Here is a 71,563-nt window from a genome sequence, read left to right on the forward strand (position 1 = left end):
GATTTCATGTCAATATGGCTGCTGTAAAAAACTTGCAAGCAACAATACAAATGTGGAACAACTTAATGACAATTTACTTACTTACAGTAATTTGTTTTTTGGGAACTAACTTTTATAAATTAACCATCAGCATGTTCCTTGACTCAGGTATGGAAAGTGATAACACGCTGGACTGTATCCATCGCCTCTCCTCCCTTCAGTCATGTCATGATGGAAGTGAGCGAGAAACCAGAGGAGTACATTTTTATTGACTCTGGACGTCTGCCGTGAAATGTCAGGAGGAAGCACCCAGAGGCTGAGGTTAGAGAGAGAAAGGAGCTCTCAGGAATGAAGGATGGGACACTGATACAGGGAAGTTCCTGTGTCCGCAGCCTCGAGGGGCATCCAGGTTCCATTTCCCAGGCTGCGTGTGCACACATTCAGTTCATGAGAGGGAGATACTGAAAACCTGAATTCAGCATGATCGATACCTAATACACAACTCTGACTATAATAGTTCTGCATTAGAAAGAGGGGTTATATGACAAAAGATAGGATGGTGAGTTAGGCTATAATCAGGGAAAACCTGTTTGTTTGTTAAGCCTGATTCACAATAGTGTGACTTCAAGTAAAGCCCAATTTTGGATTATGGGTAAGTGATAAGAGTATCTTGGTTTTCATGGGTACTTTCAGGACACAAAAATAAGTGGGAATTCCTCTCCTATCATCTGTCCTCCATGCCTGATTCCGATTCTGTCTTATCTGTCTAATGATATCACGAAAGCAAAGAAGCACTGCTGGAAGGGGTTTAATGAAGCAGTTGAAGCAAGTGTTCAAATTCACCACATGCCTAGTCTTGAGTGCTTTGAGTGGTCTGTGTATTTGACCTTTACCTGCTCCTCAAGGTTTTTGCCCTATCCTGCTCAGGTGTGATTTCATCTAGGATGTTTGTGCTCTTCTTACAATTTGTTTGAAATCCAAATTTCACTCAGCTGGGGAATCTCTCGCTGTGAGTGAAATTAATGAAGGGACCTCTTCCCCACAGCCATACCATGGGAACCAGATGAGGGTCAGTGAACCTTATAACTGCATACACTGCTTTTTTTGACTGCCTGGGGGCAGCCACGGTTGCAAACACACAACTGACCTTGTAAGTTGATATTGTGAACTTGTTAATGGCTTGCTCATCCAGACATCCAGCAGTTATGGCACAACGTTAGCATTCGTTTGGGGTCGTGTCTCCTGCCACCTGGCAAATGCAAGTGCAACACTTTTAGTTCCATTTTTGGTCTCCACCAACTTTGGAGAAAAATATATGCTAAATGGGCCTTCTAGTGGATCATAAGTGATGTTTGAGAGGGATTGTGTTTATGAGTCCTAACATTATAAAGGAAAATGTTGCATATCACGCCTTTAAAAATACAGATTTTAGCACACACATTTGAGATGGTGGATTCATTCATTCACTAGCTCAGTCCAGTTTAAGTTTGCATGTCCACCTTAAAAGTTAATCAATGAAACCAGACACAAGAAACAGCTCAGTATGTGTGTTGTATCTAATAACTGAGAAAAATGTTATCATGGTCATCATGCTATGTAAAAATTAAAAACAAACAGACAAGCAGTCTGTTTTATACAAGCTTTATTTACAATGTCATTTCCAAGTTTCGCAGTGTAGGAAGCACATTTTCATCAATAGGTCCTTGTCGGACAGATGCTATATGAAATCCAAACTAGACATGAGTTTTATTTTCTCATTCTCAAATGGCCAATCACCTCCTCTACCACTGTCACATAAAGTTATGTACATAGTGTGTTTGTATACAAGCAATATAAAACTTGGCAAATGGAAGGTTATTTGCTACTTCAATATGTAAAGAAAAGTCTGCCAATGAGTAAAAAAATACAGCACACTGCACACGTTGTGATAGATTCTGACCTGTTAACAGCCGCGTGTTGTTTGTTTCATCTCTTTAATACACTTTTGACTGGCCCACAGTGCAATCAGCAGTCAAGTTACACTAGGGAACACTGGGTACTCATTTTAGGTTAGGCATGTGAGTAATACACCACATTATGATAGTTTTGTGAGGATTACTGCAATACTTGTTCAGTAAGTTGTTCTCAAACATGAAAATTTAAGAACGATTTGGGGTTATAGTCTGAGTATTACATCAACTTGTTAACTTTCCTTCTTTTTTTGACAAGAAATTAGCATTAGTAAGGCCTGAAAATTGTACTAGCTGGCTTTGAAGATCTGGCTGGATTACTGTAATGTAATCTTTCCCCCAGTATGTCATTATTTGCCAGTAATATTGAGTATATACACAGACACATATAAGCAACAAAATACAGTGGTTGACATGATGGGGGATAAAAGGGGACAACATAATATGCTTTCTCTTAGGGAGATCTTAAATAACAAAAAATGTTTCCCCAGCATCCCTGATATCAATTTAAACAGGCCAACCACAATGTGGATGTGTTCCATTATATACAGATTTCCAAACCAATGACTAATGGGGATGGACGGTTAAAAGAGTTCTGTGTAATATAACTTACAGCTCAAACTGTGGATGTTAATGGCAAGTGGTTTACAAAATTTGGACAGAAACAAATACACAAAACACACCATCTCTTTACTTAACAACTGAATTTATACAGCAAATGTTTTTTCCACTAATTTCTGGAAAAAAAAATGAACTTCATGCCCAAATGTAGAATCTGATTAGTCTTAAGTTATCATGCTAAACATGTGAGCTCATTTCATTCTACTCAACAGCTAATGAGCCTTTTCCCACAAACATGACTCCAGTCTTTGTTGCTGTCACTAACACACTGAATATATGATCGTTTGTAGGGTCACAGTAAATTCACCAACAATTCAGTGAATTAAAAGTGTATAATGTGCTTTTTTTTTGTTCATGAGAAAATATTAGCATAGTCATTTTCCAAGAAACTCCTTTTCCTGAAAAGACCGGAGGTAAAAGCAACCTTGCTGTGTTTTCTCCATTTTTTTACACTGATCTGACACAGTTAATATAATAATCTGTGTGTCATTTTCATTAAAAGGAGACAAACACATAACCATTTCAACCCATCTCCTCCTTTTGTTGCATAAGACAATATTTAACAGTATTCTGATGTCGTATGGAAACTTCACATCCATTGTAACAGTTTAAGTGGTGATATAATAATACTACTAATATAAAAAAAAAAAATGTAACAACACTGCTGTACAAGCGGCAAAAGAATAAATAAGCCATTAAGATAAAAATGCACGGCATGAATTAAACCAAGGTTACACAACATAACATTTATGAGTAAAATAGGTTAAAACACAGAAGAAAAGCCCTCATTAAGCCTACTTAATCAAAACACCACAAGAAATTTATCACATGGATGAGACTAAAGCTCATCTCAGACTTTTTTCTCTTTTCAAATTGCAAAAAAAAAAAAAAAAACACCTGAAAAGGTGACATGTCTTGCTGCCTTAACTCATACAAAGACCTGCTAGTCTTTTTTTTTAATATCATGTTTTAAAACAAAGGCACTAAATTGGAGGATTCAACCATCTCTCTCATTTGAAACAATGTATGCACTTATGCCTATAACATGCATATATCCTTAGGTCCACGTGTTTCTTTTCCATTTTTTTTTACATAAATTTAATAAGCTCTGAAGATAAAATTTAAGACATTTCTTTAAAAGGCTACACAAAATGTACACTATGAGTTACTATAAGTTATTACTGATACTAGCACAGGTCTTGTACTGTATAACTTGTGTATTATGGTGAACACCATATGTTTAAGCAGGCTACTTCTTCCACTAACAATTAATGCCATACATGTTCTGCTAAGCTGTACTAACAAAACACTGTAAAACAAATACAGGATTACTACACTGTAAAAAAAAAAAAAAAAAAAAAAAAAAATTGAGAAAACTCATAATTTTAAGCCAGCTGCCTTTCCTGGGTTTTTCAAACTCAAACTCTTATGTTTTGAAGTAAACTAAACCTATCAACCTATAATCGTTTGTTGACATAATTTACTTTTGCTCTATAGATAAATTTGAATAGTTGAGTTTTACAAATCCCCCAAAATTTTATTTTAAAAATTGTTCACAGTGAACTGTGAACCTGATTATTTGAGTGCTTGAAAATGGTTGGAGAAATGGTTGCAAAAATGAAACATTTTTTGGGGGGGGTTCTAAAACTCAAAGATTCAAGTTTATCTATAAAAGAAACGCAAATTATCTCAACAAAACATTGTTAGTTGGCAAAATTCGCAATTAAAATTTGAGAGTTTTAGTTGGGCTTAAAACTCAGAAATCTATTTAAGTAAGTTGGCTTGAAATTTGGAGTTTTCTCAACTTTTACTTTTTCACAGCATATGAACTGTCTGTAAGGTTTCATCTGTGATGATCAGGATTTTGAGAGATTGTTGCAACAGATTCCCTTTCTACATTTTGAAATGGTTAGCGCATTCAAAACCAACCAAATGAATGAACAGCACATTAGCCTACAGGAGCTAACGTACAGTTACATATATTTAATTTCTGAATATTTTTTCAGGCAACAATTCTATTGAATTGCTTTTGGGTCAATTAGACCACAGGCTATTTGCTACACAATGTAGTAGTTAACTAAACTATAGTCAGAGACACTAAATAAATATGTTTCAAATGTGTGTTTAATCCAGAAATAGATGCTACCACTGAGATTAAATTCCATCTAAATAAATACTGAAAGTAGGCTTAATGGAGGCTTTTGTCCTGTAAATAAAAGCATATCTGTAACAATGTTATTCATTAACAAAGAAAAAAAAGTTACTTTGCTGTCCTATGCTCCTACTGCAAACTGTCCAAAAGCCTGCAGGGCAACACAGTAATGCCCCATAAGCTCTCCTTTAGTCCAAATACTTGAGGTAAAACCACTTCTAAAGATGCCATCTAGCGACATGTCGAAGAGAGACTGCTGGGGAGAACTGCTGCAAAAGATACACGCTTAGAAGTTTAAACAGGAGCCGACTCCTTTCTTTTGTTATGCAGGCTACACCTCTCTAATACTTGTCTAACACTCTCCTATAACCATGTCAATAAAAACAGATATGTGAAAATATGTCACTGAGGTATCCTGAAGCAGCCAGACAATGTCGAGTTACACGCAAGTACTACAGAAAAGGCTTATTAATAGATCAACTGCTTGATTGACAGACTACTGCCATATCCTGCCCCTGTCCGAGGTGTTTGTAACATAGGTTGAATTGTAACAGACTGAATGCGGTGTGGAAGCACAAGCAGGCATGTCCGTGAAGAGTGAGAAGAGAGATGGAGGACAGGAAGATGGAGAGCATAACAAATATGAAGAGAACATGAGGAGTAAGGAAGGAAGGTGGAAAGGAGTTTAATTGGGAGGAGGAGGGTAAGGGTTTGCTTTTTTTCCCCCCGATCTCACCCCTCCTCAGGCCTGTCTGGAGGTTACAATGCATGACACTGCAGAGGGTTGTTAGTGCTCATGCTGCTGCTGCTGCTGCTGCTGCTGGTTATTCGCAGGCTCGAGTCAACGCAAAGTCATGCAAACAGTAGGCAGGCAGGTAGTTCATGCACCGTGTGCCTCAGCCTGGCCAAGCGGAGGCCAAAGACAGGCCATGCTGCACCACACCATGCTTGGCCAGGTCATTGGTGTACTGGTCATGCAGTGACATTGCTGTTGGGGGGAGGAGAAAAAAAGCTCGTTAGCCTGAAATTTCCGGCCTTAGTGTGAAGACATACACAGCAAATGAACAGGGTTAATTTGAAGGTTCATCATGTTAATAAGAGATCAGTCATGATGTGCCTTAAAAACAAGGAACAGAATGGAAGAAACATGGGTTAAAGAGAGGATAGGAACATCTGAGACGAGCATACACCTTCAAGATTCCTATTTAAAGTGACATGGGCACTACTGTGTAGTGCTTTTCAAAGCACCTTCTAACACACCTTCAAAACCCTTTTCACCATGAGAATGCATAAACACTATATTGCCATTAAAGGGACAGTTTGGATTATTTGAAGTTGGGTTATATGAGGTATTTATACATCTACTTCAGTGGATGGCAGTCAACACCACCCCTTGTTTGGGGAAGCAGAGAGGAGTAGCAGCATGGGAGCTAAGTGATGAAAAGTTGTGTTTACCTTCCTAAGAAAAAAAAATATAAATATCAGTTTAAGTTTACACTTTATTTACAATATTTTCACCAATTTACTTTCCCGCAAGACAGCCCTTTCTGATATGAAACCACTGTTTCACAAGCCAAATATTGCTTCCTCCAAGCCAACCAACCTCCACAGCAATCCTCAGTAATGTTACCTCACAGAACAACAGAGTTACTTATCTACTCCTGCCTCCATCAGATACTTTCTTTGGGTTATTGTGTGACAAAACCTTAAAAACAATGAAGTCACACAGTAACACAAATACACTTTTTATTATTATTTATATTTTACTGCTGACCCTGTCCACAGCAATAAATTGCTTAACTTCCATGCTGGTATTCTTCGCTGCTTCTCCACAATGGGGGTGTGCCCACTGGCATCTAATGTTGGTAATACACCGACTATTTATGAGTACCTCATACAACCCCACTTCAAATAATTGAAACTATCCATTTAAGGGGCAATATACAGAACAAAACACATCTGAACTACCTTCTATGGACATATTTCTTTCTGTGTTATGTGGGGAGGGAAGCCTGTAGTGTTGCAAACATAACAGTTACCAAATACTGCAGTATGCACATTTAAATTCAACACTATGGCACATAAGGTGTTGTCTTAGACAACCTGGTAAATGCTGGTAAAGCCAAGACCATGTGATCTGATACCTTGTCCAGTTTGTTCAACAGTGGCTCTTTGAAAGCCAGTCTACCGAGCTGTGGATTGCAACATCTGAAACAACTGAACAGCAGTTACTTTGCTTCTTTTCTCGCGGGAAATTATTTTTCACTTACAATTATTGCTGTTTTTTCCCAAATCATGCAGTCCTGGCAGAGATCATTTAGCAAGCAAATGGAACACTTACATGTGATGATGACTTTACATGTTCCTATGTCTCAAAGGATTTGTGGTTCAATACTGATCTAAATTCAAAGATCCAAACATAATGACATGGCAGAAGAGCAACTTATTGTCACTGGCAAAACACAATTCAAACACTGACACATGTAAATGAAACTTGCTGTTGCCCTCTGAAAGCTACATCATTAGAGTTAAAACGGAAACTCCAGTCATAAAACAAGATGAACCTCAAATGCTATCACAGGTAGAGATGTGCATAAATACTGCATGGACAGACAGAGCGGTTCCTCTTAACAAAAATGTGAAGATGTGATTCTTCTCTGCCTTGGGCTCCAGGTTACCTGCCTGGCAAACGTTTGCCACAGAGTACAGGTTGAGGAAGGTCAGTGGTTGAGAGGGAAGAAGAGAAGGTGTTTGGAGTGATTAGTCAGACCCTATCAAATACGCTGGGGTGTGAAAAGGGGGTAGAAGCCTGGCATCACAGGAAGTCTGGATAAAATGTGCTTAATCAGGAAAAAAAAAGTGGTGCAAGTTTTGGGCAGCCTTGCCTGGCATCTCTACCTCATGGATCTGATCAAGAAGGGAAAAAAAGGAAAATCAATAGGCAGAATGCAGGGAAACAAGAACGTCCATTAGAAATGAATGGAAATAGAGTGCCTCAAAAAGGCACATCTACTGTATGTTAAGTTCAGGGCATTTGTAAGATAGTTTGTTGCAGCATGTTTCTGTCCTATTGCCATCTACCTTGCGGTAGCTGGCTGGACGTGGCCGGGATAGGAGCGGCGTGTGCTGGTGGCTTGTCTCTGCCGGGCCAGGAAGGACTGACCAGAGCCGGTGTTGGCAAGTCTGTCTTCAGCCGCCCTCTTCTGCAGAGACATACCCTGAGAGAAGATACAGAGGAAGTCTTATTAGTGTTCTTAATGGTCATCATCAGTTTAACAAGACTGTAAGCACACAGAGACTCAATAGCGCAGTATGAGCCAGAGCTTATTCAGGAGCACTAAACTGTTCTACCACGGAGTAACAGCGTCAGCAGAGAATCAGCCACGGTTACTCCACTAATCTTGATGCATGAGGAAGCAAATGAGCTCAAACACAATATTAGTGCCGATTTAACAACTCATAAACATTAACTCCAGCTATTGATCAAATGTGTAACAGAGCAAACACTGTTTGGTAAGCTTATAGAGCAAGCATATGGTGCCCTCTAGTGGTGAAAATGCCTTCATGTGTGACTGATGATGACTTCTTATTCCAGGCAATACTGAGCCCACACTACCAAGGGGTCTTATAGAACATCAACATTCACACATAAAATATGTGGAATGCCAAAAAGGAATACTGTGCAGTCTATTAAAAGATAAATGAAACTGAAACATTTGTTTTTTTGGACAGTTATTTTAAAATACTGTCTCAGCAAGTGTTTTTCAGTGATGTTTTATAGCTGGCAAAAGCTAATATCTGTCTTTGGGTCAGCTGTGGATCAGCTATGGAGCTACTGATGGTTTGGTCAATAAAAAAAACAATGTGACACCTTTAAATGCCTTGTTTTGTCAGACCACAGCAGTTAAAAACTGGTAACTGGTGTCACAGTTTGAGACTGTAGGTCCGTCTTACCATATTGTACCAGGCGGACACAATCAGCTTCTCCTCGTAATCTCTCTGGCCTTTTGTCTTGTCCATTTCTTTCTGTTTGGAGGAACATCAACAAACAAAAATAAAGAAATGCAAGTACATTTTAAACTACAATCTGCCATTTACACACACACACACGCTTCTCCTGTCAGTGGTTTTATCAGGTCCTCTATGAGGCCAATGTTAAACCCCAGTGGTCTAAAAGATGAAGAATTCACTCCTTTCCTCACCACATCATCTAACTCTTCTTATTCTTGATTACCTCCAATGAGTGCAACATCCTCTCCTTCTCCTGCAGCTGGTTTTTCAGGGCCTGGACCTCTGGACCTGAACCCTGGTTCTGCTTGGGGTCCAGGGTCCGGATCACCTGGAAGGGACATATTCACACATGACATCACATAAATTATCTTGTTGAGCCACACCTACAGCAAACATCTGGTTATAATATACCTGTTGTTAGTAATACAAAATACAGTATACTCACACTCTTGGCTTTCTCCAGGTATTTCTTATATCTCTCCTCCATCTGTTTCATGTCCTCATCTTTCTTCTTCAAGGCCTCCTCTAGCTCCTCCACTCGTTGGGCTGAGAGGGAAAATAATTTATTTATATTTTTTATAAAAATGTTACGAACAGATGGTAAGAGATGATGGAGGTCAAGAGGCTTCAACTGCACTTCACACATTCAGAATTCAACAGTGTTCAAACTCACAGCTGGCATTGTATTTAGGCTCCATTTCATCAATGAAGGAGTTTTTCTTAAGCAACTCGTTGTTCAGCTCTCGTAGTTTCTCCCTGTTGAAGAGTACAAAGCACCAACGTCAATTTTTTTTCTTTTTTTGGGGGGGGGAGGTGGTTACATTATCATGACATTATCCTGAGTTTCTAAGTCAATAACTTACATGTGCTCCTCGTATTTCTTCTTCAGAATGGAAGACTGGAAAAAAAGACAAATGATATGTGTTATAACACACTATAATATGATTACATTTTTGTTCATACCCAACCTGGCTATACCATGTAGATATACAAATTTAAAATCTTCAAAAAATGTTGAAACATTCAAAGAGAAGCTCTGTTGGATACATGCAGGAGTTGAAGCAAACTTGACTTCACTCTGCTTTATCTCTATACCTGCAACAACATTTGTATTTCTCCTATCGTCCCACAGAGGGAGGTGTGGAGCAGATAATGTTAACTTACCATAATGGTACTGAACTGCATTAAAAAAATCTAAAATGACTATAAACGCAACCAAAAGACAAGTAATGCAGACTTCAAACCAAACTTTGTGTGGGTGATACTAGGATTTTCCAGGTTGGATAATCACAAATTAGAGGAGTGGTGTAAAGGCAGTTACATTTTCCATGTGGTGTGCAGAAACATTTGCAAACAGAAGTCTCTAGACTATAAAGTCGACAGAATTAAGGAACAAGGAAAGTTGGGTTTCTATAGGACAGAAAAATCTTCATGTAGAGGATGTCTAAGGGCTCACTGAAGATGGAAACAGGAAAATGAAGAATCCCGACACCTAGCTAGGAAAAAAAGCAACTCTTACTATGTGTAGCAACTCAGCGTAACAAATGCATAAAAGGTAGTGAAATGCTCAATATGAGGTTAAAATCTAACGATTCTTTAGGTAATTCTGGCAGAACAGTAATTTTATTTGCAAAGAACAGGTCATGTTTTATGGAATTCTTTTTCTTTCCTTTTAGTCTTGAATTGTTTTATGCATAGTTTTTACATTGTGTAATTAATCACTTTCTGAGTTGTTACACTTTTGTTTCAACTAAGCAAACACCTTGAAATTCTGAGACAGGGAATTTGTCAGGAATCACAAAATTATACTTACTATAGTCTGACAGTGGGAGCATTGTTACAAAAAGAAAAAAGTGTTTTATTGATTGGCAAAAATCACAGGCCTGCCAAATGTGGATGATTTTACATCCATGTGATAATCTTTCCCATCTTTGCACCTGACATTGGACACACCAGCTCCTTACCTATATGACTGAAATTGTACGTCTGTGTAAATAAAAGGTCTTCCAAAGCAATTGTGTGCTTGTTTTTATGACCTGTGCTGAATTACAACATACTGAAAATAAGAGTTCTCTTCATGTTGAGTGAAAAGACAGATGGTTAAAGAACAACTGATAACATTGGTGACAGGATGCAAAATCCACACAGGCTGGCAGGAATAAAACCAAAAACCCAAAGAAAAGTTTACTAATTTAGTAGTGGAGATTATTAGAGTTAATTATGGAGTGCAAAAACATAGCAGCTTGTGAAAGATGGTGGTAGACGTGCATGCAAGCTCTCTCTCACACATAAACCTTCTTGGGAGATGCTCCAAATCTCCTCTTCCTAAATACCAGTCCACTACTAGGGACTAGGTTGGAGGAAACAAAGAACAGAGAAAAAAGTGATCAAAAGGTCTCATTTTCATCGCATTTCCACCTGGTATTAAAAAGGGATGTTTATCTGGATACACTATCTGGATAATAAAGGGTCCTTGGGATTTAAACCAGATATTTTAACGCATTCTGGTTATCCTCATTGAGATCGTATCTCTGCCCTCCAGAGCAAAACCTGCGCATGAGTAATCTGAGGTGAAATCATGGCATTTGTGAATTGCTGAATTAATGGAAATTTTAGAAATTTGTAAGATGCCAACTATGACAAAGTCCTTATCATTTGTCCCCTCTTGTAAATTCAGCATATGTGATATGTTAAGTATAAAAAATACTTTGCCAGTTTGTACCTGTGTGTTGCAGTAGGCTAAGAGGGTGACAACATAAATTATACGCCTTGTTAACAGCATAGCAGTTGCACAGATGAGTACAGTGCACAGTCACCCACACAGTTATATCTTATTGTATATCATTCATTTCCCACAGTTCTGTTAAATAACACATCTTTTGGCACTTCCATGGTAGATGGATAATTAGTCATTAGAAGCATGTTCAGCCACCTTGCTTGCTCAGACCAGTTGTGGTCAGGCAGATCCAATCAAATTCCGCATTTACACTTTGCTTTAACATGTGTATTTCCTCATCTGAATAACATGTCTGAATAGAGATCACATTTTTAAACAAAGAAAAACAGGATCATGGATACAATGAGTGTTAGAAATGGTTAATGTTAGGAGGAGTTAGTTACAACAAAAGAAAATGAAGTGATTTCAACTGTGCAAAACTAATTTTGCCTTAATTTCGCAAGTTACTCTTTAAAATAAAATGTCAAAACCCTGTTCTTGAGGAGGAGCGGTGTACTGCATACATGTGACCATCTTTATTCACCAAATGTGGTATGATGGGATTTTGACTTTCTGTGGTTGTTGCCAACATTTTGACTGGTTATACACACATAATACAGACATGTGTATGTGTGTATAACTCAGACACACATTGAGTTATACACACATAGTACAGACAAAACATTTCATAACTTACATCATCTGCTTTAGAACCCTGTTCTTGAAGAGACTTCTGTAGCTCCTCGACCTGACTCTGTTCCTCCATTAGCCGCTGATTGATTAACCTACAAGATAAAAAGTAGAAAAGACCAGTTTGACAAGATAGTTTTTATCACAGCAATGAGCAAACTGCAAGCTACACAGTGGTAGATAAAACATCGGAGAGGCAGGCTTCTGGCCCAAAGGTCATTGACTGAAATTCCAGTACAGACAAAGAAAATCTTTGTGGGGAAATAAATGGAAGTTTGATCCGCGTTCCAACATAGGGTAACACGATCTGGCCGTGTTGAACGTGTGGATCTCAAAACTACATGAACAGACCAAAAGATTCTAGGTAGTAACATATTCTCTTTGCACTGTTTTCATTAAATTTCAATGAGATGTGGAGCAGAAATGAGAAAATGGAACTGTGTTTTTCCTTTGGCAAATGCATGCATGTTTCTGTTCTCTTTGCTGACCTGTTCTCTGTCTCCAGTTCATTTTTCCTTCTGTTGGCATCTTCCAGTAAACTCTGCAACAGTGCGATCTTCTCATTGTCTGACCCCTCCTGGGCCAGCTTCAACATCTTGTTCTCGTGCTGAAGACGAATCAAATGTTCTCTGTAAAAACATATTGAACAGAAGCAAGAATTACTTTCTAATAACACTGATACAACTGATCACGTATAGGTAAACCTGTATTCACCAACCACAAAGAATATGTACCTCAACACATCATTCTGATTTCATATTATCATGGCTAAAGATAGATCACCAGTATAATGCATTATTTCATGTGTTGTTTTCTACATTTACGCACTGAAACAAATACACAAACAAGTCCAGGTGCACCTGTAGTTGAAGTACACAGCTCCTCTATGCTCATCAGTGCAGCTCTGTGTCTGCCTGTCTGTGACACAGCTGACAGGCTATTGTTCATGACTTCTAACCAATGAGATAGTGCTGTGGGCAGGAGATTGCACCAGACTACAGAGTGCAGTAGTGTATTATACTGTACAGTGTATAATTGCCTATTATATGTACTATAGTACAATACAGTAAAGTATAGTATTCAAAGTATACTGTATAGTACTATTATAGTGTAATTTTTATTACATATAATTATTATATAACTTCTAATTCCTTCTTCTTATTATTGTTGTTATTATCATTATCATCATTATTATTATATAGCATTACTAAGGTGATGACTACAGTCACAGGGAGATCAAAGCCAAGTGTATTTTTAAAATAATTTAACACTGATCCCACCGTCTTTTTTTGCTGATCTGAAAAGTGATTTGATTCATGATGTAAAACTGTGATGCAATCCAAATCGTGAGTTTTGTGATCCATTACTCCCATACATAAAGAAGTCTCCTGAAACTTCTGCAATCACAAGTTAACCAGCTCACAAGATTTCCCTTACAGGAGCAGGTTAAATACGCTCCGTGTAAAAAGTATTGAAAGCATTTAGCTTTCACTGTTTCCCACTGTTTTAGTTGAAGCACTGTGGAAACAGCTTGTCCACCCACTCACACTTGCCCATTGATTTATCTTATTTGCATTAGAAAATCATAAAAAAACTAGAAATACAAACAAAGTGAAACACGGCACACAGGACAATGGAAGGTAAAAAAAAGACAAACAGGACTGGGTGTCTTTGTATTCAAGTAAACACAAAAATATCAGGAGGAAAGACCAGCAGATACTGGAGAGTGGGACAGGAGGTATTTGATACTCAGGCTTCTCCCTTCAGTCCATCTACTGAACAGATAAGACTGGATGTGTTGTTTGATAGTGCTGGGTACAGTATGTCTCAGTCTGTAAGTCTTTTTAGGGTGTGGCTGCTGACTCCTTTCCAACTGGGGAAATCACTAAATGTTTCCAGACAAACTCACAGCTACTCACTAGCAGAGGTTAGGCCAGGAAGGGTGAAGGAAGACCTGAGACAATGTTCCAATACACCTTGTTAGATAAAATATTACACCAACATAACCAGATTTCTTCTGGTGGCGTTCTGATTCCTACTCTGCAGCAGATTGAAAGAAGATCTACAGTTTCAGCTGTTGTTGTGGCTGTTTTATAATTAAAAGAAAACTGACAGGTACAAATCAATCCCAGATGCTGTTTATAAAAACAACAGTCTGAATGTGGTAAAAAGACCATAAGTTTTCCACAATCTCTGTTGAATGCTGAACTGACACCCAACAGACATAAATGAGAATGAATCTCCAGATATTCAGCTACTAATTCTGTATTTCACACACAGTTCTTCTACTTAGATATCTCACAGGAAATGTAGCAACATCTTATTTCCATTTTCAAAAGCTTGCAGGATATGACAGCACTTCAGGGCTCAACAGCTTTTCTACCTCTAGAGCGTAATGAACACCCTGGAGTGGGTTAACTCAAGTAATGTCTTTTTTCCATTAGTAGATTTTAGAGGATTAGGATTTCAAGGTAAATCCACATTTTCTTTGGTTCATAGCACACAGTCCGCTGCCAGCAGAAAACCCAGCCCTCTTGGAAAGCAGCAGTCGGGCTGATGCAACTGACACACAACTATTACATAACTCGCTACAGAGACGGCTCTTTTTAGGCCAAACTCATGGACTTTAAAACAGCAGAGAGAAGAAGAGGAACAGGCTGGAAGCACCATCTGGCTAAAGAGTGCACAGCAGTGCCACAGACATACTGTACACACAAACACACAATAAGCAACATCAGAGGATCCACTGTCCACCTGAACACAAGAAATTTCTGTTTACTGACGTCACTAAGCTACTGAATATAAATACGATGGATGATCTGATATTTGTACTCCAAGCATACCTAATCTCTGGGGTGGTGATCTCAGCAGCCAGTGAATCGGAGCCATCATTGCTGGCCAATGGGAACAAGCCTGAAACAAACAGATAATTCTGTTAATACGGGGTAGACCCAACTACTGCACTGTTTTTTTCTAATTATCCAGAGTGCTGTAAAATCTAAATTTATTGAAAAAGATAGATGTAATCATTTAAAAAAAATAAATCACATTTTTATCTAAGGATATATATCTGCCTTAATCCATTTTTGTTGGCATTCAACCTACTTGCTGCACAGAAAGGGAGGCACACACCTGTGTTAACAGGGTGGTCTTAGCAGCAATAGAACAGGACAGACACTAAAACAGCATAAATTACATTTATGTTGACAGAACTGACGAGTTCTATTCATTTAAAAAATAATTCAATTAAAAAAAAAAAAAGACATGAATAACAAATTGAGGATCGTGTTCAAGGAAATTTATTTTTTTTGGTTGATCACAGCATAAAATATGACGAGAGAGTCAAATATTAATTCAAAGACCTCAACACAAGCTTTGAAGCAAAAAAAAGACTTTCAGAACAGCTTAAGAACTTGACTTAAAAAAAAAAAAAAAAAACAATGCTCACCTATTCATATCTAGCCTCTCTTGACAGTTATTAATTTTACCTGATGTAAGCTGTCCCTCCTGGGCTTGGACACAATGTAGCTCCTCAATCGTCTCCTTCAAAGAGTCTCTCTCCGTCCGCATACGCTACAGAGCAAGAGAAAAATATGTGAAAGACTTACACAGATAAGATGTGTAAGATGACAAAGAGAAAGAGTGCAGGGTCTCCAACAGAATTGATCTATTAATCAAGTAAGGACAACTATCTAGTAACTTTCTGAAACTGCGTCCTAGTTTGTTTGTTTGTTTTTTTTGTTGTTGTTGTTTGTTTCACACCCTTTGGTCTTACTTTCTACTTACTTGTTGAATAAAAGTCGAATTTAAAAGTTAGGCACACTCCTCTGGTTTTAATACATCTGATTCAATTTATTAAACAGGGCTGATAATATTTATGGTGGGATATTTTTTATTGAAACAAAGTATATTCAGTGTTTTAAAGAGTAAAAAACAGACTGTTGGGTCATTCTTTCACAGTGTGCCAACCCTTATATTAATAAAACCAACATCATACATACATCTTTTTCTTTTTGTAGAGAGTCCACTTTCTCTTTGACACGTTTGTACTCAAACTCCATCTTGTCAGCCTTTTTAGACTCTTCTGACAGTCTGTTCTGAAGTTCAACCACCTGTGCAGAGAATGGGCAGTTTAGAAGAAGTCATTAATATTCCAACTCCAACAAAATCACAAGTTGGCGTGCACATCACCTGCCCAAGGGCCATGTAAATAATGACTACTGCCTGTTGGGTACCTGTCTCTTGTATGTCTCCAGCTGGCTCTTAGCAGCATTCGCCTTTCGTAGATCTTCTTCCAAACTGACGTTGGTCTGCATTAACACTGTGTTCTTCTCCTCCATTAGCTTATTCTGGAAAACAGTGAGAGAAATGTGAGCTTCATTTGTACTGTTTAAATTAGACATAAAATCACTGCCAGGTTCTAGAAGATATCAGTTGTAATGACATGCTGTTTCTTACAAACTAATAGACACTGTGTAATGTATTATAAGAAAAAAATTGTCACAAGTTGCTGCTGTCGTCTGGTGTGTGTGTGAGACTGTACCTGTCTCCTGAGAAGTCCCATGTCCTCTAGTTTCTTCTTGTAGTGTTCCACTGTGCCCTCCAGTTTTGACACTTTGTCTGATGAATGTCTGGGAGAGAAGCAACAGTTTAATTTTGTGAAAGACATACCTGCAACAACTGAATTCTGAAATAACAGGATAGTTCAACAATAAACATGGTTTTTCCTGCCTATCTAAGTCTAAGGCAGCCTGCCTTTTTTTTTCCACTGCATTTGTTGAAAATGGCAACAAAACATGGGACTAAAGGTTTTTTTTTTAACCAAAACTATTGTGCCTTTTATCATTAACTGCTTTGTGTTATGCATGGCACTGGAGTTTGGAGGCAACATGGGAATGACATTCACAGTTTCTGCATGAACAAAGTAATCATGAGGCAAACAAATGTGTTTTAAATGAAAGATGAGTTAGCTTAAGTAACAGAAGTAAATAGGGCTGGATATCAATCCTCAGTAGCCACTTCGAGTGCCAGTACTTGACAAAACATTTAGAAAACACTTATGCAAATCAGCACTGATATTATCCCTGATTAAAAGGTCAAAAGCTGCTGTGCTTGTAACTCTACTCTGTGTGCTGACTCCATTAAAATGTGTGTGACACTGATCCCCCAGTAATAAGTCCTAAATCATCACTAAGTAAGACCACCTGTTTGTCTCGTCTCTACCTGTAAAAACTGATCACATATGGGGCTTTTCCATGGGTACTTTTGGCCACACCAAGTCAAACCATGCCACGCTGATTTGCAGTTACATTAACACTTTTTTTGCACCAAGCCCCACTAGAGATGGACCTACTCTGGAGTGGGGCCAAAGTGAGCATGACCCACCTCCATTATTTTTTTGTTTCATATTCACGTTACATATTCTACATATTCTATGTTTGAATGACACAAAACCAATGTTAGTGGGCTAAGTTGGTCTCATGTTTTCATTTTTTTCATTTTGATAGCTAATGTGTGATGAATTTACTTTTTTCAATAACTTCCATGTCACGTGACCAGTGACTGCAAATCAATACTGAATTGAATTACTGCATTGGACAAATAAGACACACCTCTTTTTTAATTACATTTTAGTATTTCTACGTGTTTATATTCATATATTTATGGAAATTTCATGATGTAATTTCAATAACACGCTCTGTTCTCTTTTGTCTATTTTCTCTCAAGTCACTATGCAAACAGTGAAATCATGTTAGTAGGGTCACTACAAAAGTGCACGCCCAAGATGAATACAGCCTTGCATGCAATGCAAGTTCTCCAGCCTTTGTTCTCTCTGTCTCAAAAAACAAATAAAAAAAAGGGTATCAGGGTAACCCTGATAGATTATTTGTCTTGTGTTATCTCCTGTCTTTCTGGCTCATTTTTACTCCCATCAAACCTTTGGTGTAAGCCATGTCTCTCATTCATCACTTTTTATACTTTAGGGCCACATCAAAGCTTTGTGAATCCACTGTACAATAAATTATAAATAAGCTCACAAAAAACAGGAAAACTTGTGATTTGCTGGGGCTTACTGAGACTTTTTACAAACAATGTGGAGAATCTCTTGTCTTGATTAGTGTTTAATTTGCTTTATTCGGGTAATCTCAGTATGCTGAGTGTGAAGATTGTGCATCCTCTGTCCTCTTACCTGAGGACATCCATCTCGTCCTTGAGAGACTGGGCTTCATCAGCCAGTGCTGTGAGCTCTTCATTCTGTGACTTCACATCCAAGAGTTCTTTTTCAAGCTCCTCACAACGGATCCGGTAGTCGTCTTTTGCTGCCTCCAACCTAAGAAAGAATGAGCAACAATAATTATCTTTCAGATCTGAAGATGTTTGACATCAGGAGTGAACTCAACTCTTGCTTTTTAAATGAAAAAATCTCTCTCCCTCTTGCAGCTCCACACCTGAATGTTTCTTCCTGTAGCTGCTCCAGTTGTGTCTGCAGCTGGAGGTGTCTGCGTCCAGCAGGGCTGTTAATATCCTCTATGGAGTCAGACTGGTTAAGTCTCTCCATTAGGACCTGGTTTTCTGCAAGCAAACTGCTCTTCTCCTCTTGCAGGGCTGCCACCTGTGGGAGGGAAGATAGCGGAAAGGCAGAGAATGGAAATGCAAAAAGGAAAAGGAGCAGCAGTGAGATATATGGAATTAGATAAGGAGAGAGAGGATAGGGATTTGGATAACAAGAAAGGTGGAAAATAGAGGGGAAAAAGGGATGATGTGCGAGGCAGAGGGATAAAAGGGAGTAGGGACAGAGAAGGATGGCGAGGATGTTAAGATAGAGAGAAGAGAGACAGAGCAAGGAAACAAATTAGAAAGGAATGATACTGAAAACTTTCAAGCTGTATCTCTCAAACTCCTTAAATGTATTTCAAACATATTTTCTTCACATCATTCAGTCCATTAAGTTATCTACAATAACTGCACTATCGATTTAAGTAGTAAAGCAAACACACACCAAACACACTTCAACACGGCAAACCAACAAACTCCAACATAGCAAAGAGGGCTACATGTGGTTTGATGTTGCCTTCAACGTGATAGACAGGGTATCAAACTCCACAAAAAGCGAAGCAGAAGCTGTTTTTTATGTTGTGTTTAACATTCTGCCTGCTTTTCTGTATAAACTTGTGTTCAGTTCAGTGTTCACGGGAATTTGACATTTTTGTGTGTCTTGTATTTCATTTTTAGTAGAAATATAGTGTCTAGAGTTAGGACACTAAAGTTTAATTCAGGGCTGAACATTTTAATGGTGTTTTTATTATGCCAATAAACTGTAACAAATGTGGATGATAATAAAGTTAATTAACAAGATTTAGATTTTTGACGATTTACATTCACTTAAGGGCGGTCTAAATTGTTTTTCAGGACAGTTATGGGACAATGGTGAAATGTTAGTCGAGAGCCCTGTGTTATTACATATGGAGAATCATTTTGCAATATTTATTTTGTGTATTTTATTAACCATTACAGCATTAATAGCAATGTTGCTTTTTAAAAATATTATAGACTGTTATGTTGAAGCATTCTGGCAGAACTTGCACCTGCATGAAAACTGCCTCACTGCAACAAGCCTACATCACATCAAAGATGTGATCAAGACAGCTCGAAGAGAAGGGAAATAAAGTGGGACTTAGCTGTTGTCATTCTTAAAACCAGATGATGGTGTCCAAAAAACATACTTAATTTGTACAGGTATTGAGTTAAGTAAGTGCAGTGGTGCTGCTGTTTGATTGCTGAACAGAGTTTTTTGATAACAAAGTTCTTGATGTGATGTTTTCTCCATTCAAAGAGGGAAGAAATCAAAAAAGCAATCTCATATATGATTAATATACAGTATGCGTAAATATTAACATATGTTCAACAGATTGGTCAAGAAATGACTCCTTCATGGGTCCAAAAGCCAAGCTTTACCCTCTTACTGTCTACTGTTGCTGTGGGAAAGCATGAAACACACCAAGGTTAAAGGGCAGAGGGTTATTAGTGAAGGGGTGACAACCAACACGCCCACACAAAACTGCAGTTGTGGCTGGTGTGCCCCACGTGTATACGTGTGCACAAACACTTGTGCACAAACGTGTACACACACATGCACACATAATTAGGATAAGGGGAATCTGGATTCCAAAGGGGATGCTGGTGCAAGCAGACTGAAAAAAAAAATCCAGGACTTTTAGACACACCACACACCATAGATAGAAAAAAGAGACAGAAAGAAAAGAAAGTTTGGATTTACCCTCTCTTCTAGCTCATTAAACTCTAACCTCAGTCTATCACGCTCCTCTTGGACATGGAGGGCCTTTAAAGCAAGGCACACAGTATTGAAATAGTCAGGAAATAAGAGGACACACAACAGGAGAGCAGGTAACCCCTTAAATTACAGCTCCGTTTTTCTGCCATAACTGAGTCATTAACAGAAAATAAATGTGAAATAAATATAAGAGCTATGAAAATGGATATAGAAAGTGTCTTACTATCTTTTTCCAACACTTTATCACTAAAAATGTGAAAAAATATACAACCTGACCAGGAAATAATCAAGTATGTGTAGGATAAGTCCATCATCAGCAATAGAATCAGCTAGGTTGATAGCATGTAGTTACAGTGTACAAAAAAGGAGCTGCTTTTTAAGTGTTACCAAAACATAGCTGTAAAAGTGTAAAGTATGGCACAATCAGTTAGAGAGTAAAAGAGTCACAGAATGTAGCAGAAAAAATGTAAGAACAGGGTTTGTATAGCTTTTTAAGAGTAAAATTCAAGCACTTTTCAAGCACTTTCATGGTATCTTAAAAAAAGATTTCCAGACTCTCTAAGCCTCTATAATCACATCTTAATTGTTACTATAAATGAAAATGTGAAAAACAAAGTTTATACAATGCCTTTATACCAACAACAATAAATTTATATTGTCACTTTTATTTTACCAGTTATTCAGAGTATATTTGATTTTATGTTTTGATGATGATCATGTAATGCTTGCTGATTTCAAGAGTAAGGGATCAACAGAGGACTTATCTAGTCTTCAATAACAAATGACGAAAAGACTGTTTCATTTCACATATTAAAAGCCTGCAAGAACAAAACTTTTAATTGGATGGATGAGGGAATACTACAATAGGAGGACCTGCACACTGTGCTATGATGTACAAAGCCAGTGGTCAAATAGTCTGAACCATGGGGATTACAGCTGCATAAAACCAACCTGCATGTCCAGTTCACGACACCTCTGGGAGATCTCTTCCTTGGTAGCCAAAGCGTCATTCAGCTCCTCTACCGTCTTCTTTAGCTGAGAACAGAAAGAAGTAACAAATTAAAGCCCTGAAGATTTGTTTCAACACGATTTATTGTCCACTTGGATAAGATGAAAAAAACAGTCATTTACATCTCAAGGGTGAGTTGGATGAAAGGCCAGGCAAAAACTATTACCTCCCAAAAAATAGTGTGATGTAGTGATGTTTTTGAGGCAGTTACACAATATTGTACACAATAATGATGGCACAGTATCACAGCGCTTCTGCTGAAGCTAGCTGTTCCACAGATCCAGCTGTTTTGCACATCTGTGGTCAAAAACCACAGGAAAGTGAGACATGAGGGGGTCATGTTTTATAGTATAATGTCAGTGTAATGACATTAGTGTTGAGGTTTCAGAGGAAAGTCCAGATACTGGAGGGTCCCTACGTGTGATTTCAAAGACTTTGGCATATTTGGGCCAACATTTTACCTTTGAAGTCAAGTCTATTTAATACAGAGAAGTCACATGTAAACTTAACCAACATCTAAATACTTCCTGATTGTATGAATAAAGTTGAGCGACTGTAGTTTTAAGTGAACATGTCCTAACTAGAAAAATCTGCATAACATATGGTGTTCCTTCTGACATTTGAGACTCTGTTCAGCATGCTGATAAACAACACAAATGCATTAAAAAGCACCAGTGAGCTTCTATAAAGTTCCCATACCTGTCTGTCTAGATCCACATATGAGTCATTTCCTCCCGTCACTGGAGTCTCTTTACTCATCAGCTACAGAAACACACAAAAATAGGTTAATGGTTGGTAGAAGTTAAAGGTATACACAACCAGCACTCAGTACATCCTGGTTCAGTAGTGATGACAATCAGCAGCAGCACTATCTGCAGGTAATTAAACAGAGATCTAAACAGCATGATAGTTTACCTCTTGGATAGCTGTCATGACAACATGCTGCACTGACTCCTCCATCACCATTATGGTCTGGATGTATTCTAGAGAACACAGAAAAATAGACAACATTTGAGCATCTGAATCATTTGTTAATGCAACATGATATCACAGAACATCGTTTCGCAAGATCAACTTACATATCGCACACAGACTGACAAACACACATAAAACAGTGTATGGGATATGCAGAAATAGGGTTCTCTGTGCATCTTCCAGCAAAAGAATCAGCTACTGAATCAGGTGCTCTCAGCTTCAGGACATCAAATTTTGAAGGAACATGGGGCTGGAGCACGTTGACTGATCTGCAGCTTTAACTGTGCAAACAGACTAATGTTTCAACAATACTGTGTCTTCATCAAAGTCAGAGAGTTTGGGATACGCAGTGTGTATTACGCACCTTGTTTCTGTTCACAGTTGACAGCACAGCCAAGTATAAGCTGTAGCATCCTCCCAAGTTCTGCTGCATCAGAGTGTTCTCCGATGAGGTTAACATCTGGTAACGTGAAGTCATTGATGTGCTGACCCAGGACCTAGAGAGGGACAATATATGAAAACTGAATTAACATGGTCTGTGTTGTGTTAAAGGGATTAAGGTTGGAGAAGGTACTCACAACTCTGCAACACAACTAACAAGTAATGTGGATCCTGGGTACTGATCAAGTCCTCCTATTTCAAAATGAATACCGTAGATTAGTCTTACCTCCTGGTTATAGTCAAGGATGCCTTTCAGAATTTTCTTTAAATTGCTGATCTGAAACGAGAAAGAACTTATGTAGAATTGGTTGAAGAATATCAGAAATATCAATGACAAACACAGGCTATACTGTATCAAAGTACCACAGGCAGCTCACAAAAAGGTTAAGACATAAATGACTAAATCTATGCTTAACCAACATCAAACAGTGGTTAATGGCCAGAGACAAATATTTTTTTTGTTCCTGTTTGAATTGTGTCATGAATTAAATACATAATGTTTGTCAATTTAAAAGATTATTTTACAAGTGAAGCGAGTCAAGGTTTGAGGTAGGTTTGTCATAGTTTAGTCTTGTGTGAAACTGCTCAGTGAACTACATATCTCATCTCACACAATATACATTATCAACACCAGCATTGCTGTCCCTTGTAATGGTATTGTACCTGAAATGTTTTATCCAGCGACTCCTGATCCTTTTATCAACCAGGAAAATAAGTAAAAAGGAAAATCCATTGCTTGTGTGACTATATCCCTGTATGATTTCAGGCTATGTGGTCTTTCTAATGACTTATCTTCACAGGCATACACTTATACAGTTTTATGACAAATGGTGACTTTCTTCACTTGTAAAATTATCTTTTAAACTCACAAACACCATATGTGTAATTCATGGCACAATTCTGTACTTATTTTTTCCTAAGTAAGGATGTCCCATAGTGGTCCACTAGAACAATCAGGTCATTAGGAACATAATGTAACAAAATACAATTACCATTCCTAGATCAATATAGAATTAATTTACACTTGGAAAGGTCTGGTATACCATGTAGTTAATGGGGATAAAAGAAACTGGAACTGTAAATCATAACTGATTCTTACCTTTAACCTCCAGTTGTCACCAACCTCTGGCTTGATTCTACTGATCCAAGCATCATTGAAATACACTACATCACTAGAAAGTTCAGACAGACACAAAAATAGAAATTAAAAAATGCCTTCTTGAATTGTGTTTTTGTGATTTACTTATTCACAATGTGTGTTTGTGTAAAAAGTGCTGCTGGCAACAAATTATGCATTTTCTAATACAACAACCTTAAGAATGAAAACTTACATTTTCTGCAGAGCTTGTGCCATGACGATACCACTCGTCAAGTCTTCTACTGTCTTGCATGGAGCCTCCACCCCAAAAGTCTGGATCTAAACCACAAAGAGACACATACATGCAATTAGGCTACAGCAAGTTACCAGTTGATTACAACCTAATCTGTTTGCAACATTAAACAAACATGACAAACTACGACATGCTCTTCACCAAAGGTTTCAACAGTTAAAATGTGGCAGTGAGGCTTGATGTTCTGTATTTGTCATGGTTGGCAAGGTCAGCTGGGCTCCATGTTAACTGTGAAATACAGTGATGTACTGAATTTGAACTGATCTCTGCTCTTCACTTTAGCTTGATGCTCACTAATCAGGAGACAGAGAAGGTAAACTACCTTTTATCATCAGGGTGCAAACATAATTGGATTAGATTATATGGTTTAGATTAGATACAAAACTTCAAAAGTATCTGTGAAATGGTACTTTTGATGGAATCTTTCTACGGTAGCTCTCTGAAGGCCAGAGTAAATACAGTCAGTTCACAGTACTGTTATTCCAAACTTTCTTTCAAGTCTGCTTATTATCATAGCTCAGTTTCTCTTACATCACCTCTATCACTTTTTTCCCCAGATCTTTTGTCTTCCGTCCTCACTTGGCATGTCTTTGTTCTTTTTCTTTCCTTTGCTTTCCTCTCTACTACTTTTCTCCAGACTCAAAGTCTGTTTCCCAGACAAAAGTGAATAGTTTTTAGTCTACATGACAACAGTCCACGTGCTAAAGGAATAGAGGAAATTGAGAGCAGGAATGTTGGATTTCTGACAGGAAGAAAATGACGAGGTTGAAATTCTGCCTGCACATTGTTCCACTAGTCTCACTTTTCATTTTGTGACAGCTCTAAAGCCCCCATTTACAGATTTGCCAAGAGCATTGGTCAACAATTAAGATATTCGACAGATTGGCCAAATGGTTTGAGAGATGGCTTATCAACTAGGAATATGGGTTAAATGCCTGATGAAGGGTTTATCATGGATCCACATGAAGCAAATGGGTACTGAGCAGAGTGCTCCAGCTGGACTTCAGCTTGTCATCGTTTCCAACATAAAACCCATTCAAAGTTCTTACGATTGGAAAAAATTACAGTGAAAACCAGCTACAAGCATTGGCTTGGCAATATTATGCCATTTAGTTAGTGTAGTCTTGATCCACTATGATGAAACTATGTGCTGTACAGTGAATTTTCTTAAAATAAACATGATGCAAAAAAAATTCTTTAGATTCAAGGTCAAACTCTTGGTCTTTGACGTGGAGTGGCATTTCATTAAGCCACAGAAAAGTATCTAACAGCCCTGTATTCAGACAGGACACCGGCCAGTAAACAAGAAGTCATTTGACACTGTACCCAGCAAAGGACAAACTACATGTGGCAACATGAGTCAAAATAACATCCACAACATCACCTGACAAATTAAAGTCATTCTAAGTTACAGCTTACTCCTTATCCTTACAGCTGAACATTAAGTGCAACGCTTCGGCCTTAAGGGAACCTCTAAACTTTTTTTTTCCTTTTTTCATGCTGCAATGACCACCTTCACCAGAAATACTGATTGATCAAGACTTCTCTTAAGTGCATCTTAAAACGTTGCGTAAAACTGATCCAACAACAAAAAACTGTCCAAATGGAGTTTAGCTCAACTTCTAACCTAACCAGGAACTTTGATTCAAAGGCACAGCTTTTAACTGACTGACTCGCCACCCAGATGACAGTCACCCACATTTTATCTCAAAATGTCTTTATTTTCATTGTGATTCCTACTAACTATTTTCCAGTGTTTCAGGGAGCCAAGGACCAATAGTGTCTTTGTGTATCAGTCAGGCACCTAGCAACTACAGCCAACCACTGGCCCTGAGCCAACACAGAACCATAACAATATCTCTGATTACACAACACCAACTACCAGTGACAGAAAACTTGACCTGCTTCAATTACCCACACAATGGTCACTCCATTATCTACAAATTCGGCTAAACAGTATTACCAAATTTATATTACAGCACAATCAAGATTACACCTGTTCCTGTGATGCTATGTTATCTTCCAGAATGGGTTACATGCTGACTTCCTGTGGTTAGGTACTAACAGAACACAGTACTAACAAATGAGGCAGTGTATTTCAATACATTTTATAATGGATGGAGCAGCAATCAAATATGGTGGCAAAAATGCTTCTGGCATGTTAAAAACGCTGTATTATAAAGATGGGAGTTATACGAAACTTATAAGCCTTGGTGAGATAAGGTAACAAGAGCACTACAGTGCTAAATTTAACTGAAATGAAACAAGCTTCATGGTGGAAATGGTTGCAAACACACCTATTGTTCTAAACTTGCTGATGGCTCTCCACCACAACATTTGGTCTGCATCGTTTCCCTTTGCAGGAAAAAGGTGCAAGGAAAGAAAATAACCAAGGCTCACAAATACAGACCACCCACAAGCGCCTCAACAGACACATTTCACCAAACATGACAGCATGTCAACCAATCCACAGCTGTCTAAAAACTGTTATAAAGCCTATCAGAGAATAAAATGAATCAGTGGTGCTTGACATTGATGGTAATGTGTCTGGTGCCTTATGTCCGGTTGGAATGTCGACAAAACACCTACTTTGGCTGGTGCTGATGAGATGAAGTATCGTAACAGTCATCGACAATCTACCAGATCCTTGAGGTCAGACATAACCAAACCTAGAGATAGAAGCTAACATTTTTAAGCACTGGCCCCACTGGCCGGGCCATCACACCCCTAAATTTGGTGGCCAAACAACATTTTTGGTGGCCCAGATGTAAACTAATATGTAAAAACAACACAGAAAAGGCTTAACACAACCTTCCTTAACTCAAACACTTGTGTTTGCGCACTTTTTCCTTGAACTGTGATGTGGTGTTTCCTGGAGGCATTGCTTCCGATGAAAAAAGGAGCTAGACTTCTCAGCTAGTTGAGGAAACTGGCAGCACACACTGCAGTACAAACATCCTTAAATGTGTCATTTCTAGCCACTTAAACTGCTGCTTCGATTCATGCTTAAATCTTCGTTGCCGTTTTATTTTTGTTTATAGTCCGCCTTTTGTGTGGTTCTGGTTCTTCTGCAAGGATTGCAGTTTCAATATGCTTATTAAACCCAAAAATCAGTAGCCCCGACATATCAGTAGATAGTCAGCGAAAAGTACTGTTCAGTTTTTTTGTAGAATGTTGAGCTAAAGGCGCAAATGAATTGGAATGTTTGCGCAACTGACATGTGTTGGCAAAGGCTTGCAGTATGGAGATAAGACTTGGTAGCCACAATGGGACACCTCTATGGAATATTTGGAGCAAATTAGTAACTTTGTGTGACTATAGGCCATCAGGCCATGGTTATTGTCAAACCCTGTAACCTGTTGCATTTTGAAGACTAACCAACAGGATCTCCTTTTTTGGGGCTCTGTAGCTCTTTTTTTGACACCCTATACTATTGTTTCCTACCAGCAGCAGGTTCCCAAGGCCAGCTCTCCATGCTGTAGTACACAACTAGTGGATTACAAAGCCTGTAAACAGAACGCATGCCCATGTGACATCTCTTGAAAAGCCTCCATCCACCCAGTGCAGGCGAGCCACTTAACGCTGTGTGGGACACGGTGCAGGTAGTCTCTAATAAGGCACATTTTTGTAAGCTCTATATCAATTACTGAGGATAACTATTAGTATCACACTCAATGCCTTTAATGTTTATCAGATATCACATATATAACGAAAGTTATTTTGGTTATTAAATTAGCCATGACAATCTATCAGCAACAGATTTAATTATTATATAATCATACACCACGATATGCAGCAAATAAAACTATTTTTGGTAAATCTAGCCACACTGTATAAGTATCAACAAATATTTTTTTGTGTATTCACACTTCATGGATGGTTACTGAAAGACTTGTCTATTTACAGTTTGCTGGCTGGCTGGCTCAAGTCTGTCTATCATGATGATTTGGAAAATGCATGGACATGGAAACCAATGCCTCTTCATGAAAACAGTGTTTCAAAGTTCTGCTAATCGTTGTGCTTAACCTCTGAGCTGTTGTTTCTGAGTTAAATGGCCCTTCAATGGTCTGTATTCCACAAAGTACAAGGATTAATAGGAGCTATCCACACTTCAATTTCAGTTGTAACATCACAACTTTTCACACTTGGCTCCGGGCTAATTCATGTCCCCCTACATCATCAGGGTCACCTCCAAATCAACTTATTATGATTAAATTAATCACTGAACCTTGAAGCCCTGACTGCAGAGTAAGAAGAGGTAAACAAACATGTCCGCATTTATTGGAATAATACGTTCCCTTCATTAATGAATAAAACAACTTTAACAGCAACACTGTTGTGCTTCTCATATCTACTAGGCTCCAAGTTCTTCCTTTATAATTCGAAAGCAATATCTGTCAGTAGCTGAAAATGTTGGTCCTTGAAAAGGCATTGAGCTTTCTGTCTATATTTCTCAAGTAGTATTTTCACATTTTTAGTTAATTAATTTCATATCATTACTTGGTTGAGAACACGTAGAGGTTCATACCGAGACACTGAAATTGCACAAAACTGGTTAAGCTGTATACCTGCTTCCTTGGAATACTGGATGTCCACCACAGAACATCTTGTGCTATTTCTCTGCATGGTATCTTCAGTTCTGCGACTGCCCAATCAAAGTATCACTAGCAATGTAATGATTGAAATTCAATTAAGCTGAAAACAAAGCATTGCGTCAACTGAGGAATTCTGAGGTTGTAATTTAACAAGATTTACTTATGTTCCATGGTCCGGCCAGATTACAATCAGCCTGCTTTGATCACATCATCCAGTAAGAATCTGCTTACAGAGCTAACAGTGTATGAGACCTTTAAAAGTTTGTACAATGGACCCTACGGACAGAAAATCTTTCAACAAAAGTTGTGTTTCCCATGATAATATCACCTTTTTAAGTCACATGCACAATATCTGATGTAATGACAACTTTTTCCCTGCAGCATGCAAAGGACAATAAAATACTGAGTTAATTTCTAATCTATTAGAAGTCATTATGTGTTCATCTTTGAATGAATATATTTTAAATGGCTCATGTACACCAACCAAGCATGGAAATATACAACTCAGACAGGGCATACTGAGGTCAAAAAAGGAAATCCACGCCTACAAGTTTGTGGAAACAGCTCAGAGAGGAGGCAATGAAGCTGTGGAAAATGCATGTGTCACGTGACTAGGACTACAGGCTGCAAAAGGATTCACATGAACTCATAATGAACATGATCGTGTGAAGAGGATACCTGTCCTTCTAAATTAGTAGCATCACAAGCACCCAAATGTCCACATTCAGCTGAATAATAGCAGTCAACTCTTTGGTTGGATTACAAGCCAATGTATTTCTTAAAAAAGGAAGACCACAATCCCAATACCATGCATGCCAACCTTGTACAACTTTGACAGTCACAGTGAGCGTGCGTGTGGTGCCTGATGAAGTAATTTCAGCTGCAAAAATATGTGCTACAAAAATAACCGAGACACAATGCAGCCAATGCACCTAGTTGTCTTGGTGATGTGAAACCCAGTGCATCATCCATGTAAAGCCTGAAAGAGCCATAAATGTCGGACACAATTCTTTTTAGAGGTGCTGCTATATACTGTATAAATATCCAGTTATTGTTGTATTACCTCTATAATATAGAGCTACAAAGCACATTTCTGGGAAATACTTAATTACAGACATGGGGCTAGCTAATACACATGGTGAAATGTGGCAAAAAATTTCACTGTGTGTATTGCCAACTTAAATTAGGCAACAAGACAGCTCTTGTAGTTAAGGCCATTGCAAGAGCTGTGCTTAATTTAAAATCAATATTTCTTGTACATACTAAATATGATATTTTAGGAACAAAGATGTTTAAGTGTATAAAAAAAGGAAAAAGCATATTTTGTGCCCAGTGACTACAATGTCATGAGATGTAATTGCATCATTTGCTTATCATTATCTTATTAGCTAGATAAACCAGTTTTGAACAGCAACCAAGAACCACCCGATAAAACATGGCTGCCAGCAGATGTACTCTCAAGGCACATCATAGCCTGGCATTTGGCTGATATTTAATTATAATTTGTACAATGGTACCATGGAATACTTAATGCTTTACAGGTATGCTGCAACCCCTTAAAAAAACTAGATACCTTTATTTATTTGTTCATCTTACTGCAAATGGTAAGATAATGGATAATAATAATAGCATTCAGAAGTAACAGTTTGTCAGGATATTAATTGATCATATACTATTTAGTGGAGTATAACATTATGTATGACGATGTGGCAACACTGTTAAGCAGCAATTACTTATCCTAGAGACTACAATTGTAAACATCTTCACTGTGGCTTTGTAGTCAAGTCAAGTCAAGTCTGTTATTACTCTATTTATTCGTCAATAACTATTACATAACTCACTACTTAGTTAGTCCATTCCATTCAGAGTCCTTTAAATCAAAACTACTTGAACTTCCGATTGAACTGTCCTAAAGCAGAAACAGTTGTCTAGACAGCTCCAATGCCATTTGTAAGAGGTGCAGTCTCACGTGTTCTAGGGACAATCAGTCAAACTCAGTGTTGTGACTTCACAGTTAACAGATATGTGAGGAATGTTTGCCAGCCACACCATTACTAGGAACAAGAAGAAAGGCCATTCTGAGTTGTCATACATAAACCAAGCTATGACAACAAGAGGAGGTGGTGAGAGGTACAGGGTGCAGATTGGTCGTGACTGGTCATGAATTGAATTAACAGAGTTGCCAAATACATTTTGTACCAGACAATCAGTTTGAAATGCATGTATTTTTTCTTCAAAGTGGTCACACAAAACACAAGTTCTGAAAGTCCTACTTCTCAGTTTCACAAAAGGGAATGCAAACTGATTTCAGACATGCTTACAAGACATGTAAAGAAGCACATGACCATGGGGGTTGGGGGGGGGGGATAGCTTGTACTAAGCTCTACTAAAGCCAGCAACATATGCATGTTTTCAGTATACACTATTGACATTTATGTCAGTGGAAACAAAAACATTTCGGCACCTATGCACAGTTTCCATCACATGTCATTTCGACCAATCCATTCACAGTTCTGTTAATACATCTGAGTAAGGCTTTGTGATGAATATATACCATAAAGGTCTACATGTTAAGAGACTTGATTTATTACACTCTAAAGGTGTGTGATATGAAAAGTGAGCTTGACTATCATATTTCACATCAGCAAACACCCTATTATTCTCAGATCTCCTCCATCTCTGGCTTGGAATAACTATTATAACAAAGCATTGACCGTCGGACCCATAACGTTACCAAATTTTAGGTGTACACGTTGCAGCTAAGCCAAAAATATCAGCCCAGCTCTGACCACATAAAAGCTAGCTTAGCATTTCAACGATGTAAACATGCACCAATCGGTAGCATGTGATTTCACAATCTGATGCTTTATTCTACTTATTCCACTGGTTCAGATAGCTGTTTCGTGATAGACAAGAACGATTTAGGCTAACGCTAAAGAATAAATACAAACCTAAGATGCTAACTATCTTGTAGGTAGCATTTTTGAATAGGAGGAGGCATTGGGAAGGAACAGACATGATGATAAATTGTACAACAATGACAGGAATTCAGACTCAAAGCAGACACCGAGCTGTAACGGATCCTCGATCCAGAGGAAAAAACATTCGTTACTAAAAAAGAAAAACGTCTAACCATAACAAGGCCAATGTCTGCCGTTTGATCCCCTCACAACACAGTACTGGGCATTAAGAAAGTTGAGCTAGCTAGTTAAATACCCCACTGCACAGAGCTAGCTAGAACGAAAATTATAGTCTTGACTGGGTAGCTAGGTGGTTTGCTGGCGGCTAACAAGCCACCACATCAGCAGCTAAAGCAGCAAACAGCTGGCCTGCATACGTAACCAACGTGAGCCCGTGTCATTTTCCTCTAGCCTGCTAACAGCTAGCTCAACCAGCTAGCATTAGCCTTGTATGCTAACTAGCATCGCCGGCGCCCGGAGAACTGTCTGTCAGTGAAAAGAAGCCCAAAAACTTAATATATGAACACCTACCCATGTCAAGAGGCTTTCACAGAGCTCCATTCGATCCAAAGACTCTGATGTACTCATCGTTACCTAACGCAGACCGACTTTCAGTAGTGAACACAGCCTGAAGTTAACAGTCGGCTTCATGTACTCCTGAGGTCTCTCGCTCTCTGGGTGTCTCACAAACCGTTGGCCAATAGTCGGGTTCGCTGCCTCGCCACTCCGGCGTCTGCCAGAGGAGGGCTGGGTGGGCGGAGTCTGCAATGCATATACTAGAAAACTCCCAATAAAACAAAAAACCTTGTGAAATTTAAATGTCACATAAAATGAGTGGGGATACATTAAGACATGAAGCTGCAATTTGAAGTGGCATATATAATTACATTCAGAGACAGAAAAAGGCATACAGGCCATTTGCTTGCAGGGCTAGAATAACCTGCTAGGGCTGTGGTTCTCAAACTGTGGGGCAGACCCCACTGGTGGGGCATAGAGCCACTGCAGGGGGTTGATGACCAGGGGCAAAATATGGATTGACACAAAGGTGAATGAATATAATTTGTCTCTAAAAGTGCTAGAGGTTGAGCTGGATGCCCCCTCAATTAGCCTGAGTTTTGGGTAAAAGGTGACCTCAAATAACCACAAAGTATTTGCCACACAGACAATTTGGGATCTTTGGGGGTTAAGACCCCTTTGGGCTGGTGGCAGCTTATCTCTTTGTTCTGCAGGTAGGCCTAATGCTGCAATCCATTGCAAGTCAGAAGTCAGTAGTTCCAGGTTGATATTCAACTTCACATCTAAATGTGTCCTAGTGCATCTGCTTGGGAAAAGCTGGACCTGGACTACAGCAGCTGATTTAACAGACTACAGAGACAGGAGGAGCAGGCTACTGCATGCTTGGAGACTACTATCAAGCACAAATCAACCGAATGAAAATAGACATGGCAACTACAAAGTTGTGACAGCACGTCACATCACAAATGCCAGTAAAAAAAAATCATGACAAGGTTATTCTGTCTGGTTGTATGTGCACTCATTCATGTGACATCAGGTGTACTTATGTCAGTGGATTTGGGGCTAGATTGATTTGCCTTTCCATTGCATTTTTCCATGGGGGAGGTCATTTTTTTCTGAGTTCCAAGTACAATGGATTGCAGTATTATCTAGCCTTCCTTGCAGCTTACCTGCATATGTAACCAATGTCAGTCCATGAGCACAAAGAGCATAAACATGTTAGAAGTTATCTGTTACATACTTCTGACAGTACAGTCATTTTAGGGCAGTGGTTCCCAACCTGAGGAAGCAAGTTAAAGCTACTATGAGGAACTTTTCCTATTTTGATGAACTAGATAGAAATAGCCAGTCTTCTCTTGGATAATTTCGTTTGTTTATGCAGGTCATATAGAGGCATTAGTATTAAACTGACTCATAACCAGTTAAAAGCTCCTTGTAGTAGCTTCAAATTGGAGGGGTCATGAGATGATTCCCAGCATAGGAGAGCAGAAAGCATGTATGCTATACAAAGCTACATTCCTGTGATGCATGCCTTTTTCTTGATAATTATTGGTTAATTTTACTACTCCAGTCACTTGCAAAAACACACTCACTGACTTGGAAGCAGACTATAATATGAATAGCTATCTCACATTAGACAGTATCAAAACCAAGTTTGGGAAAGCTGACTCACTTCTGCAGAGAGACGGGGGCGGGGGTTTGCTCAGAGAAGTCTGTGTCATGCTTGTACAGATTTGTCTGGAGAATCACAGGAGCTGAGACACCACTAAACTCAATGAATGGTAAAAGTAAATTTAAGTATCCTGACTGTATAATCCTTGCATCAAATTACACATTTTTAAAATGTATATCAATTGGGGTTAGGGTTAGTTGGAATACGGATTATGTCATAAATCTCTGATATTGTGTTTTCCAGTTATAGAAATAACATTTTTGAAGCCCTGACTCTTCCAGCAGCTGCAGTGTTTTCCCACCATGGTATGACTCTCACCCAACCGGTTCTCAGCTGTAGAGCAGCAGAAGCATTTACAACAGTGTTTGGCTATCAAAAACAAAAGGGGTGGAGGTTGCTTAAACACCCCAGAGACAAACTGGAGGCAACACTGATCAGTACAGACAGTGAAAAGGTATGACGCAGCCCGGCATGTGCCACACCTTAACACAAGACATTCCAAGAGGGAACTGATGGAACTGAAGCAGTGAAACAAATTGCACAGATTTTACAGTTGACTGTTGATCTGCCACATGAGCCTCAACCCGTCCCTCTACTATTCATACACATGAAGGCCAATGCTAGCTCAGCAAATAGAGCCCCAAGAAACCAAATGGCCTGGGTACAGTTTCAGTTACCACTCTCAAGCAGCCATTTTCAGCCTGAGGGTCAGGACCCCCACAGACTCAATATGTTTAGAGTGCCAAGAAAAGCTTAGCAGAAGGGCTCTTCCGGTACCAGTATTAGACAACTTCTCCAATACTGCCTAAATTACTGGTATCTGCAAATGCACAAGTCTGCACCAACGCTATTTTTTGTTTTAAAAATGCACTGGTACTAATAATAGTTCAGGTATTACAATTGGTATCGGTACATCTACTTGAACCAGAATATGAAATATCTGTCTGGCTAAACTGGTCAACAAAAGTTGGTTAACTGAAGGGGCCACAAGTCAACAAAGTTTAGAACAAAACTTCATCTTTACTGTGCATGAATTGATAACAGAGCTCTTCATTTGATCATTTCAGCAGTCTGATCCCATTCATTCATTTTTACATCCAATCTTGTCCCCAATAATATGTTCCTTCATCCAAGTAACTATATACCCATTGCAAAATATTTACAAAAATGAAATGAATCATATACCTTACCACAAGTTAACTTGATTTTCATTTTTAAATTTACTTGCAGATTTTAAGACAAGGACACCAATGTTTCAAAAACTGAAGAATTTGAGATGCATTGTCATGCATGGAGTTGTTCACCCACTGAGGACTGAAGGACTGAGGACTGAAAGATCTGCACAGGAGACATGAAACATCCTCACAATTATCTTTAAAGTTGCAAGGTAGAGTTTGAGATGATAAGTTAACATTCATAACTGGAGCAAGTCTTTGATGCCTTTGGTTGGCTTCCTTTTGTAGAGATGAGCAATATATTTATTTTGTGACATAATAAATTGTCTTAGATTCTGGATACTCAGAGATACTAAAAATCTCACTGTGTTAATATTTTGTTAAAGCAAAAATAGCCATCCCTGAATTTATTGATATTGTTGTACTAACAGTAAATATTAACACCAGGGTATTTGGCTAAAACTAGTGTGATATTCTGATTTTGTCATATCTCCAAGCCCTATGATTAAGGGATTATTTGTACTTCTTTTGAAATTAAAATTTGAAAATATCTTCCTAGGTCCCGCCCCTTTGTTCTGTGTTCCAAGAACAGTTGAGCAGTCTTATCTACTTTCTCCTTTTTCTGTAAAAGTGACACATATGGCCCATGTTAAGTTAGATAATGTTAGGAAAATGCTTGGTAATTAGCAAGCCAATGTAGTAAAACACTAGCAAACTAGCTGGCAATTGATTATTTTGTTAACATTGGCTAATTTAACATGTGAATATATGTTGCTGTTACAGGTCCCCCAACAAAGTTTATTAACTAGGTTCAAAATTCAGTTTTCTTTTCAACAGAGACAAGCCTAACACATAGCATATATAAGTACAAAAAGCAGGACAGGAGAAAGCTGACTGAGGTACCTGTCTTGCTAAACTGTAATACGATCAAAGGGAAAAAAGCAGTGGGACTTAAGAAGAGTCAGAGATGGTATTATTGCCCCGGTCAGGTTGTCCTGTGCGTCAACACTTCAACATGGTCGAGTACAGCAGGGTTTAGAATTCATAAGATGTGATTAATAAATGTCAACTGTTGGAGGTAAGACGATTCAGTGATTTTCACACAAGCATGAAAAGCTGTGTGTTTCAAGTCATTATTAATATGCATAGTCACGGGTTACTTGCAAGCAAGCTGTGATAGCAACGGTAAGATTGTTCCAGTTATAACACGAACATGTCTGACAGAAAACAATCCAGATGCAGACAGCCAATTTTAAATGCATATAATCAAGACACTGCCATCAATACGGTACATTCAAGATCACATTAAATTACACAATTGTCTCCATTGTGATGATATGCACGTTGACCAAATGACTGCTTTTGGCAATGCTGTCATTGAACTGGCTGGTAGTACGTTAATCATTTAGTTAGGGTTGTTCTTCACGTGCCTGAATGGGCCAAAAAGATCTCCCTGTCTGGTATAAAGTAGACATGTAGACCACTGTACGGTTATTTCCCTTGACCAACATCTGAGCCATCGATGGTGAATTCTATATACACAGTAAACAATCAGAGCTCAATCTTCTGCTCTCCAGTGATGAAGTAACATTCAAGGCTTCAAAGTGAACCTCTCTGAGAGAACCAGCATTACTGATCAAATGTCCTTTGAGCATTATTCAGCCTTGTCTGCCTCAGATGCTGCGTTCACCTCTTCGCAAGACTGATGTGAGTAAACTGAGGCTTTTTTTTACGAGCAATCATCTAGCCGTTCAGTCTTTGTGTGACCACCTCTCTGTACATGATAGAGATGTACACAAAGAGGAGTAGGATTACAAAGAAATCGTCCATGAACCCCAGGAGACCGAAGAGTGCCTCTGGGAGGATGTCGAGCGGCGAGGCCAGGTAGGTGAGTGCACCGACTAGGCAGAGTAGAATTCGAATCCTGAACATCCAGAAGAGGCCACCCACAGAAAACATCTCCCTAAAGGCATGACGAAGCAGGGTGGGCACATCGCGCAGCCTGTCCATAAACTGAGAAGGCAGAGGAGAGAAAATGTTATGAGAAAGTCTGTTCTAAATATATTCCTGCTTACACTGCACTGCACAAGTCAGTATCTCATTTGCATGTTTCTGTCTTTTACCAGCAGTGCAACAGATTCTACAGTTTGGAGGGACATTAAAAAAAAAAAAAAATATATATATATATATATATAAAAAATTCTACTGATTTTAACATATTTCAATTGACCAATTTTCTCGGAAATTTGAATCTTCTCTCATGTACAGCCCTGATTCCATAAAAGTTGGGACACTCAATAACTTTAGTAGCATCTCCTACCCATTTCTATTTCAAGAATTGTGGCAAATCACACATATGTACACATAATTTAAATATGAACATAAAGTAAGCCTAAGTTAACCTATACTCACAGATCTTGGCTGGCCTGAGAATCTGCGGTTGTAATCATTAATGTCTCTTAATATCAGCAGAGGCTCTGCCTCCCCATCCTGGACCCTCTGAGGACTGGCATGCTCATGAAATAGTGGGAACAGCAATGTTACCTGAGGAAAAAAAAACGTAATACATGACAATACCGATGCGAAAAGGGAATTTTATGGTGAAAACTACACAAATAAAAACATTTTACTGAGGAAATAGTAACACTGTGTATCCAGGGATGAAAACATCAAGCTTGGACTCAGAAAGAGATGAGAGACAATGAAGACCACTACAATCACCTAGACAAAAATATTAAGTGTTAATAGATGGAAATTTAGCAGTTATCTCTATGGGTACATTAATGGGTCACACTAACAGCTAAGTTTAGGTTTGGCATGGGAGAAATGGCAATAATAAAAGTTCAGGTCAACTATACCATGATCTGCTGCCGTGACTCCTAGTTGGAAAGGAGCCAAAAGAAGAAGAAGAAGAAGAACTATTCAACAAGCAACATCTATTACAAGTCTTACCGTTTGTCTGCAGATGGGGCAGTTAATAGCACCCAGCCAGGTGCCATACCTCCAGTAGGCTATAATGCAGGAGCCTATGCAGGAAAAAGACAGCACATTTCCACGCAACAATAATTATGATCAACATTATTATCATGAAAGAAAACACAACTGACATCACAAATGAAATGATGCCATTTCAAATCCTTGAAAGGTTTTCAATATAAAGCTTGGTGAAATGATTTCAGTGTATGTGTCTGTACTATTTGAACATTTCCAGCACATCTTAACAGTACCTCAATAATAACAATAGCCACAGTCACTATAATCACGGTATGAAATTTTCAGCCCGTTTCATCTGTACTGAATACTATCAAAATATAAGCCATGTCAGCATGCTAACAGAATTTAGATAAGAAAAGATGCTCAAGAAGTGACATTGTTTTTGCTATCAGCTTCATAAATGTAACAGTTTCGCTTTAAATCTTACCACAGAAGAGGTGTCCACAATTGGTTTCCACAGGCAAAACAGCCTGCTGTAAACATACAGGACAGGACATGTCTGTGTAATACTGCTGCCTGGCCTCCGCCTGAGTATTTTCATCCTGATAGAAAGAGATCAAACACACAAAAATCAGAAATTGAACTTAACCTCCTTACTGGAAAATAAACATTTACAAGTTTAGATTTTATCGTCCCAGTGGGAAGTTTGTTTTCACAGCCAATACAAAACTGAAACATACTGTACAAACATGACACAAATGAATGAAAGATAAAACCAGTCATCAATCCCGCAAAACCATAAGGGGTATTAACATGAACTTTTCCTACAATCAAAATATATTGAGCTAAATGTTCTTAGAAACATGTAGACTTTGTTCATGTAGCTCTTTTGCAGCTTCCTGTGGTTGTTTGACTTTTGCTTCTCCAGCTTTCTATTACTTTCTAGTCCAAGTACTTGAGGGTGTCTGGCAATTATATACACCTCTATTCAAAATTTACAAAAAATAAATCTAATTTTAAATCTTTCTTCCTTGTTATAAGATATAGATTACTTACTTTTGTGGGCATCTGACAACAGCTACATTCTATATATTCTAGTTAATGTCTATTGACTATGTTGATATCTGGTGCAAGGTACCAGATATGCAAAACAGAAAAGGTGTTCGAGTTACTCTTTATATATTTTTGTTGTTTCTTTGTTATCTTTGTCAGCCACATTTTCCTAGAAAGGCTCCAGTTATTTTTTCCTGCATACCTGCTCTGTTTGGAGCTGTTGTCGGACGGCTCGAACGTGCTCCTGATTCTCAGGATGAATGTTCAGCTCCTCTTGTCTGCAAAGTCAAAAGGCAGATATTTGGCATCGTAATATCCTCAGCTGAAATGTATGGATCTAACAGCACATAAAGTTACACAACCTGACAATTTTCACATCCAAATTTTTCATTCAGCAAATTATATGGAAAACAAATACAAAACACCAAGCAAAGCTTCGGTAACAATATCAAAACTCTGTTTAATTATACAGTCATCCTGTGCGAGACTGAGCTGCCACTAAAGCTTTGGTGTTGAGTGGAATATATTTACTGGACAGACTGTACCAGATAGGTCACCAGAGTGGTATTAATTATCTTCTACTGTTTAAAAAATATTTTCAAAAAGAGTTTATCCAAAAGTTTAAGTAATTCTCAAATGCTGGTAATATTAATTTAAATAAATATCACCCTGACTTTGCTGCTTACCTACACAGCAGAGTGAGAAGTCCTGCAAGGAAGGCAATACTAAGCACCACTACAAATAAGACCTGGTTGCTGACACCCTCAATGAGGGTGTCTTCATCTTGGATCAGGTAATCCAAGTCCCCACATTGATTGTCCTCCATCACCCACACTCATAGCCTACAACACTAGAAAACAGAGACAAAAAAGAGGTTAGCAATTCACTGGACACTGAACCTTAACTTGACTACAGAAAAAGTGCAAGAAAAGAAAACTTCGTACATGAGCAAAATACTGAACTATTATAACAATGTTTGTCGTTATCATTACTAGTAGTAGTTATAATTATTCTATGGATGTAATACTACGAACAGTCTATAAATTATAGAGATGCAACGATTAGTTTGTTAACAAAAATTACATCAGGAAATTAGTAGCCAGCTATTTTAATAACTGATTAATCCTCAGTCATTTATTAAGCAAAAATTGTCAAACATTTGTTGGTTCCAGCTTCTTAAATGTAAGTTTCCTGCTTTTCTTTATCATCATGACAGTAAATGAAGAATCTCTGGGCTCTGATAAACTGTCATGAGAAATGCTTAATTGGTTAAATAATTAGCAGATTAATCAATAATGAAAATAATCATTAGTTGCAGCCCTAATAACTTATATTAATATTGGCATATACCTTTTAAGATCAGAGTGACAGCTTTGACACTACTACATACAATAAAGACTACCAAATACTTTACATTTTAACATTTAACATTCTTCACTGAACAAAGCTACAGCCACAAATTTGAAGCTTGCTGGGGCTAATTTAGCAAAACAATGGCGGCAAACACAAAACTAAACTGCATAGAGGAACAACAGCTAGTCTGTTAATAACTGCCACTGTTCAGTCAGCGACGCAAGACAAACTCTGTCTTGTCTTTCTTGTTGTAATGTTTCAGTAGATATAGCTGTTAAAGTATCAAGCTACAAACTTTACAAAACATTAGTGAGTCTTGAACTCCTCTTACCTGTAGCACATTAACAAACTAGGTAGCAGTGCTGGACAATTAACCTTAATCATATTTCCACTACTACTTGTCATCCAATCTATCTATGAAGCAGTTTGGTTACTTTCCTGACGTTATCGGCTAACTATCAGCCATAAGCTTACAATTAACTTACTGTCACCTGGGCTACATTGCTAGGTTAGTTAAGTTTAGCGTTAGCGTGAAGTAGCACTGACCGATTGTAATGCGTTCTAATATATTTATGGATGGATGGACGCTCCTCCGCCGTCTTACAACAGTTATTAAACACCTAAATCCTGGCTCAACTGGGCCGTTTTCGCTCGTAGCTAAATCATAAACATAGCTACACTTTCGCCTGGTTAAACAAGAACGTCTTTAGTCTTGCTGCTATGTTAGCCTCCCGAAAACTCACAGTATGACAGACGAGCTCAAGTGAGCTAATAAAGTCTAGCTACATTGCAATACACTGCAGTCATGACGAATGACCTCACCTACCACCACCTAGAAGTCCACCTTTCTCTACAGGCTTGACTTGACAACTCCATTCACTGTCTTGACTTTCGAGACATTTTTCTTCCCAGCAATGTCATGTCTTAGAGGCTTAGTCAGACCACCACGTCAGAAGCGAGTGCCAGCATCGTTGCTTAATCACGAAATGCTTTTGCATCAGATTTACAAGCTGGTGTTGCTGTTTCAGTTTGTTGCTTCCTCTTCTTCTTTTTCTTCTTCTGGGATTGACAGTTAAAATGGTCCTGTATAGAAGGGAACCCTTGAATTGCAAAACTCTCGCGAGATTTGTACGCGTTGTTGCGTCATTGTGATCCTATACAAACTAATTACGTTTTATAATGTGTCAACACCGCGGTTGAAATATGGGTATTTAAGGGCATAAAACAATTAATTATGTTTAGGGAATATCATAAATTAATTTTACACGATCATTCTCGCGAGATCTTCCGCGGGTCTGGGGTTTCTTCTAGATAACGATCATTAAAAGCTTCTAATGCACGCTACCGCCCTCCACAGGGTAGTCGGTGGTTGGTCGTGCTAGCTGCAGCGTGTTATATTTCACATCTGATCAGTAGATGGCAGTAGTGAGCCTTACAACGGTTGTGAATTTCCCTGAAATCAAGAAGAAGTACAAGAGCATCAGTACATAAAATATAGCAAGCAGTGTTAGGTAGCTGAACTTTATTAAAGCACTTTTTATTGAGGCGAAATGCCTCGTTATGCGCAGTTAGTGATGGGCCCGGCGGGCAGCGGTAAGGTAAGTTATCAGCCGTTCAGTTATATGTATTAAAATGCCTTGTTATGCTAGTCGGCTAAAGCGCTAAGCTAAGGCATGAGGTTGTCTTCCAGAAAGATCATGTTCAAGTTAGGACTTCTTTCTGTTTGCTTTTTATCGGTGTTATACTTTCCATTTCAGAGTACTTACTGCTCCACCATGGTCCAGCATTCAGAGTCCCTAAACCGCTCAGTACAGGTGGTCAATCTGGACCCAGCAGCTGAGCACTTTGACTATCCTGTCATGGCAGGTAAACGCAGCATGTTTTTCAGTTAAGAAAAGTGTGATCACATCTACCGCTATTTGAAAAGAGAAAATCTCAGCTGTACATAACCCAGGAAAGAAGGGTCATAAAATACACAAAAAAGTAGATTAAGGAAAGAAATTAAGGAAAAAAAGTCTGTTATTACATGCTTATATTGGGTTTAGGAAGTGTGTTAGGTCTAATCTACATACTTACCACCGGAATGTGATTGAGTAATAATACATTAAAATATGGCTGTATAGATGAGTTGAACACACAATATATTATAACCACACAAATGGCCACAGTGGTCAGAAATTGATCAGAACAATAAACCCTTTTCACAGCAGCCTTTTTGACATGAAGCAGCGCTGTAAACACAGATGTTACCAATGATACTGATTAAGGTTCTGTTCCATTCAGGTCAAACAGTCAGACTGCCACTATTATGCACGTTGGCTGACTGGAAAGACTGCTGCACTAAGTGGAATGGGACTATAATTAGTATCATTGGTTACACCCGTTGACCATATTGTTTCATATCGTTATGGCTGCTGTTAAAAGGGTCCATACACCTTATAATAAAAGCATAACAGTCGGATTTTGACAACTGAGACTTGGTAATGCTTATGTAATGGCATTTACTATAGTGCAGGGCTGCCCAAAGTGGGGCCCACGAACCAAAGTTGGCCCACCAGATGTTTGCAGCTAAAAAAAAAAATGTTATGCTAAATTTTAAAAAATATCATATAAATAGTAATCTATGCCATAGTGTGTTAAATAAAGAAAAAGACTCCTTCTCCATATGTTTCTGTGGCTAGAGGGTGATGAAAATTTAGTGATATAAATGTCCTGAATCACTTGATAATCTTTTTTCTGCTATTATATTAAGTAAACTTGCCTTGTCTTCTGCAAGATAGTCTAATTGTTTCCATGTCCTCAGACATCCGTGAGCTCATCCAGGTAGATGACGTGATGGAGGACCATTCTCTCAGATTTGGGCCTAACGGAGGCCTGGTCTTCTGCATGGAGTACTTTGCCAACAACTTCGACTGGCTGGAGGAAAGCCTGGGCCATGTAGAGGATGACTACATACTGTTTGACTGCCCAGGTAAATACAAGAGGCAGAGACACGCTGAGTGCAAGATGGATCTACACTTATAACACACATTGTCATTACTATGGGAAGAATGTAGTGAAAATTTACATTTTTAGGCTTTAAAACAGATGTCCCTTTTGCTATTTGACACTGCAGCACACGGGTGAAAAGTAGCAGCACGAGGGGAATGCAGTAGAAAATAAAATAAAAATAAAAATAAATAAAGTAAAATAGGACTATTATATACAGTGCAATGATCTGTGTGTATATACATGCTCCAACACAAGTTGCTTGTTTTTCCTTTTGTTTTTGCAGGTCAGATTGAACTTTATACTCACCTCCCTGTAATGAGGCAGCTGGTGGAGCAGCTCCAGCAGTGGGAGTTCCGGGTGTGTGGGGTATTTCTTGTAGACTCCCAGTTTATGGTGGAGTCTTTTAAGGTAACATACAATTTTGTTTTCCAGTATCTTCATCAATTTATTTGCTTCCCTTTTGTGTTTGAACCCACTCTGTTTCTTATGTTACATAACTTCATGTAGTAATGACGCCAAGCATGATGTGATGTGAGACATCCTCCCTTTTCTGTAACTGCAGTTTATCTCAGGAGTCATGGCTGCTCTGAGTGCCATGGTGTCATTAGAGATCCCTCAAGTAAACATCATGACAAAAATGGACCTGCTCAATCCCAAAGCCAAGAAGGAAATCGAAAAGTAAGTTTCTTATGAGTGCAGTACAAGAGTGTCATGTGTGTTGCTCAGTTCACATGAAGAAAGGAAAGGTTATAGTGACTAGAAAGTTAGTGTGTCTTGTAAAGTCTAATTGTATAGTGTTTTAAGTTAATTATGGTGTTTTTTCAATTCTAAACCTGGCGAAAGACAAATGTCTACTATTTTCTGAATTCTTAAAAAGATTGCAACTTAAACTGTTTTTTCATTTGGAAGCAGCATTTATTTTGTTTTACTTTGTTTTTCACCAGGTACTTGGACCCAGACATGTACTCAATGATGGAAGATAACTCTGATTCCATCAAAAGCACAAAGTTCAAGAAGTTAACTCAAGCCATCTGTGGTCTGGTAAGTAATTTGATACTGCATTTATATTTTGTACCAGAACTAACAGTTACAATTTAAATTGGGTTTGTCTCTCTGTCCGTCTTGTCCAGATTGATGACTACAGTATGGTGAGATTCCTGCCCTTTGACTGCACAGATGAGGAAACTATTAACATAGTTTTGCAACACATTGACTTCTCTATACAGTATGGAGAGGACCTGGAGTTCAAGGAGCCAAAGGTGAAGAAAAAACTGAATCAAAACACATTCAAATATACTTCATATGTACATTGCTTTTTATTGAATTTTAATGCTTCTAAAATTCATGTTTTTGTCATTTCTAAATAGCGTAAAGAATATTATAACAAGATTACTAATGTGTTGTTTTTCCCATCCTTTCTTCTTTTTTTTTTTTTTTTTTTACAGGAGGTTGATGAAGAGCCTGCTAACCTTAATTATGATGAAATTTTTCAAGGCAGAGTGGACAGCTGAGGAGTAATGTGACTCCAGAACAAAATAAGGAACTTTTCAGAGTCTGAAAAAACATTTTGAGGCTGATGAAGAACCAAGATTTGCTACATCAAGCCCAGGTGGACAGTGGCATGTGACTGCAAGGACACTGAGAAAGGGATTTGTTGGGAAATAGACTTACTCTGAAGATCATGTATATCTTGTTTTGTGTGTTCAGGAATATATTTTTTTTGTATGTCATTTAAATTAGAGATGCAGAGATATAGATTTATTTTCAGCTGATACCGACAACTGTGTGTTTCCATTGCCAGTACTGATAAGAAATCAAATAATTTCACATTTTTGTATTTTAAAAAGAAGTTCAGATAACTTGTAGTCAGCAATTATTTAATATTTTGTAGCTCTGACTGAACCAAATCTAACTGACATCACTATGAGAACAAAAACAAAAAACAGTTCTGACTCTTAAAATGTTTATTTTTTCTAGTAAAGTGCATTTAAAAAAGCATTTGAATGAATGCTTTGGCATGCTTTGTCCAATCATCAATTATTATAGCTGATATTTATTGGCTATAATTTCAGTATCTCAATAATAAACAACATAATTTTCCCATTATCAGTTGATAATTTATCATAATTAATTGCGCATCTCTAGTTTTGATGACTCAAGAAATTTGTCCTTTCAACCCATTCATTTTTCGTTATTTTAGGACAGTGTTGAAGTTTAAAGAGTTGTTATTAAATACATTTATTAATGCTATATTTTTAAAAATAAAATATGACACAAAATACACAACCTGACTGCTTGTGTGGAGAAAACTGTCTAAAAGGGAACCCTTGATTTGCGAACCTCGCGAGATTTGTACGTGTCACTTCTTCATTGTACACGTTGTACAAACCAATTTTGTTAAACGAAAACATAACGCTGTGGTCAAGACCTGTTTTCAGTCGAGGACAATACACATTTGGTTAGGGATAAGGGTTTTGGGTTAAAAAGTTCACTCTCGCGAGATCTTTGGTCTGGGATTCCCTTTACGACATGACGGAGAACGCTTTGTGTTAGCTCCCCCGTGTGGCAGCTACGCTCCATTACATATAGCCACTTCCTGACTGTTAAGCTGAAGGGTGGGACAGGCGGAAGAAGAAGAGTCCTGAGGTTTTACTGTTTGTCTTTCGCTGAGCAGTTGGACTGATATTTATCACTCAACATGCCGGTGAGTAAATTCTACTTTATTTCTGAGCAGCAGGAGCGTATATTATGCGGTGTAGAGCGTAAATCGTGAACGCGTACTCCGCCGGGGCCTCCGAGTTGACGCTAGCTTTGGTGACGAGTCTCGTTAGCATCGTTGACTAGCTGTATTAGCATCTGCTTGCAATTTCATGACGTTGGACGTGCCAAAAAATACAGAATGTCGCTGTTATAATTTGCCTGTAAATGCTTCTTTGTTTAGTATCTGTAAAATATATTGTGTGGAATCATGTTAGCATAGCCGTTACCAAAGATGCAACTGTAGCATAGCAGAGATGTCACTAATGCTATTTGACAGAGATGTATCTAACAGTAGCTAGTGAATAAATGTGACATTAACTTTTTTCTCTTTTTAAGGCGTATCACTCAAACCTGATGATCCCCGAAACCAGGCTGGTGGGGAATATGGCTCTGCTTCCCCTCAAAACCCAGTTCAAGGGACCAGCCAGAGGAGACGGTAAGGCTGTATGGTCATTTTAATGAACAGAAAGTGGAGCTAACCACCCCTGATCACACAAATACACACGATATACTTAATTTTTAATATCTTATTCACTGATCAAATTTTTTATGTAGGTTCCATACCTTTTCATGACTCGTTTCTCAGTTCCTGATACATGCATCAGCCTCATTTCCATATATGGCCTGGAGAGTGCATCCTTAACTTCAACTTCTTCATTAAAGACCTTTAACGCAGTTTTTCAGATGTGATCGTCCCCATTTAAAGTGATAATTACCTGAGCAGAAGATTTGATTCAGTGTAGCACAGTGGGATCCTAACTTGATGTATTTTCACCATTGTAAAATAGTCAATGCCAAAATATACACCACACTTGAAGTTATTAAAAGCATGAGAATGTAATTGTGTAATGTTTCACATAAGTGATGGGATTTGGTCACTCACAGTGGTTTTTCCATCAGCCTGGAAAAAAAATAAAAATAAAAATAAGGCTTTATAGGACAAAAAAAGATATGCAGTGTGACCAAAACAGGAAATGATTCTGCAGGGTGCAGAGCCAACTTCTTTTTGCTCACCAGCCAAATGGCCAGTGAATGTTGCATGTATTCAGTATTGCTTCAGTGTCATTTCCACCACTGCTGTTATACTTGTCTCCAGTTTATGTATATTTGGTCCCTGACTTGTTTAATATATTATAACGTTTTTTTAAAAAAAAAAACAGTTAAGGTTAAGGTTTTACAGCATTTGGCTGCTAAAGTTTGTGTATTGGTCATATATGTTGAATATATTACACAACATGTTTGACAACACTTATTAATGCAGATTCGTCATATGCACTGAATTGGTGTATTTAATAATACCTTTTTCATTTCAGGCATAGAGTCAGACATCATTGATGAGGCTATCTACTACTTCAAGGCCAATGTTTTCTTTAAGAACTATGAAATCAAGGTAAAACATGTACTGCCACTTGTATTTTACATTTAACAATAAACAAAATAGAAAGATGTAGATTTTTTGACGGTTAAGATGTTTGGGTGAGGGACACATACTCACCTCTCTAGAGTGCTTGTTCTCTTATGTGTTTTCTCCTCCCCATCTCTCCCGCTCTGTCTCCTTCTTGAAGCAGATGGGCATTTCATTCTTCCACAAGCCCTAGCTTGCTTCTCCTCATTCCCCTCAGCTATGCATAGTTGCTTAGGATTGTGCACAACCTTGTACAGTTTAGGCCTGGCTGACACTGTACTGATTACAAGAAACATTTATGCTTCAGACAAAAGACACTTCTTTTTAAGGTCCAGTGTGTAAGATTTAGGGGGGGTTATTTGCAGAGTAAAGTATGTTTTTATTTGTGTATAATCACTTGTAAATAAGAATATTTGCAGTTTTGTTACCTTAGTGGAGCTGCAAAGATTATTCAATTAGTTGTTAACTATTAATCACAAACTATTTTGAGTAATCGTCCATGAAAAAAATAATTAGTTTCTGCCCTGTCACCATGTTTCTATAGTAGCCCAGAATGGACAAACTAAACACTGCCATAGATTTGGCCTTTCATGTTTTGCTGGCATTTCGCAGCCAGCGTAGGTTCTGTCTCTATCTCTTGGTTCTGCTGTTGTTTGCAGTCTGCAAGCTTTCCACTAGATGACACTAAATCCTACACACTGGTCCTTACAGTTTAATTACAGGTATTTCATGGTCTGTTGTGTTTCTTTCAGAATGAGGCTGACAGGACGCTGATCTATGTCACACTCTACATCTCTGAATGCCTAAAGAGGCTACAGAAAGTAAGTTGCATATTTAATGTACAAAGTTTACAGTGGAGGACTTCATGCACTTTTTTACACTGACTTAATGCAAATCTTAATATGTGTAGGGCCAATTAAGAGGCTTTTGTTTAAGCAGAGGTTCTAAGCCAATGACAGAGGACCCACAAGGGCTTACCATCTGGTTTTTAGGGAGTCATTAAATGATAAGTAGAATATGAATTGTTTTTTCTCACAAGCAGGGAGAAGGAATTAGCTGCTTGAATGCTTATTCAAATGTGTGCTGGTAAAACAGGTGATTCCAACTCTTTGTGTTGATGTGATACGTGTGTGCTTTTTACAGTGCAGCTCCAGGAGCCAGGGAGAGAAGGAGATGTACACTCTGGGCATCACTAACTTCCCCATTCCTGGAGAACCAGGCTTCCCACTCAACGCTATGTATGTTAAACCTGCAAACAAGCAGGAGGAAGGTAAGAACCAGCACTGTAAACTAGCTCTAACACAGCCTCAGGAGGTTTACAAAGAACAAAAAGTAAACAAACAAACAAAGAAATCTTGCTCAGTTGGACATTTCACCATATTTCTACTGATATCCAGCAGTGACTCATCGAGTCCCATTTATGGTGTGCTCTGAATTAGCACCAGTTTCCTTGTACCCTTCTCATATTTCATCTAATTCCCAATGTGAAGTTATATCAAGACAGAAATAGCAACGCTGACCAGAGCCCTATCAGTTTTAAGGATCTGAGGCTTGAAGTGCTGTTTCATGCTCATGTGGTGTCCCTGAACCTTGGCCTTATACATTATCATCCAGTGTTGTTGGTCAAACTCCGCGGATGTGGGCCTGGATATTAAAATATCCAAAGGGAGTTGCAGTCATTCTGATGTTAATTTTTCTGAAATAACACAACATCGATGTTGGCTTTGCAGTGAATCCTGTGTTTTGCCTCTACTTCTCAGTATAAACACTGGCTTCTTTATTCTGCAAAGAAAAGAAAATATTTAAAGCAGGTGTTGTTGTTATGCTACGGTGTGACTTCTCTCATTGTAATACAGGGTACCTGCAGGGTCTTAAAAGTATTTGAAAAAGAACTGAATAAAAATTCTCAGAGTTTTGAATTTCTTAACTTGGCAAATGTCTTCATTTTTTTTCATGTCCTTTCATAGAATTATATAAATACTGTAACATCCAAAAAAACTGTTAAACCTATATAAAGTTTTGGTGGAATTTATTCTCACGCTGCAGCCTCTCCCCTGCCCTATGAGTCAGTTCAGCTTCTGCACATACAAACACACACACACACACACAGGGAAGTCAGTGAACAGCAGAGTGATGAGAGGAGATGAGAAAGTGAAAATAACTCTTAAGACTTCCTGAGAAAACCAATACTTCCTTAATACACATGTTCAAGAAGCATAAGCATGTTAATATGTAAAGATATTGAATTTTTGAATCTTTGTTGTGTAGCAATTACTGCTGCTGCTCTGAAAACATTTAGTTGTTTAAAATATTAAATTCTAATCTTGTTCTGAATTTATTCTTTTTTGAAATAAAACATTTAAAAACAAAAAAGCAATCATTAAGTAATGAAAAAGACCCTATAAGTGCTGTTTTGTAAGTAGCAGCAGAATCCAAAATTCAAGATGGTTAATCGTATTCCAGGCAATATGAATGTGAGTATTCTAATAAAATGTTTTAATAACTCGGGTCTGAAAATGCTGGCATGGGGCCATTGTTTTTAGTTGTTTCAGGTCAACTGAGACTACTCCTTCATTTTCAGTTGAAACTAAAGCACGATTTTTGGCTTGATGAAATGATGCTCAGCTAGTCATTTCCATCACTCATGTATTAACAACTAATTCCAAGTGACAGAGGAGATAAAACTAAAAAAGAACTAAAAATGTATAGAATCTGCCTTTTAAGTGTAATGAAAATCTCTTTTGTAATAGAAATTATAGTACTAAAACTTTGAAATTGTAATGAATAATTTTGTAGGGCTTAGAACCAATAATGATTTTCCATTATATCTTTTATACTTTTGCCACGTTGGCTTTAAATTTTGTTGTAAGTGGCATTTGGTCTTACAAAGCCTTAAATTTAACTTTGAGAACCCTGTGCGTATCCTGTAATAGTGTTAAGCAGTAGTTGATGGCATTTGTGGCTTTGATATTAACACTGGTTCTGCAACCTTTTCCAGAGACTATGAGGGCATACCTCCAGCAGATCCGCCAGGAGACCGGCCTGAGGCTATGCGACCGCGTGTTTGACAACCAGACAGACAAACCCAGCAAGGTGAGTGCAACATGTCCATAATAACACCACTACAGCTTTACACGCCTGTAGCTGTTTCATCAGGTAATTGGCAGTTCTGATAAATTATGAACTGGTGGTTATACAGGCTTTGACCCCCATTTCCTGTGTTTAAGTGTAATTATCTGGGCTGAGGTAACCTTTATTCTGAACAGAATCAGAGTTAAATGCATCTAGGGCTGTTTAAATTGCAATGTGAAACAAAGCTTTGATACTCAAGGACATCATAGAAAATTGGACTTCAGCTGTTTCACCAAGCTCTCCATCCAGATATCAGCACTATAACAATGTGTGTCCTGTTGTCTTGTTACAAACGGATTGCGTGGTGCTCAGGTGTCACTTTTTTTGGAAACCTTGCCACAGGTAGATTGAGTGCAGAAGCTTCAGGCACTATTCTAACAGAGCTTTTGTTGTTTCTTTCAGTGGTGGGTGTGCTTTGTCAAGAAGCAGTTCATGAACAAAAGTCTGTCAGCTCCCGGACAGTGAACGACTCAGGACCACAGTTTCTATTCTACACCTGCAAGATGGATGGATGGATTTGTCTTTGGGTGGGGTGTGCATTTCTGTTGCTAAGATAATTTTATACTCTTTCAGTTTAAAGGATATGTCTTCTCTTGTCTGGATGTTGACCATATTGAGCTGGTGCTTAATTCAATAAAGCAGTCATGAAGATTGGAAAATAATGTGGTACTGTGTTTTCATTTAATTACACTGTACAGTGAAATAAGGCACATTTAGTCCTGATTAACAGTGGTTGTGAATGAAGTTGATCAGTCAGTCTGCAAGCTCACCACTAGATGTCAGTTAATCTTACTCTCACTCTCCTTTGAATCTGAAAATTAAATTTCAGTGTGTGATAGACAACAGGATTCAATGTTGTTTTTTCCACCTCCCAGATTGCTCAAGTGGATCAGAAATGTACATTTTTACTTGCCCCTGTAACGATTGTTTTATATATTAACAGTAATCAAATAATGACAAAGACTAAAGTTCATATTCGTGTTTAATCTGGGACTCCAACATCTATAAATTGTCAGAAAATGGTGAAAAATCCCAGTTTCTCAAAGGTGATGTCTGTAAATGTCTTGTAAATCCAAAACCCAAAGATAATTTGCTTAACATGATAGTAAATGCAGAAAATTCTGCCATTACTGCATGAGAAATTACTTAAAGTTTTGATAATCAATAGTTACATTTTTGTACCACTTGCCCCGGTTTAAGATGAAGACTAAGCAGTGTAGTGGAGGGTAGACACGTTTCACCAGTCAGTCAGTAATGTCCACAATGAGGTTTATTACCTGTTTTCACAATGCTACATTGATTGACTTATAAAGAGTGGGTGCAACTGCATACCTTTTATTCAACAAATTGCGTCCTTACTAAGCATAAAATTGCTATAATTATGTTGTTTAGCTGATCATTTTGTGGGTGGTATAGGCTTTTATCACACCAGACATTTTGATCCGTCATAGCAGGAAAAGCAGGGGTGCTACTAATAACATTAACGGTGGTTTCGTTCTTTTTCAAATGTCCCTGTGAGCTAAAAGCACCTAATTCAGACATTATTTTATTACATACGCCTGTGCATTACTATGAAGCCCCTCAAGGGTCATGGTGACAATTTTTTAAGGACTAATTTTACGTTCCCTCCCAATATATTTCAATACTTTTCTTCTTCCGTTCATCCTGAGTCTTGTGTCAATTTCCACTCAGCTTCTCCCAGAGCAACACCCCAGTATGGATCAGCTGATTGAACTCTACTTTGAATTCCTGGGCATTTAACTATGCTAATATAGTACTATATTTTACTAAGAGGGAATACAAAGCATATTGCCATGGAACACAAAAGCAGTCATCAAAAATATCTCACCCTGACCCTTAGGGGCTCCATATTCTTCCTGCAATGTGTCAAAACATGTCTTCTGTGGAAAAGGCTTAATTGAAGTGCTTCTGTACAATATCGACACACCACTTCTCCCATGGGCAGGGTGATGCATTTTCTCTGTACAGGTGCAATGTTCAAAAATGTATCGCAATTTCTTCAAGCAAGGACAAACTTTATATTTACAGAGATAAAAAAAAAGTGTAGCATGTTCATTAAAAATATATTTATTGGTGTACTGTCTTTGGTTTCTGCACAATATTTTTTTTCTGGATTCAGATGCGGTCCTTACTGAAGACGGGTTTCCTTTGCTGGCAGTCAAAATTAAGGCAGCGCTGGGTGATAAATCCCCTCCCCCCAGGGTGAGAAGGAACACCTTCTCTGCAGAACACTTAAGGTGTGCAGGGAGAGGAGAGCCAGTGTCTGTATTTCCATCTTTCATGACTGCAAACGCTCCAAAATTGCATGAGTGACGAAATAACTGTATACTGGTTGGCTCAGTGTGGCAGATTGAAAATAAAAAGAAAAACCTCTGTAACAGACGATATGCATCTTAAAATATAACCTCACTCTAAATAAATAGGTAAATATAAAGTAAACTAACTCTAGAAAATGGGGCATTTATCAGAGAGGATCGTTTCTACTAAAATCTGATGAGTATGTACATAAGATATGGTATTACTTTGTTTATTTGCTGATGCTTGAGTAGAAATAACCTGTCCACAGTCCATCAGTTGCAAATTGGAAAGGAAAATGGAACTTTTGGTGGCACAAATGCCATTCAGCAATATTTATAAATAACAATTCTCAAACTGCAAGACACAAATTAGTAGAGAAATATGGGTTTATATATTTTTTGTCAGTCTTTTTTTTTCTTTGGGTGGCTTGTTGATGTTGATTAAGTTGTGCCCCGTGGTCATCTAGCCCACTTAAGAGTAACCAGTTGTCAAATCCCCTGTGCAGCTCCAACCTGAAACAAAATGAGCATCTCAAGTTTAGTTATCACCACTGGTTAATGTTGTGTACACCTACAGCACTATTACTTATATGGCTTCACAAGGAAAGACACACAGAGGAGCAACAATTGTAACTTCACAGATCCAAAATACTGTGTTTACTGGAAGCAAAGGTGTCCCTGTGTGTGATTACAGTATGATGAAGCCTGACAGCTGGTTGTACTTACTGTGTCGATGACTGGAGTGAGGTCTTAGTCAAAAGCCATCTCTTGACTCCTCCGCACACAGCGTGCCACCTTTTTCTTAAAAACTCCTGTGGGATCCTCCCGCCACTCTTTCTGTAGGATATTGTAAATACAAAAACTTTATCGACAGTCTCATTAGTGCAACCTTTACACTTCATCTTGTGCTTTGTCTCTAATTACGTCTTGACCACGTTTTGCACAAAAGGTTCCTGTCACAGCTGACAAGGCTTAGGGCTGTCACAATTCAATTTGGCTTTTATCTTAAGGTCACAATTTGAACATATTTTTCTTTTGCACTAACAGCTGTGGCACTGCTCGGCTATTGAGTGTGGATTTGTAAAGATCCCTGATAAGTGATATAACAGCTGGTAAGCTACAATGTCTCATCTTTGAGGGTCTTTTTTCTGACATGCATCAGCAAGTGGCAGAGGTAGAGAGAAAAAAAATAGTTACTGCCTTTCTCCTGTCTCCAGACAGCACCTCTGATTAAAGAGTAAGCCTTTTTAACCCAAATGAGATTCAACTTGGCCGTGTTAGCCTGTAAATTTCCTAAACCCCAGGACCAACGTCCCTCAACCCACTCGTTTGGATTTCCATCAGCAAAACAAGACTAACCTGTGGTGACTAATAAAAGTCCTCACAGGGTTTTATGTACCTTAAGATACACTGCACCTGCATGTACTATATGTACACAGATATTACAATTAATGACATGTTTCTCATGGCTTGCAACTTAAATCAGGAAAATACATATCACCAGTAAAAAAGTGTCTGCAAACCAACCCCCAGCTTATGTGAGACGGTGTTCACTTACAGCTGCATCCACATTGGCAGGAGAGTCACCATTGGGGTCTGCCAGCATGGAGATAACACTGATCATGATGGTCTCTACCGTATGGATTGGCAGCCAGCGCTCCTCAGGTTTCTCATAGCCATACTTGTCCTCGCCAGGTTCGTGCAAGATGGAGATGCAGACGTCGCCATTTTTTGCCACTGGCCAAAAACAAGAAGATATCCAGAGATTACTGACATGTTGATTCTAAAGCAGAAGAGAAAATAACATGCTGCAGCTCTGCCCCTGCTGAAAACCTAATACATTTAGTCATGAAGCAATTCAGAAACTCTGCAAATCTTTTCAAGGGACTTTTACCAATGAGCTGTGGCTGCAAACTAATGTACTCCCAGAAACATGGTGGAGCAAAAATGAATTTATATATACATGATTGAAGATAATGATTAACAGAATGTGATCTTATGCATAAAATTATAATTTCTTCCAATGGAAAGTCAACATCTATTTGATTGTTATCGGCATTTTCAGCACTTAAAAGCACTATTTACAAAGACTACCCTAATATTCTTTTCAAACTAACTGCAAATAAATCTTTTTTTGATTTGTTTTCTTTGACACAGATTAGCTGGAGACACAAGTGGATTGGGAAATTAGTTCTTACCATTTGGATGCCAGATTTCTGTGATGAACTTCATCTTGGGAGGTCTTAAAGGATAGTCACGGGGGAAGGTTAAGGTGGCTTTGAAGAAACCTCCTTCACTATAAAGACAAAGAGGATATTGTTGAGATGTACACTAGTGATTGTAAGTAAATGTAATTTCACTGGTAAATCATTTCACTTACAATAATGTGTCTTGAGGCCCAATGACGACCACTTCCCACTGATAGATGTCATCATCATCTACAAGACCTGCAGAAAAGCCTTCCACTGGATTCTTGTTGAGCTCTGAAAATTAAGTCAAAATCAGCTTTTCAGACCTTTTTCACTGCAGCCATATTGATATAAAATAGTAGGGTAAACACAGGTGTCACCAATAGGTAGGTGTCTATAAATATATATAAAACACCCATGACCAGCAACAAAAATAGCAAAGTCATGAGCTTTTGTAAGTTGTAAACAAAATATATCATGCAAACTAGAGCCAAATTGATATATGGGTCGGCCTGTCACCATTATATTGGTCTATGATGGTATTAGCCCATTAAGTTGTCTGATATTCACTAATAGAACAGAACATAACACAGGATGTTTTTACTTGCTTCACATTTTGTGTAATATTCAACCTTTTGCTGAATTTTAGATTAATATATAGATATATTTTTGCTCTATTTGTGTTTTTTATTTATACATATTATAAACAGTGGTGAAAGTTGCCCTGATGTAATTTTGGACAATAAAGTTTCCTTTACATATCTTTGTCACAGTTGTTTGATAACAATATTTGAGAGATCCATTCAAATAATTGTATTTATGTATATATTCCATGTACTGTATAAAGAATATCAGCCTTTATAACAATATTGGATTTATTAAATTCCCTGGTATCAGTGTTGGGCCCTTGCGCAAATAAATAAGTATTGAATTTAAACACATATAGAAAAGTATACATGTCCATATAAAACATTTATATTGACAGTGACAGAACATGATGATATAGCCATATTTGTTAAAGGCGGAGTGCAGCTGAAACTATAAAAAATATAACCCATAATGCACCTTAAAAACTGAAATCAGGTTTTCGTCAAACATAAAGCCTGTCAACATGAAGTACATCAAATGAGTTATTGTGTGTCTGGTGATTTTGAAATACTGTCCGTGGTTATTGAGCAACATCACCTAGCTTTAGTCATATCCTGTATAACAGCTGTCTGGTAACAAGTTACACTTTCTACACACGTGCCTTTCAACTTTGTTATCGCGAGCCATAACTTATCTGAAGGCTACGTCATATCGTAGGCTAACGTAACCAAATAAACGATGGCTAAATGAAACGTAGTTAATGTTTTTATTTAATTTAGTACACACTATAATAAGCTCTAGTAGTAGCAAGTAGCAGTTAGCCAACTTACCTGCTAACTGTTTACGTAGTAACAACGAGGACTGTTCCGTCATTTTATAAGCTGCCGGTTTATATGTTTTTCCACTGTAGTTTGTATCAATTAACGCCAACTAACTGTCAGACTGTCAACGCGGTTAAATTAAATATCGGGCGAAGAAAGTAAAGCACACTGTCCACGTTTTCTTCTCTGCCTGTCTGCCTGTCTGACAACATCAATAACACGAGTCAAAAAAAGAAAAAAATGTTAAGAGGAAGACTTCAGGTAATTCGGCCCTCAGTTTTACCTATCAGGCAAACCTTGCTTCCAGGCTATGTACCGCCCCCGGTAAGGTCCACCTACTGAAAAAAAGTTAAGGTAAGAGTTACGGCCAATATTAAGGCAAAGTTTCGCAAATCTTAGCAAAAGACCTGGGATTTATAGCTAACCTTGGCGAGGAGGTGCTGCCTGTGAGGTTAAACCCAGGGAGAAAAAAACTTCCGAAGGCTCACTAACTTTTCTTCTTCGGGTAGGTGTGCAGCAGGCTACACCCCCATTGGTGCATTGCCGCCCCTAAGAGTTTGCAATAAATACTACACCTTCTATATTTGTATTCTAGACAAGTGGTTCTCAAATAGGGTTCCAGGGACCCCCAAGGGTCCATGAAATGTTTTAAGATTTATTATATAGTCTAATTTCTTTTATCATTATACAATCATTACTTGTTTAGACAATATATTTCCTTTCCTCAAACAATTTTATCATATTCCAGTCCTAGGCAAGGCCTGTTTTTTCTTTTTGTTTTATTAGGTATTCTGTATTTTTTTTTTTTTTTTGTACATTGTTTCACATAATCAGAAACCACATTTTATTTTATTAATTCACTAAGAATGAAACACTCCTGATGTGTGTCTATAAATATATTTAAGCTGCGTTGAATTATTTTGGGTCATATTATACTTCCCCATTATATTTTCAGACACTGGCTGAGAAAACAATGAGAAAGAACAGCACCATAAGCTCAAAGACTTAACATCTGTGGTTATTTTCATTGTTGGAAGAAATTTTAATTTTTTTTGAAGAAATTATTTTCCCAGTTTGGTGTGGAGAAACTTAACTGGCCTGGACAGAGGGTATCAGCAAGCTTTGTTAACACAGAGGTGAAGAGATTTTTAATGCGAAGCTCAGGGTTTAGCAAATGTGAGTCATAATTTGTATTTTACATGCTAGTTCCAGTATTTTGGACTCTTTTAGACTATACATTTTTATGTGACTACTTTAAAGTCAATTAAATGAAAACTACAGTAAAACCATCCAGTACTTCCCCACCACAGTAATGTGAGGAAGACTTGCACAGTCTGAGCTAAAGCTAGAAAACAGTGTCTCCATTTCATCACTTTTATCAATTACCAACAAAACATGTCCCCTGTTGAAAAAATGACATCCCATACTCTACCATATAGAACTTTCAGATCCATTTAAGGCAGCTTTCACATCTGCATCTCATTCTCTTCTTTACTTGCTATACATCCACAACCTCATAGCTTTTCACACCTACTTGTGCTTGAATCTCTAAAAATACCAAAGCACTCCCTACGTCCCCTCCCAGCCACGAAAAGCTCTGAAAAGATTCCAGTCTTGACCAAAGACAATCAGCCCAACTGTAATACAGGATCAGCAGATCACAAAAATACCTTCTTATTTCTTGTTCCTCTGGGTGAACATTAGGCTAAATATTATAAATCCTAACACCTTATATATTCTTATATACCTTAATGGTATTGCAAATATGTAACATGCTTGTGGTATTTGTGAATAGCAGGGGTGAATTCATATATTGTTCTTTTATGCTCTCATGTCCGTCTTCATATAGGTTTTACTGTCTCGTGAAAAAGCTGTCATGTGTCATGCGTTTTAACACACACAGGTAGAATAACACTGAACCAACCTTGATTCTCCAGCTTGTACATGTATTTCCCTCTATTCAGCTGGCCTGTATGTGACATGCTTTCATGGGTTTAAAATGGAAAAACTTCATGCTTTCCCTTGACATTTAACACTACATAATCTAGTCTCCAAAACACCCAAGGTGATTCATTCTGTCCATTTCATACTGACCAATGCAGTTTCGCCAGCAAAAAATAGGTTTATACCAGCGTCTTTCTAACTTATCTCACATTAGGCTCCCTTAAAATTGGATTCCTCCTCCTCCTCCTCACCTCCCTCATATTTATCAACTCTGACTTGCATGAAAATATATTTAGTTTTCTATGTATCCTAATCTTCTAACACTTGTATTCTACTACCCTTTGTTGACCAACGATGCTTTCACTACTGATGTTTCACACCGTCCACACATTTTACATATTTAATCATAGTTTTCTAGCCACTGCTCTTAAAGGGATAATTCAGATTATTTGAAGTGGGATTATATGAGATACTTATTAACGGTTAGTTTATTATCTACAGCAGATGCTGGTTGGAACAGCCACAGTTTGGAGAAACAGAGAGGAGTGTCAGCATGGAAGCTAAGCAATGCACTGCTGTGGACAGGGTCAGCAGCAAAATGTATTTTAGACACTTAAAAAAAAGGCTTTTCTGGGAAACTGTTGCTATATAAGCCAAATATCACTCTCTCCAAACCAACCAAACTCCATGTGTGAAATCAGTTATTTTGCCTGGCACAATATGGAAGTTGCTGTTTTAACACAGCCTCCATCTGTTAGTCTGTTCATGTTATTGCTTGACTTCAGTGTATCCAATGTAACCTTTTAAAACACCAAAGTCACACAATAACACAAACAATCAAGGCAGCAGTACACCAGCAGCATGCATATTCTGTAAGGTAAAATCACTGATTTTGCCAGTGGAGTCTGGTTGGTTTGGAGAAATCCGTATTTTACTTTTAAAATGTTGGTTTCCCATCAGAAAAGCCGTCTGACACCAAGGTTAAGTGGTGAAAATGTTCAAAATACAGTATACAGTTAAACTGATAAGTACTTCCCCACTTCACAAAGTCTGAACTAGTCCTGTAACCTCTTGTGCTTTACCATTATTAATTCTAAGTGATGTTTTCTCATAGCTCTCTAGGCTTTGTTCCTTTCACCGCGTGCATTATCACAAGTTCCATTCTTCCATAACATGGTGCCAGAACCTGAGATTTTATTCTATCATATCAAGTACCAATAAATATTTTAATTTCTTGCCCATTATAGCTATAACATACCCTCACTATGTTATTGTCTTGAACTGATTTACATCCTGACTGACATTCTTACATGTGTCTTTAGATCTCCCCTGACAACATCCGACTCCTCCAGGAACTCCTCTCCTGCCTCAACAAGCTCTCTACCTTGGGTGTTTTACTGGCATGTTTGTTTTTTGCTCAAAGGCACCCATCATGAATGCAGAGAAAAGACAGTTTTTTAATCAAATATGTATTAGGAGGAGTCTCCACCTGAGCTGGTCTTGAGGGTGGTTTTTCCCACACACTCACGGATCGTGCTGTCACCCCCACTTCTTTAAAAAAGCTTTCTCGCGTATGATCATTGCCACATCTCCCACATCATCTCGCATCCCTGCAGACTACAGAAACCTCCAACGTTTGAAAGAGGACAAGGGTAGGTGTATAAAATCCTCTCATGAAGCGTATAGCATTAATTCAGACAGAATACTGAATTTATGATTGTTCTTAGAAAATTTGGGAGCTCATTCAAAGAGCAGATACTTTTCTGCCAAATCTGACTGTTTAACCACTTGATATAAATACTCAGTTCCAGACTGACAGTTGTTGCTTTGGAAGTTTTTCTTTTGCACTGGTCTTATGGTCTTAATTTTCAGACCTTCCACAATAAGACAAGACTGCATCTGAGGGAAAGTCAGTGTCAGCACCATCAAAGACTATTTTTTGACTGTAATATTGCCTGGCGTGTAGCTGTCAACTATCCTTTCAGTTAAGAATGGTACAGTACTTTCATGATTTTGGCCTATTTAGGCTTACAACATTTATTTATTTTATTTTTTGTAACGTGTAAAGAGAATCAAAGCTACAGCTGTCAGATGGTATGATGAGCAAAATGTTGATTAAAAAGTCAATTTCAACACCTTCATCTTGTGTAAAGATGCAACAAAGGATGACGAACACACCAGGAATGACTACAGGGGGCTAATGTAGCAATATTTATTTTACAGCAGAGTGGTTTTCTTCAGTACCTTTGATGTAGATAGTTAGCTAGCAGTGCTAGTATTGCCCTGGTTTTGTCCTTGTGGCTGCTCCTCTGGTCAAGATTGTCCACTACCGTACACTACTTGTTTGTCTTTGTTTCCGCTGAGTTTTTGCTCTTTAGAGGTTGTATTTGTCTTCTCCTTTTTCTTATAGCATAGAAGTGTAAAATTTCAGCAAAGCAACACTTTATCCTTGCAGGGTTACTAGAGGGGTCATGTGCTTTGTGGGCCTGGAGAAAGCTTACACCTGCGTCCCATGGGTAGTCTTGTAGGGGGCATTGCGGGAGTAAAGGGTACCAGGGCTGTTGCTACAAGCCATCTGGTGCTTAAAAAACTGGACTGAGAGCTGTTTCTGAAATCAAACAGTTGTCCCTTGTCACGATTCCAATTTTCTTGATGTTTTTGGGACCTTGGAGTTGTGTCTCCGTTCTTTGCAGATGATGTGGCTCTGTTGGCTTCATCAGTCTGTGACCTTCTTTATGCACTAGAGTTTGCGTTTGTTGAGGCTATGGTTTTGTAAAAGAAAGCCTGGGAAATGCAAGTGTTGTACTGGACCATTGTGGAGAACAAAGAGCTGAGCTAGAGAACTTTCCATTTACCAGTCAATCAATTTCTGAACCCATCAGCTATCATCTAACGACGATTTAGCCTCTAGGTGCAACAGCCAATGTTTCTGGGCTTCCTGTGTACTGTTACTATTACTACTGTATTTTCATAATTACATTGTGGTGATAATGTATAATGTAATTCCTGCAATATGTCTTTAAGACAAAACATTTATATAACACACTGGATTCACAACAAGGTGGTTGAGGTGAATGGTCGGCATTCAAAGCACAAAGCAGCCAGACTCCTGCAACAAAGGCACTTTGGTTAAGGTAAGGAAATATTGTGATTCTGGTTAAGGTCTGACAAGAAAAGCACTTTGCTTAAGGTTAGAGAATGATTGTCATTTTGGTTAAATGTTATTGAATAAATCTCATGACTCGCTCTGAGTCACTGCTGACTTTTGAACAAGTTTTTAGTTACAGTGACTGGATAGTCTATTTCAAGATTGCCTATTTTTAGAAATAGATGAAATATGTTGTCTGTGAACATTTGAAAGATTAACATTTTTGTGTCTTGCCAGGTATGTTTATTAATAACATATCCTGATGTCGATAGAAAATGTAATTTAATAATTTCTCTCAAAACATATTTGCTCTTTCCTGACATAATTACTGTGACACTGGGCTGGTCCAATAGGTAGCAGACCTGGGGGTAGACCCAGAACAGCCTGCAGAGGTTACATATGGCTTGGAAATGCCTCGGGACGCCCCACGAGGAGGTGGAAAACTTTTCTGTGGAGATGGATGTCTGGACTACCTTGTTTAGCCTAGTGCCATTGTGACCAGGCCCTGGATATACAGCAGAAAATGGATGGATGGAACCTCAAGCACTTACAGTATCACTGGCATAAAACAGAAACTATACTTACTGTATATAAGCTGGTCTGATTTGTCTAAAGTAATGATGCTATTATATACTGTATCATTAGGCAGTGATATAGCACATTGATGGTAAAAATTCTCCATGCATTTCCCTCTGTGCATATTATCAAAGAGTGCACTCAAACTAGAAGGGAAAAAGATACAGAGCCCTGGTCAGTAGCTAATAGCAGGTAATTTGTTGCATTGATTAGAGCTGTCTCATTGCTGTTCTGAGGTCGAAACCACATTTGAGTATGCTATTGATATTCTTTAAACTGGGAAAGTGAATGGGTTACTGACCTACACCTCTTTACCCGAGACTGAAGTATGAAATGGAAGATTGCACGTCTTTTAAAGTGCCTTGAAAATTGCCCACTACTGGTGATGAACTGTACTTGTGGAAGCCTGAAACCTATAGAGTCACTGTATTTTCAGTAAAATATCATAAAGGTCTGATGACAAAAAAAAAAAAGGTCAAGTGATAGATTGTGATCGGCTCTGAGAAATGAATTTAATTATACATGTTTGTTTCAGCCTGGTTGAAGATAGATCTTGTCAAAAGTGGGGACAACTTAACAATAAAGGCCATTTACGACTAGCTTAGAAACACAGCAGATTTAAAACCTGTGCAAGTGTGTGTAACCTGAATACCATGGAACCAAGTTTCAAACACTCATACACTTTGGGATTTCACATATCACACAAACCACTCATACCTTTATGGTCCCAGATCTAGACTTTTGAGTATTCTTTTCACCCACCCCATCAAGAAAACTCTGAACATAACCATTAAAGAGATTGTCTGATGCTCATGGAGTGTTTGGCTTCTATGAACTCAGTGGGAAACACTGTATCTTTGAATGCTGAAAGGGATTTAAGGCAAACACAAGTTTGAGCCTTAGGCACGGCTGTTTATAGAAACTGGTCCAGGTGGAAAGGTACTTGCTGATTCAAGTGCTCCTCAACATAGATGGCTCTATCATTCATGAAAATATGATCAAAGCTAAACTACATTCCCAAGGTTATGAACAAACTATAGTCAGAATTGATACAGAGTCTTAGTGCGAGTCTTTTGACCTAATGTAGTGTTGTTTGTAATGCGTTGTGTTGTAATGTAATGTGTAATGTGTGAGTGAAATCTCAATTGATTTAACGTACAAACCCCGTCAACATATGTCTGATGGCTTGCTTCTTTACATATGTTCATGCCTGCAGCAATCAAAGGACTTTGTATTGTTTGTGACATACTTTGATAGCAATTACTATCTAAATGTCTTGCAGACTGTTGTTTTATGCAGCTTATACTACTTACAAAGGTGAAAAGTATGTTATTTTATACAAATTGCAGTGTGCCAAAACAGGCTGGTCGAAAATTACAGATTGAGACACAATATTAAAATAGTTAGCAACATTAGTAATGTTAACAATGTTAACAACATCAGCTTAACAGCAAAGTAAATTCGTAAATTAATGAGGCTCAAAATTTACTTTTACATTATGATTTGTTTGCCTGTCCTGACTTGGGACTTGAGTCCAAAGACTTGAGATTAGTGAGAATAAACAGTGAGCAGTGACTGTGTTAAGCAGCACTTCACTGTTCTCCATACTTCAGCACTTTCACAGCAACACTTCCTTGCTCTGACTAACATGTGACTGAATTTAACCAATCAGAAGCAAAAAGGACTTTGACTGAGGTAAATATATGGAAACCATGGAGGCAGGTTCAGCTTAGTATGTTGACCGTTTGAAAGATGCCACTGCAAAGTTGTTAACATGTAAATATGTTAATAAAAAACGTGTAAAAACACATCTGTAAATCATTAACTGTATAGACACTTTATATTTTTATCAAGCTAACACAAATATATGAATTTGCATAAACCTTATAATTGCAGGTACATTTTAGAGTGAAGAGCAATTTACATTGGTGGCTATAAAGAAATATATTTTACTGGTACTCATGAAACTGCAAAATGGCATGGTGAGGGAAAAGTCACTGTCATGGTGCTAAAGCAATTATCAGAAAGGTTGCTACCACTGTTGCACTGAAAGCTGGTGGGATTACTCACCCTCTTGGGATTATGATAGTAGTAAAAAGGGTCACAACGAACCGCTGCCTAGAACCAACAGTGTTTTTTTTTCTTTTTTTCTCAGACCAAAGGGGATTTTGAACTTTGCACAGCTTATCATCTTGGGAACCGAGTGAAGTAATTATTAGATTCAAACCACAGAGGTACAGAGATTATGTGCTCATCTCCATTTGTTTGTTTTTTCAGCCTTTGACACACACATGTCAAAACTACTGCCATGAAATTTTCAGCGTGCACATTCAAGCACCAGCAGGAAGAGAACTATTGATTTTAGTGACCCTGCAACCTTTCCTCTAGCAGTGTTTGTTAACTACATCTGCAAGTACTGAAGTTTCTACACTGAGTATCAGGAGTCCCAATTAATGGCATGACTTGTTTCTGGTCAACCCGCAGGAACAAAATTAGAGTATGTTTCAGCAGACATCCATAAAACTACATGTCTTGGTTGCAAAGTGTGATCAATCTGGACTATACTTGCAATTACTGAACCTATAGTCGCTTCTTAAGAATGTAAACATTTTTAATTTGAACTTTAACTAATGCCATTAATTACTTTTTAGCAAGGTTATGAATCACATTCTGACATTTGATTCAGTCATAGCCCTAAATGCAAATGTTAATCAATTACTTGTAAAACAAGTTATGTCGAAACCCAAACAATTTGTGTTTTTATTACCCTTTGATGATTGCTTGGTTTTGAGGTGAGAATGTTTGGTGAGCCCACCAGAGTTTATCTACACACACAGAATCCTGATTAAATTCTATCTTTGCTTTAATCATTGAATGTTTTTAACATGTGTGTTTTAATCACTGTGTGGGTTGTGACAGAGCATATAGTTTTGTTTTGTTTATTTTTTTCTGGGTTGGTGCAACATTGTTTATTTACTGTCCTGCATTGTGGTTTATAGTCAAATGATAGAAAGGCCTTAAATATTTGCATTTTATTTATTTTTTATTTTCAATTTTTATAATGTTATATATAACTATTGGTAACACTTTCTATGACACCCAGGTCTATAATGTATTATAATCATACTTATGATGCCTTATGCTGTGCTTATAGCTTTGTTTAATAATAGTTGCAAACACTCATAAATATTTTAGAATAATGCTTTAAAACAACAGTCATAGCACATTATAAAGCATTTTGTAATGGCTTATAAGCTCATCATAATACTTCATAATTGCTAGTCACTCACTGACATTTTTTGCAAGGATCATAGAGTATTATAATTTTCATAATAGGAACATATTACACTTACAATGCCTTATATTGTGCCTATAGCTGTGTATGATTATAAGCAGTCATAAGGAAAGGATCATGGTGCTTTTGCTGTTGACTTTTTCACTTTACTTAAAGCAGGCAATGACTGGTTACAGTGACTTATAATCAGCGTGTGATGAATTATATCTGCCTTTATCTCAGAGATTTTATGACCTAAAGCACGAAATGACCACCAATCACTTGTAATGCATTACAACATGATTATAATGCATTAAAACAATTATAATATATTACAACTATGAGAATATAATACACAGTCCTTGCCAAAAGATGTCAGTGTGTGACCAGCTTGTAAAAAGTATTATGATACTTGATCTTATAATTCAACATAAAAGGCTTTATAATGTGTCATGATTATTGTTATAAAGTATTATGAATATGTATGAATGCTCATAACTATAATTATACATTGCTATTAGCAGTGTATATAAGTGTGTTTATATTGTATTATAATACATTATAGACATATGTTACCAAAAAATGTTCTTCTGATGGTTGTAAAGACAGTTTGATTTCACTGTCAGTTGATCCCAATTGCTTTAGTTGTCTTTACTGAGGATCTGAAGGACTTCTTGTACTTAACAAATTTCATTACTGCAGGGGTTCACTGAAGGGAAGTCATCAGGGCAGGGCTATAAACTGAGGAACTGAGTGCATCCAGTCTGAAAGTTTCAGCACCATGGAGAGAGACATAGAGGGAGATTGTCACTTTAACTGAACTACCCTCTCTTTCAATTTTCACTACATAATATAGAATCTATACAATACATTTTTGCATTATCATAATTTAACTCCATAAGTGGCAGGTGTGATGTCCCTAAACAGTATTTTTCACATCAATCCGAGGCATTGTAGTGTGATTTTTAGGACAAAATGGCTTTCTGCACTAATTAATACTAATATTATTGCCATGATAGCAATCTTCTTTCACATAAGACTGATTTTAATAAAAGTTCTTTACAGACTTGAACCTTATTTCAGCAGCCAACCAGAGGCACTTTGTATTGGTCAAATAGAAGCCATTGTCTTTATAAAATACTCACATGTCTCCAACAACATTAAATTGGCTCACTTGCTATTGTTTGCTGTTTTAAATGTGGTTTACTTAAGGAATTTAATTTCTTCTCCATAGGAAATTATACATATTGTAAATATGAAATTCATTATTGCCTTTATATGCAGTTATATATGCCCTGCCTCACCACTCAACCACCAGGAAGGAAAATAAACATGTCTGGGAACAGGAAATAGATAAACAGACAGGCTGTCAAATTATCCATATCCATCATGTTTTAATAATCATATCTGTAATTGCCACAGCATGATTCATATAAATAACACATAATGCAAGCAAACAGTGATGTAGGATGTTTATTATATATAGATGAATAAGGTGAACTAGATGATAAAATGGTAAGAAGGCAAAGACATTCACTTTCATAAAAATGTTTAAAAGGTTCAGTGCATCAAATGTACTGTAGGTTGATGTTACCTTTCAATAGATGGCAGTGTGGCCTACACTTGAAAGCTATGAAAGCATAAGAAAGCTTATGTCTTCAAATATGGATGGTTTCAGATTACAACCTGCAACTTCTCTGACTCAAATTGTTTGACAGTTTACCTATTTGTCTATTTTTTTTCTATCCAGAGGAGGCTGCTGTGCATGCAATTTTCTGTACAATCTTGCAACACACCAGAGAGCAGCCTTCTGTAACCAACAGTGATTCCTGTAAACTAAATGTGAGAGATAAGAACATCACTTCCCCTGTCCAGCATCCTTCCTGATCATCTGGGGAACCACACCTGCAATCTTGCAGTCTCACAGCGGCTTTTCCCACTTTTCCAGGACACCAACTCTCTTGTTATCCTGAAAATCTGGACTATACATTAGAATGATTTACTGTAGGTCAGGGCTTACAGGCTCATTATCGTCCAATAGACAATAATTATTCATTATATGTATAGCAACTCCAGTGGGAGCAACACAGTTTTATTGGACACAATCAGCAGAGTTTTAGACTGGATTTATGCATTCAGCTGTGCTGAAACTGCTGAAAATGTGCCTATTTTCTGGGTAAATTGTGTAACCACGTTTTTAGAGAACTCTTCCATGGTAAGAATCAGCAAGTAAAAAGTGAATTTTGAGAGAAAAGACAATGGAAAGTTTGAACAGTTAATAATTTTCATTATAAAAGTGCATTTTAGAAGCAATATCCAAAGCAAAGTGTCTGACAAGAGAAAGAGAAAGCTGTTAAAAAATAGAAGAGAAACTAAATACTAATCTGATATATGGTGAAATCATGAATTCAGTTATTTTAGTTTGACGCTTGACGGTTGATGGTTGTGTGTAATTCTCGCCAGTGTGTGTTTTATTTCCACAATGATACAGCCTGGTTTAAATAATGGAGTATTAAATCCCCCAGGGACAGCTCAACACCCTGCATGGCTGATTACATCCTGCTTTGATTTAAATGCACTCATCCCTCACAAACATCACCGGAGTCCCCCCAGTTCTGCCCGGAAATTAGTGGGCCAGTCAAAATGATTAATAAATGGCTGGTAAATAAATCTAATTTTGTCACTGTGAAGCCGCCACATCACACTCAGGGTTCCAATATCACCCTGCTGTCCAAATTAGGGCAAAATTATAAAAGATGGTTTCCCAGTATGTATTCACAGAAATCCTTGAAGAAAAGTGTCTTTTAGAGGCAAGACTATTGTGTTGGGGTTTTTTTTGTTTTTGTTCTGTCTCACCTGCTTTCTATTGGTCAGCTGTGAATTACAAAGAGATAACAAAGTAAATTGTCCTATTTCTCGTTCTTATGAAAAGCCAGCCTCAAGTCTCCAAAATGACAATTTAACCAATCTGGGTAGAAAGAAAAACAGTCTTTTGCCATGTCACAACTCATGTTCACAGTACAACTACGAAGCGTGTTTAAGGGTCACAGGCAGACTTCATTTTAACACTAGAAGTGTTGGCATTTTGACCATCTGAATTCCAAACTCTAATCTCTCATGATAAATACCGAATTAAGATATTAATGCACTTGTTCAGTTATGATATCTTTTAAAAATGAAATAACATAAGAATGTGCATTTTGTCAAGTTTAATTATCAGTATACACAGAAAATAATCATAGCCTGCAGGAAAAGACTGGAAACAAGCTGATCTGAAACAAAAGCATACAAAAACTACAACATAATTTAATAAAATATAATATTTCCAGCAGTTGTCAATGAGTTTTGTTCTGCTTACATCTTCTCTGAACCAGGCACCGCCTCCATTTTGGTGTATACAGCTTTGGTTGTTGCGTTTGCTGCTTTTGTTATCTTTGTCATTTTTGATTGTTTGTGTAACACAAATTCAAATTCAAGTGAGCTATTGGTGCCGAGACATCAAGAGCTACAACTGTGCCTGTCTTCCCCTACTTTATGTTCCTCATTTATTCTTCATTTATTTCAGCGATTATTGGAGCTGGAGACTGCTTGTGAAGTTTTGTTGACAGACACAATGATTGTTGCCAAGATGCTTATCCAGCCAAGCGAAGAAGTAACAATATAACCATGCCAATTTCCATGTGGTCAGTATGACTGCGTACGGCTAAAGAGGGAAAACTGATCACAGTTTCTTTGCCTTTTGTGTAACTGTTTAAAAAGACATTTTGAGCGAAAGACACTTTAAGGAAAAGTCAAGTACCAGCTGCACTGTATTTTGTTTGCAATCTGTTTATGCAATAACTTTATTTTTTAATATAGTTATTGCATATATAGATTTGAAAATTGCCAAACTGACTGCCATTCAGTATTAAAGGGATAGTTTGGATTGTTTGATGTGGGATTTTGGTTCAGATACTTATAGTCAGTGTACTTACAGTAGATGGCAGTTAGGACGCTCCAAGTTCCTTGAAGCAGAGAGGGGCAGCAGTACAAAAGCTATAAACAATGAACTGCTTTGGTACGTGTAAACAACAAAATGTATTTTAGCAACTAAAAAATCCATATCAGTTTAAATGTCCGCTATATTTCGAATATTTTCACTGCTTTACTTTGCAGTCAGACAGCGTTTTCCAACTGGAAACTGCACTTATATGAGCCAAATATCACTCTCTCCAAACCAACCAGACACACACAACCCTGCATCAAATTATCTGAGCCATCCGTTTAAGGTGTTACAAGACGAAAAGGTTGGGAACAGGTGTTGCACACAATTACCACTAACTCTAGAAGATGAATTATGGGCTATAGGTTAATATGACACATAACAGCCCTTGAAAACAAATGAACATACTTGTATGCAGAACAGGCCTCTGATGTGTTTTTATTGCTTGTTGACATTTCAGTGCAGGACCTTTAAAAGCCACCACTGTAAATACATACTGTGGAAAAGAGGGACAATCCTTGCTGCTTCCTGCTTATAAAAACCAATTGCCCTATCACTGAACATTGTCTAGTAAAGTAATAGGCAGAGGCCTCCCCCCAGGCTTATATGACCAGGAATAGCTGTCCTGATTGTCCTCTCAGCTGGTGGCCATGAATGCGAGGCTCCATGTGTTCAATGTTCATCAATGTTCCTATTTATTCACTTATACAGATGCACAACAAGCTATTACACAGAGGAAATTGATTGATTAATGAGATTACAGGATGAAAACAAGATTGGCCTGGATAAAGCAACATCTAACAGAGATCATTCATGCACGCAAATGGGTTGAAAGACATGGAAGAGTGTAAAATGAGTTTAATATCCTCCTGAAAGAGCATTAGACGTTGAAATATTAATCTAACTTGAGAAAAGTGTGATTATGTGAGATCACATCTGGTTTTGGGGAGAAAATCCCTTGATCCTCGGCCTACAAGTACCATTGATTTTAAATGGAAGACGTCTCGTTTACAATTCTTTCCTGCTTCAAGTGTTTTAGATAAAATCCCTGTTAATGGAGATGATATAGGGGATTCCTACACTTCCTGTGGTTTCCAGTGCACATTTGTGTTCAGGAGCATTTTAATGTCTTTGTTTTTCTTTTGTGAAAAGCAATTCTTTGCGTGTCCTTAAGAGTGAGAGAGATTTACCATTGATGTTTTAGAGTGCACACATGGGAAATCCTCCACTACAATGAGACTCGGGAGGCAGAAACAAGGTTACTGATAATCTCTGTCAGAGAAGCTGAGTTTGGATATTACTTTGCAACACGACTGTGATGAACACAGCAGGTGGTGCAATCAGAACAATGGTTGGTATAATCGCGTTTTGCCTGGCTTTTGCATCCAAAGTATTCTGAAGATCTGTACAAATCCAGACATTTTCATATCATACTGTAGAAAAGTATAGTAAAAAACCCCAACCTGTTTTCATTTAACACTTGTCCTGATTGTGACACTTCTCACATAATATATCTCATCCATCACTTTATTCTGAAATGTTCGGTTGTTCACACACAATCAATGTATTTGCCTTTTTATGCTTTATATCCAATCAAATCCAAGTGCACTCGTCTCGTTTTGTGTGGGGTACTTGATAGAAAGATTGTAGAGTTGCTCAACCAATTTAATAAAACTGGATTTGATTAAACAATTATATACACGTATTGAGGGAGCTACAATACTTGAAAACAACATGACTAAGAGTGTGTGATTATTAGTATACAAGCAGAGAAGCTGAAACAATTTAACAGGATAAACAGCTTGAGTAGGCATTTAGCTAAAACGTAATGGATAAATGGTTGAAATAGCTAATAAAAAATCAAAAGATTAAAAATAAATCAATTTCATTATGTAGGTAAGTAAGTAGGTAGGTACAGGTATGTCTGTAGGTAGTTCTTAATTTGTCCCT

The 71,563-nt window shown here is 37.9% G+C and overlaps 5 protein-coding genes across 7 annotated transcripts; 2 read left to right on the top strand and 3 right to left on the bottom strand.

Annotated features, from left to right (window-relative positions):
- Positions 1-7,121: 7,121 nt before the first annotated feature.
- On the bottom strand, positions 7,122-34,763 carry hook3 (hook microtubule-tethering protein 3). Its single transcript, XM_084745795.1, has 23 exons — positions 32,314-34,763; positions 24,168-24,253; positions 23,936-24,008; positions 23,063-23,113; positions 22,760-22,892; positions 22,336-22,403; positions 22,120-22,182; positions 21,363-21,446; positions 18,568-18,731; positions 18,309-18,449; positions 16,662-16,749; positions 16,354-16,467; positions 16,120-16,230; positions 15,607-15,691; positions 14,962-15,031; positions 12,607-12,747; positions 12,126-12,213; positions 9,576-9,610; positions 9,386-9,468; positions 9,158-9,258; positions 8,936-9,040; positions 8,656-8,727; positions 7,122-7,919 (listed from the first exon to the last, which is right to left on the bottom strand). Exons 1-23 carry the CDS (start codon positions 32,368-32,370, stop codon positions 7,779-7,781), a joined length of 2,154 nt encoding a protein of 717 aa, XP_084601921.1. The 5' UTR covers positions 32,371-34,763; the 3' UTR covers positions 7,122-7,778.
- Positions 34,764-36,392: 1,629 nt separating this feature from the next.
- Positions 36,393-41,567, bottom strand: rnf170 (ring finger protein 170). 3 transcript variants are annotated; one of them, XM_084746026.1, is made up of 7 exons: positions 41,308-41,567; positions 39,819-39,982; positions 39,335-39,410; positions 38,567-38,681; positions 38,098-38,171; positions 37,558-37,689; positions 36,393-37,158 (listed from the first exon to the last, which is right to left on the bottom strand). In XM_084746026.1, exons 2-7 carry the CDS (start codon positions 39,956-39,958, stop codon positions 36,889-36,891), a joined length of 807 nt encoding a protein of 268 aa, XP_084602152.1. In that variant the 5' UTR covers positions 39,959-39,982; positions 41,308-41,567; the 3' UTR covers positions 36,393-36,888. The 3 variants fall into 3 exon arrangements, with proteins under 3 accessions (XP_084602152.1, XP_084602151.1, XP_084602153.1); XM_084746025.1 differs by having other exon boundaries at positions 41,312-41,565; XM_084746027.1 differs by lacking the exon at positions 41,308-41,567 and adding an exon at positions 40,817-40,881.
- A 343-nt stretch (positions 41,568-41,910) lies between these two features.
- On the top strand, positions 41,911-45,762 carry gpn3 (GPN-loop GTPase 3). The gene is made up of 8 exons (XM_084746024.1): positions 41,911-42,083; positions 42,243-42,351; positions 43,289-43,456; positions 43,760-43,884; positions 44,039-44,154; positions 44,421-44,517; positions 44,607-44,735; positions 44,922-45,762. Exons 1-8 carry the CDS (start codon positions 42,036-42,038, stop codon positions 44,985-44,987), a joined length of 858 nt encoding a protein of 285 aa, XP_084602150.1. The 5' UTR covers positions 41,911-42,035; the 3' UTR covers positions 44,988-45,762.
- Positions 45,763-46,021: 259 nt separating this feature from the next.
- On the top strand, positions 46,022-51,435 carry arpc3 (actin related protein 2/3 complex, subunit 3). Its single transcript, XM_084745450.1, has 7 exons — positions 46,022-46,180; positions 46,573-46,672; positions 47,550-47,626; positions 48,394-48,462; positions 48,785-48,911; positions 50,640-50,734; positions 51,176-51,435. Exons 1-7 carry the CDS (start codon positions 46,175-46,177, stop codon positions 51,236-51,238), a joined length of 537 nt encoding a protein of 178 aa, XP_084601576.1. The 5' UTR covers positions 46,022-46,174; the 3' UTR covers positions 51,239-51,435.
- Positions 51,436-52,561: 1,126 nt separating this feature from the next.
- ube2g1b (ubiquitin-conjugating enzyme E2G 1b (UBC7 homolog, yeast)) lies at positions 52,562-57,019 on the bottom strand. Its single transcript, XM_084745451.1, has 6 exons — positions 56,699-57,019; positions 55,472-55,574; positions 55,290-55,387; positions 54,650-54,828; positions 53,818-53,928; positions 52,562-53,604 (listed from the first exon to the last, which is right to left on the bottom strand). Exons 1-5 carry the CDS (start codon positions 56,739-56,741, stop codon positions 53,842-53,844), a joined length of 510 nt encoding a protein of 169 aa, XP_084601577.1. The 5' UTR covers positions 56,742-57,019; the 3' UTR covers positions 52,562-53,604; positions 53,818-53,841.
- Between the last annotated feature and the right edge of the window lie 14,544 nt (positions 57,020-71,563).

Source organism: Lutjanus erythropterus, chromosome 20 (assembly GCF_056507025.1).
Source record: "Lutjanus erythropterus isolate fLutEry1 chromosome 20, fLutEry1.hap2, whole genome shotgun sequence".
In the NCBI taxonomy this organism is placed as follows: Eukaryota; Metazoa; Chordata; class Actinopteri; order Lutjaniformes; family Lutjanidae; genus Lutjanus; species Lutjanus erythropterus.

Coding starts and splice junctions, on each gene's coding strand:
- arpc3 (XM_084745450.1), top strand. Junction 46,673..47,549: donor GGGACCAGCCAGAGGAGACG/GTAAGGCTGTAT, acceptor TTTTCATTTCAG/GCATAGAGTCAGACATCATT. Junction 47,627..48,393: donor TTAAGAACTATGAAATCAAG/GTAAAACATGTA, acceptor TGTTTCTTTCAG/AATGAGGCTGACAGGACGCT.
- ube2g1b (XM_084745451.1), bottom strand. CDS start 56,741: ATGACGGAACAGTCCTCGTTGTTACTACGTAAACAGTTAGCAG. Junction 55,575..56,698: donor ACTACGTAAACAGTTAGCAG/GTAAGTTGGCTA, acceptor CTTAATTTTCAG/AGCTCAACAAGAATCCAGTG. Junction 55,388..55,471: donor GGGCCTCAAGACACATTATT/GTAAGTGAAATG, acceptor TTGTCTTTATAG/TGAAGGAGGTTTCTTCAAAG.
- rnf170 (XM_084746026.1), bottom strand. CDS start 39,958: ATGGAGGACAATCAATGTGGGGACTTGGATTACCTGATCCAAGATGAA. Junction 38,172..38,566: donor TTGTGGACACCTCTTCTGTG/GTAAGATTTAAA, acceptor TTTCCTGCATAG/GCTCCTGCATTATAGCCTAC. Junction 37,690..38,097: donor GCCCCATCTGCAGACAAACG/GTAAGACTTGTA, acceptor TTTTTTCCTCAG/GTAACATTGCTGTTCCCACT.
- gpn3 (XM_084746024.1), top strand. CDS start 42,036: ATGCCTCGTTATGCGCAGTTAGTGATGGGCCCGGCGGGCAGCGGTAAG. Junction 44,518..44,606: donor CTCAAGCCATCTGTGGTCTG/GTAAGTAATTTG, acceptor CGTCTTGTCCAG/ATTGATGACTACAGTATGGT. Junction 44,736..44,921: donor TGGAGTTCAAGGAGCCAAAG/GTGAAGAAAAAA, acceptor TTTTTTTTACAG/GAGGTTGATGAAGAGCCTGC.
- hook3 (XM_084745795.1), bottom strand. CDS start 32,370: ATGAGTACATCAGAGTCTTTGGATCGAATGGAGCTCTGTGAAAGCCTC. Junction 21,447..22,119: donor ATGTGGATCTAGACAGACAG/GTATGGGAACTT, acceptor TTCTGTTCTCAG/CTAAAGAAGACGGTAGAGGA. Junction 8,728..8,935: donor GGATGTTGCACTCATTGGAG/GTAATCAAGAAT, acceptor TCCTCCAAACAG/AAAGAAATGGACAAGACAAA.